The 71,162-nt window shown below is 44.5% G+C and overlaps 3 protein-coding genes across 5 annotated transcripts; all 3 read left to right on the top strand.

Moving 5' to 3' along the window:
* The first annotated feature begins 16,440 nt into the window (after positions 1–16,440).
* LOC108920028 (non-histone chromosomal protein HMG-14A-like) lies at positions 16,441–21,227 on the top strand. Its single transcript, XM_018728478.2, has 6 exons — positions 16,441–16,652; positions 18,254–18,286; positions 18,805–18,834; positions 19,120–19,167; positions 19,887–20,006; positions 20,634–21,227. Exons 1-6 carry the CDS (start codon positions 16,638–16,640, stop codon positions 20,682–20,684), a joined length of 297 nt encoding a protein of 98 aa, XP_018583994.1. The 5' UTR covers positions 16,441–16,637; the 3' UTR covers positions 20,685–21,227.
* A 4,228-nt stretch (positions 21,228–25,455) lies between these two features.
* On the top strand, positions 25,456–53,701 carry LOC108920080 (bromodomain and WD repeat-containing protein 3-like). Of its 3 annotated transcripts, XM_018728578.2 has the most exons (40): positions 25,456–25,929; positions 26,060–26,118; positions 26,209–26,238; positions 26,395–26,454; positions 27,420–27,570; positions 28,631–28,729; positions 28,865–29,025; positions 30,662–30,883; positions 31,052–31,152; positions 31,676–31,746; positions 31,955–32,055; positions 32,157–32,197; positions 33,093–33,197; positions 33,375–33,528; positions 34,700–34,834; positions 35,269–35,397; positions 35,988–36,213; positions 36,300–36,437; positions 37,362–37,542; positions 37,811–37,910; positions 38,214–38,372; positions 38,685–38,761; positions 38,919–39,123; positions 39,959–40,075; positions 41,250–41,357; positions 41,678–41,802; positions 42,173–42,255; positions 42,334–42,445; positions 43,209–43,270; positions 43,543–43,698; positions 44,343–44,463; positions 45,293–45,418; positions 45,592–45,667; positions 45,941–46,015; positions 46,872–47,012; positions 47,459–47,611; positions 47,876–48,045; positions 48,210–48,307; positions 48,436–48,576; positions 48,835–53,701. In XM_018728578.2, exons 1-40 carry the CDS (start codon positions 25,896–25,898, stop codon positions 49,533–49,535), a joined length of 5,304 nt encoding a protein of 1,767 aa, XP_018584094.1. In that variant the 5' UTR covers positions 25,456–25,895; the 3' UTR covers positions 49,536–53,701. The 3 variants fall into 3 exon arrangements, with proteins under 3 accessions (XP_018584094.1, XP_018584092.1, XP_018584091.1); XM_018728576.2 differs by having other exon boundaries at positions 42,173–42,445; XM_018728575.2 differs by having other exon boundaries at positions 25,456–26,118; positions 42,173–42,445.
* Positions 53,702–56,486: 2,785 nt separating this feature from the next.
* On the top strand, positions 56,487–58,300 carry LOC114912209 (syntaxin-3-like). The gene has a single exon (XM_029257954.1). The coding sequence runs from the start codon at positions 56,713–56,715 to the stop codon at positions 57,619–57,621; it is 909 nt and encodes a 302-aa protein (XP_029113787.1). The 5' UTR covers positions 56,487–56,712; the 3' UTR covers positions 57,622–58,300.
* The last annotated feature ends 12,862 nt before the right edge of the window (positions 58,301–71,162 follow it).

Raw genomic sequence — 71,162 nt, 5'->3', positions numbered from 1 at the left:
TAATTGTTGTTGTTTTTTATTTGTTCACTTATTTATTTATTTTTGCAACGTTCAGATTATTTACATATCATTAATTGTCCCTGCTTCCCCCCCCATGTATGATACAATTGTTTTTGTGTTGTTGGGACGGGAGGGATGCTCTGGCAGCTGGGCGAACCTGCTGTGTGCTGGGTTGGTGGGGGGCCGGGGGGTGGGGGTGGGGGGTGCACTGTGCTACTCCAGCGGGAAGGACAGCCTGTAATGACAGGATGGGGGAGGGTTCCCTCAGTCAAGCTCTGATGGGACGCTGGTGGAGGGTAGGGGGGCACACTCACACCCCATGGGGTCAAGTTACCTACACCAGCAGCACTGTGATGACTGGTTATGGCCACTGGTTGGAGGGTTTAACCACACCACACCACTGGCACCCTTCACTGGACATGATGCTATTGGTTCACTGCCCACCTGATTCCCATTTCTGCAGCTCTGAAATTGCTGAAGTGGTTCAAGTGAAGTTACCTTGCTGCTCTCCACAGCAAACCCCCCCCCCCCCCCCCCCCCCCCTCCATTTTTAGCCAAAAAACCTCTAAGTCCTATCTGTAAGCACTGCTCCGCCACCCTCCACCACAGACGTTCAGCTCGGCTCCTGCGGCAGCACGATGGCTCCCTGCGCTCTGAAACCCTGAAGCAGCGGTACACAAACATTGTTGCCAGATAGTTTTAAAAATGAGCAGAAATTCTTATTAGATGCTATGCAGCAAGGGGTGCGGTGGCGCAGTGGGTTGGACCGCAGTCCTGCTCTCCGGTGGGTCTGGGGTTCGAGTCCCGCTTGGGGTGCCTTGCGGCGGACTGGCGTCCCGTCCTGGGTGTGTCCCCTCCCCTTCCGGCCTTACGCCCTGTGTTACCGGGTAGGCTCCGGTTCCCCGTGACCCCGTATGGGACAAGCGGTTCTGAAAATGTGTGTGTGTGTGTGTGTGTGTGTGCTATGCAGCAATGAAACTGACACTTCAGACTACATTGCCCTTCCAATGCGGATGCAGCGCTGCTCTGTAAGGGGCGAGAGCGCCCTCTGGTGGCCGTGCCTGGAAACAGCCAGCTGGGAGTTCTGAGCCTGGACTCAATGGATGGACTCCAGTTCAAGACTCAAGCATGGACACAAGCTCCCCCCATGTTCTTTAGATGATATAGCTTTAAACAGCAAGCAGGAACCATGCAGGACGCAGTCTGGAGGCAGCAGAGCCTTTAAGGACACAATCTTCACCAAGGTCTCAGGACCTCACATGGTCCAGCGGGGTCACCCTGCCACATCAGCTAATGGAATTACAAAAGAATAAAAATGAAATCAGATGGACTTTTTTGCTCCAGTTTCCCCATCACTGTACTGCAATTTTGCCCCAACATGGAAGATGTACCATAGAGGGTCTATGAAACAGTGCCCAGATCCAGGTTCATCCTGTCCTCAGCAGACCAGTTTAATTCCCAACTTAAATACAAATAATTGGCTCTAGCCTTCGTCTTTTCCAATCAACATGCGGCAAATTCGGTTTAAAAATGTCCATTAGTTAATTCCTGCATATCTCTCTGCTTTAATTGCCTGGAGGTCAAAACGACTTGTAAAATGATAGGCTTCAAAACACACGGTATGGAACATTGCCACGAGCGGGGTCCTCCCACCCCACACCCCCGTCTCTCTCCTTTTCATGCCTCTGTTTTACTAAATTGCCTACCTGGTAATTGGTGATACAATAATAAGTTGATGGTGGAACAATTTCCAAAGTGGCTGGCAAGAGCTATTAAAAATAACGTTACTGTTGCACTTGATGCGGCTGCCAGCCCTCAGCCCGCTTCCACTAGCAGTGCTTATATATTCCCATCCAGCACGTTCCCTCTGAGAAGTACAGGGCTCGCGTTCCTCCGCAGAATATTTCAATATTTAATCGTTCCGCTTTTTTTTTCCTCAGATCACATGGGTAATGAAGGAAACAAGTTGCTTAGTTAACGCCGGCGTGATGGGAACATGACGGAGGGACACGCGCTTTGCCTGCAAATAGAAACAGGACTCACAGAAAGTCAGCTTATTAAAAGAAACCACATTTCTTCAATGGCCTGCTAAGGCAGCAACCTCTGTTCAGTTAATAAACTAAATTAATATATATTATTTGCCCAGTGGGCCTGAAGAGCCATAATTGTGAGATGATACGCATTGCCAATGCATATCGCTGCTGATGGAGAGATAAGTAGACAGAGGCGTGTGTGTGTGTGTGTGTGTGTGTGTGTGTGTGTGTGTGTGTGTGTGTGTGTGTGTGTGTGTGTGTGAGAGAGACACTCTGAGTTCATGCACTGGAGGTGCTCCTCCAGCTCTGTGCTAGTCAGGGTTTTCCAAAGCCCAGGGTGTGGAAGGTCCAAGAGGAGCCCCTAGGGGCTTCATCTGCATGGCGGTCTCAGATCCTCGCTCTGCGACCCCCTCAACCCCCAGTGGGGGTGGATTAGAGCACCTGTGTGCGGTCGAACGGGATGTGTCAGGGCCGTGCCAGCTGACTGTCAGAGATAGGTCCAGGGAACTCCGCCAATGGGAAGACTCGCACATTGATAGGGATGCAGGGCAGAGAGGAAGCTGAACTGTCATGCACAACTGAATATGCCCCAAGCTCTGCAACCCTGTGATCCAATAATACATCCTCCTACCCTCTTAGATATATACTGTATATTTTATATATATTTTATATATATTTATATTGCTCCGAGGGGGGCACAGTGGTACAGAGGGGTTGACTGGGTCCTGCTCTCCAGGGGATCTGGGGTTCATGTCTTGGGTCTTGGGGTGCCTTGCAATGGATTGGCATCCCATCCTGGGTGTGTCCCTTCCCCCCTCCAGCCTTACACTCTGTGTTGCCAGGTTAGGCTCCAGTTTGCCGCAACCCCACCTGGGACAAGTGGTTTCAGACAATGTGTGTGTGTGTGTGTGTGTGTGTGTGTGTGTGTGTGTGTGTGTATTGAAATTTTCTTAGGGATAAAAGGTGTGACTTTTTGTTTGCGGAACACAAACCTTTTGGGTTTGAGACACCAAGTGTGTCTTTCTCTTCTATGTTCAGGTCCCACCTCCTGTCGCAGTACCCTTGATCTGAATTGATGCAGTAAGAATTACCCACCTGTTCAAATGAGTAAATCACTGTAAGGAGCTCAACATTATAAGTCACTTAGGAGAAAAATGTCAGACAGATGAGTAAATGCAAGTCACGTGACCATGTAAAGAAGAAAAAGGCGGTTGTACTGAACAGGGTACATACTGTATGTCCGTAAGCTGTTCCACCAGATTTTCATTGTATGGGAGTATGTTGCATGAGGACTGACTGTATAAGTGTGTGTACAGTATAAACTATATTATATAAATATTTCATGAAAAGGCTGAAATTCCAACAGCAATTTGTTATAATTTACTGACAGCAAGAAAATGGTGTGTGTGTGTGTGTGCGTGTGTGTGTGTGTGTGTGTATTCGCTATTAGTGTACCTTTCATCTCGTTTCTGACAACTATTTGATCAACTCCTACTTTGAAGAACGTAGGATGTTTTTTCCCCTTCTGCCACGGAGAAAGATAAAAGATAATAGGTTTTGATTTGGTAAAGTAAATCCAGCGCCGGTCGTCTGCGGCTCCTATTCGCACGGAGAAAATGAGAACGTGGCATCATATTGCTGCAGTGGAGCGGCGGCGCTGTCCCATTCCCACGTTCCCTTGCACTCACCGTATCCTCTTAGGGACAATTTCCCAGTTAGATTCACAAATACAGATCCCCGTTTCGGCAACAATAAGAGTAGTAGGAGTTTTTCCATTGACAAAAAGGCCCATCAAACCCAATGGGGTGTATAACATATTTCTAGTACTGTGACTAAGAAGTATCTAAAGTATTTTGCAAACTCAATAACTAAAACTGCCATGTATTGACATAGGTTCTTCATTTAGCGAATGAAAAAGTCAGTTAAAATGCCGCAGTATCTTATGTCAAAATGTATTTTCATTTGTGTGAATTTTTTACTTTATTATATTTCATGAGGGGGGTGCGGTGGCGCAGTGGGTTGGACTGCAGTCCTGCTCTCCAGTGGGTCTGGGGTTCGAGTCCCGCTTGGGGTGCCTTGCGACGGACTGGCGTCCCATCCTGGGTGTGTCCCCTCCCCCTCCGGCCTTACGCCCTGTGTTGCCGGCTAGGCTCCGGTTTCCCGTGACCCCGTATGGGACGAGCGGTTCTGAAAATGTGTGTGTGTGTGTGTATATTTCATGTAGGGGGGCACGGTGGCGTGGTGGGTTGGACCAGGTCCTGCTCTCTGGTGGGTCTGGGGTTTGAGTCCCGCTTGTGGTGCCTTGCGATGGACTGGGGTCCTGTCCTGGGTGTGTCCCCTCCCCTTCCAGCCTTACGCCCTGTGTTGCCAGGTTAGGCTCTGGCTCCCCGCGACCCCGAATGGGACAAGCAGTTCAGGAAATGTATATTTCATGTTGGGGGCGTGATGACACAGTGGATTGGACTGGGTCCTGCTCTCCCCTGGGTCTGGGGTTCGAGTCCCGTTGGGGTGCCTTACGACAGACTGGCATCCCGTCCTGGGTGTGTCCCCTCCCCTCCAACCTTGCGCCCTGTGTTGCCGGGTTAGGCTCCGGGTCCCCCGCGACCCCGTATGGGACAAGCGGTTCAGACGATATGTATACTTTATGCGACAATGCGGTCCACCCAGTAAAGCCTTCCATGTTACAAGAGCCATATAGCCGTATTGTGAAAATGTAACAGTAAAAATGACACATGCCTCATACAAAATAATGCATGAATAATGTCACAAAAGTTCAGTTTTTGGTTTTGCTCAGCGGGTGAGCGTCACACCTAAAGAGCCATGAAAAATTTTTCTAAATGGTGCATAATACTGGTCTATTACCTAAGGTTAGAGTTAGGGTTAGGGTTGACAACATAACTAGATATGCCTATTTTATCTGAGGTTGTTTGTGGAGTGGAGCTCAATGCATCACATGTTACATCCAATTATTTTTTTCCTCCCTCAGATAAAAGCACCATTGTATTAATGTGTGAAAATAAAAACACTGCTTTTCTCATTGCATATTCATGGGTCTTCACCTGTATCCGTCACATTAGATCACTGAATGATTATTTTATAAAAATAAGCAGAATTCCTTCTGCCCACCTCAGGATGAAAAGGGGGTCTTTCTGATGGGAACCTGCTGGCTCTCGATAAGGAGGAACGAGCGCACACCTTCCGCCAAGGTCCCCGTTGTCAGCGCCTCCAGTGCCCTGCGACTTGTGCTGCAATGTGCACAGAGGACAGATGCAACGCTGCCGGGCAGATAGGGCCACTATGTGTAAATGACAGAGGCAGGCGCCCCCCGCCACTATCACCCCACCCTTACCGCGGTGAAGCCTCCAAAGCTGTCTCTATCAGGGGAGGCGTGTGGAGGTGGATCTGGGGACAGGTGGCATCCCTGCTGCTCACAGCGGGGGCCCGGTGCCTGAGTAGCGCCAGGCCGTATGTTTATCAAAGCCCCCCTCCACGTTTTTGATCCTCTTCTCAGCTGCCGGTGCGAGAAAGGGCCGGAGAAGGGTTTCGCTCCCCTGTTTGTCGCAGTCGTGCCGTGATGGAGCAGTCGGTGGCGGAGGATGCGGTGTGGACATATGGGCAGCTGTGCGTGTGATGGAGCTGCTGGCAGGGGTCTATGAACAGGTACACCTGGGCTGACCAGTGAGGATGCAGAACATGTGGGGTCTACGGCTGACTGACCTGTTATAGTATATTTGAAAGATTGTCGCGTATGTACTGCATATGTATAATGGGGCGGGGGAGAAGTGTGTCCCCTCCAGTGTTCAACAAGCCTTATGTCTCCCCAATATTTGTGTATAACTTCTCTGAGAACCATTGCTGATATTTTTTAGCCCCCCTAATATGTGACATGTTACTATGTCCCTTAAATATTTCAATATTAAATAAAAGCAGGACACCCCTGGAATGCAGTGATGCATACGAATTAAAACACCAATAATGGTACAAAGTTCAACGTATTATACCACAACTGGCTTCGAAACGAAGACTTTATTAAATGTAGTGCATATGTGTTATTTTTAGCACATTAAAAACATCAAATCTGGTGAATTTCAAACAATGTTTTTGTTCAGCAAGATTCATTCAAGTTTTATAGATGATATGCACTATAAATTATAGCTATTTTATTCTAAGGTGGAAATTCATTAAGAATTCAGTTAACAAAATGTTTTTTTTTTTTTTTTTTGTAAATTGCAATTACCCCAAAAGGTTGTAAAATAATCTATTTGTGCTTCCCATAAGACACTCATAGGGCAGGTGCATCACTGTGTGGGAAATCATTTATGACCCTGAAGGATTGCGCTAATCAAATAAAAGAGCAATAGAGAGTGGCTGGTGGAGCACAGGATACCGGCCACACACATCACACACCACGCAGGACCGCTCATGGTGAAGCTGCTCATCGGGATCCTCACCCTAATTTACAGTAGCAGCTCAGATTAGAACACATCTGAATTTCCTTTGAAGTACCTTGACCCACACCATAATGAGCTGAACATGACCTGCGCTCTCGAGCCACACCAGTGTGGGTGACATTGGGTTGGGAGGCGTTGTCATGACAACACGACGATACATCATGCCTGTTCTGTATTTCAGCTATGGCATTTCTAAGCAAATAATGCATACAGAATTTTATAACAGGTTCAATTCACTTTCCAGGTTGTGGTTGAGTCCATTGACTGTACTCAAAAATCACATATCTGCATCCAAATCTCTCTTTCTGTAGGTGTAATGCACTTTTTGTAGTGTTCTCTGAGATCTATGTCAATTTATAGAGAAAAGTGTCTGCTAAATGACAGGGCGGGCTTGGCCAGGTCCTGCTCTCTGGTGGATCTGGGGTTCGAATCCTGATTGGGGTGCCTTGTAATGGACTGGCATCCCGTCCTGGGTGTGTCCCCTCCCCTTTCAGCCTTGTGCCCCGTGTTGCCGGGTTGGGCTCCGGTTCGCAGAGACCCCACCTGGGACAAATGGTTTCAGACAGTGCGTGTGTCTGCTAAATGAATAAATGTCATGTAGGTCTTATCCACTTATACTAACTCTCAGCTTCAGCAAACTGCCAACACTTGTTCAATCTGTTGAGAGACAGTTTTTTTTTTATTACATACAATGGCAGTTATTTGTAAGTTGTACAAAGCATACTGTGGCTATTTCTTTTTAAGGATGAAGTTTAAATACTGTGAGGAAACCCTTACAGCATCACATTTGATTTTTCAGCATGGTGTGTGAGCATTCGGATGTGGGTTTAAGTCCTGCTAAGTCTGTGAGATGTTTGCATGTTCTCCCTATGTGGTTTTCTTCACTCAGTCCAAAGACGTGTTTCAGATGCACTGGTGACTCTAAAGTAGTGTGTGTGTGCGTGCGCGTGTGTGTGTGTGTGTTGCTCTGTGATGGACTGACTCCCCAACCAGGGTGCAAACCATTTTATTTCTCTCGGATAGGCTCTGGACCACTGCGACCCTGCAACAGACAAGCAGCTGTTGATAATGGATGCATTTATTACACTGCACAGTAATAAATTATTGCTAAAATTCTGTTTTAAAAAGTTTTGCAAAAGTCCACTTCTGCTCTACCCTCACAGCCCAGCAGTAAAAGCAAAATTGGCTGAAATTAGGTGGACACCTAATGGACCCCTTTCCTGGATTATGGTGGTGGTATGAAAGAATGAGCAGGGCTAAAACAAGCACGTGAGATGAATATTGCAGAGGACAAAAAGAGCATTTTCCATCACCAAACATGCACACAACACACACCTCACACCAGTTTGAATACACATACAAGTGTTTGATTGCTGGTGCTCTGGATTCAATCCCCCCGCATACCAGAGTGTTTCCTGCTTTACTAAAATGTGATCGTTCCAAAATGAACCGATTACTTTATTTAGGTGACACTTTTCTCCAAAGCAGCTTCCAATGAACTCTATGTACTGTTACAGCCCACACACCTTATTCAGCAAGGTGACTTACACTGCTAGATACACTACTTACACTGGATCATTCATCCATACATCAGTGGAACACAAATAACAGTGTTAAGCTACTTACAACTATTTATAAAGACAAATAACTTCTACTACCTTCCTCAAGGGTATTACAGCTAGAGGTGAGACTCAAAGCTGCAACCCGGGGGTCTAAAGGCAGCAACTCTACCCACTACACTACCAGCTGCCTTTATGAGAGCATGATTTCACTGCAATTATGGCTATCGGTCTAGAGCATCACTGCAATATTCATCCTCACATTTGGACCCACAAGATTTCAGTCAAGTGTAACAGCCTTTAAAAATCCATATTTACCTATTGAAAATGTAGTTTAGATGGCACTGATTAGTTTGGTATTGATCTACATGTCCCTAGTCCATTGTACCACCTGCCGCTCTTTATTAGCTTGGAGTCTATGCATGATGGAAATTCCTTTGTGACTGTTGGTAAAAATGGGTGGCACGGTGGCACAGTGGGTGGCACAGTGGGTAGCACTGCTGTCTCACAGTGCCTGGGTGGTATGAGAGGACATGAGTTCCATCCCTGCTTGGTCTGTGTGGAATTTGCATGTTCTCCCTGTGTCTGCTCTGGTTTCCTCCCACAGTCCAAAGACATGCCATTTAGGTTCCCCCATAGTGTGTGAGTGGTGCAGAGAGTGTGTTTCACTGATGTATGGATGAGTGACCCATCATAAGTAGTGTATCCAGCAGTGTAAGTCACCTTGGTGAATAAGATGTGTGGCCTGGTAACACTACATAGAGTTCATTAGAAGTCATTTGGAGAAAAGTATCTGCTAAATAAATAAAATTAAACGATTTGCTGTGTGAATGCAGGTGGAACTTCCAGTGTAACACAGCCCAAAAAAGTGTACTGACCCATAGTCTGTATAATCACTTAGGGTGTGGAAGGATCACAGGCTGGGAGAGACTCTCTGGGACAACCTCCATCTGGGAGATGGGAGTGTAAGGCCACTTGGTGTCTTTCTAAACTACCTTTCTTATAGCACATAATCCTGAAAGCAAATAGTAATTGCCCATAAAATGAAATGATTCCAGCAATGAAAAAGTTTGGGCTCCATTTCAGAGAATGTGATTAGCACCTTCAAATGAATAAATAAATAGGTAAAAAGGTTAACTATTTGAATGTCCCTGTGTAAATGATGGGTCGGTGTCGATTGGTGTAAGATTTATGATCTCCATAAAAACACCTGTGATCACCAACAAGATGAACGAATGACCCAGAAGCAGTAATGTTTTATAGACCATTTGAGAAATTTGAGAGAGATTAAACTGCTAATTTGCACGGATCTAGTTCAACAAAGCGGTCAGCACGGCAGCTTTGCCCGACTCAGTCTTGCAGGTACGCCTCGGAATGCAAAGTGGATGAAATTTGTAGGCTGTGACTTATCAAACTTACATTAGAAATGACACCCCATGCTACCATACAAGAATATGATTGATGGTGTAGAGTGAGAAATGATGTACCTGTATTTCAAAGTGCAACAGGAGATTTCTAGCAACTTTACAGAGCTGTTTAGAGTTCCTGCTAATGAAAGAATGTAAAATTGAAGCAACAGTCACAGGTGAGTTAGTGGATAGGCACAGCCTACAAAAGAGATTAGATAGATAGATAGATAGATAGATACCCATCCCTTATTCAGCATCCTTGTGAATGTGAACAACATGTGGATTCATCATCAGCAAACATCCTTTACCGTATGGTCAGAAAGCCAACGCAGACTCAGACTGCCTCACATTTCACACTTTCTTCAGTTTGCATATAATTTCAGTTGTGAACAGTGAATTTCAGAATGCCTTGTATAATTACTTTTACAGTTATAATTGCTATAGCAATTATATTATTGTAAATGTATGGTTAAGGGGGTGCAGTGGTGCAGTGGTTTGGACCACAGTCGTGCTCTCCAGTGGGTCTGGGGTTCGAGTCCCACTTGGGGTACCTTGCGATGGACTGGCGTCCCGTCCTGGGTGTGTCCCCTCCCCCTCCGGCCTTACGCCCTGTGTTACCGGGTTGGCTCCGGTTCCCCACGACCCCGTGTGGGGCAAGCGGTTCTGAAAAAAATGTATGGTTGCTGTTGTGATGAAAGCAGATTTTGAGCAAACATTTTAGTTCAAATGCTGCACAAGATCTCCCTCTAGTGTAGATATTTCAAATGTAGGGCTCTATTTTTTATCCACGCTTTATCAATAACTGCTTGTCCAGTGCAGGATCAGAGTAGGGTATGAGGAAGGGAACAACCTAAATAGGACCCCAGTCCACCACAAGGCAGTCACAAACTAAGAGCCATTTAGAGTCACCAATTCACCTGAAACAGGTGTCTCTGGGCTGTGGGAGGAAACCAGAGCACCGGGAAGACACCAATGCAAACTCTGTACAGACGGAGCTGGATTCAAATCGACTTCTGAACCTACATCCCAGGAGCTCTGCAGCGCCAGCACTACCCACTGCTCCGCTGCGCTGCCCAGGCTTCAGTACAATGACAGTAAAACCAATCATTTATTGGCAGAAGTGAACACTGAACAAAAAGTCTGACGTACTGGAAATTGTCCAGTCTTCTTTTTAAAAGTCATATCCTCGACTGCAGTAGCGCATCAAAAATGAGAAGAGTGACGTCGATGTTGCAAACTCCAGGCTATTCACGTTAAGTTTTTCCGTTCAGATCATTTCATTTCACATTAAAGTTTTATTGCCCACTTTATCAGAAAATGGAATGTTGCCTTTGGATTCCGCTGGACTTAGAAGTGCAGAACACATAAAGCATAAAAGCATAATAAACATAAATATTTTACACATAAATTGTATATATACATTATACACTGCAAATTTCCCTCCAGGGATTAAAAAAGTATTATCCTATCCTCTAATATTGCATCCTACATATGTATAACAGCTCACAACGACTGATAAACATGGGACGTGGTCTGCTTTGGGCTGTTATGGCTGTTGAATAGAATTGTCTCTGTAGGAATAAGCGATCTTTTAAAAATGGATTTCTTTTCCAGAGAGACGACTATGATGTAACAGTGTGAGGGCAAGAGCCTACAGGGGTTATGGAGAGGATGGTTCTCTTTGGAAATAAGGTAATATAATAAAGTAAAGGCATCTGAATCTTGTCCATAACTTTGCTTCTGTGACTTATGACATCTGCCAGTCTTGTTTCTTGTTTCTTGACTGTGAAATAATGATTATAAACAACCAGGCTGAACGTGACACCACTTTCACTGCGAGTCTGAAAGACTGGTAACAGTTACAGAACTATCAGTAAATGTAGCGTAGTAAAATCTGCATACTAGAAGCATTTCACAGCTTTCTTAAAACATTTGAAATATTATCATGAAAATATTGTCAGACTAAAGGCTGAAATTTGTAGTGGGAGAAATTTAGGTACTTAAGTCATCCACATATTTGTAGTGGAAGCTCGTATTGTGGACCATAAAAATAAAATATTTTCTTATGACATTTACATTTTACATTTACTCATGTAGCAGATGCTTTTCTCCAAAGCGACGTACATCTTAGAAAATACAATGTGTACATTACATTAGATGAAAGAGACATAGTTGCAGATGTGTGATTCTTAACTACAGTTAGTTTCCTTCACCATATGAACAGACATTCATCACACAAGTAGCTGCATAAAACTTTAGCAGAATATCGCCAATTCATAATCACCTTTCTAGTAGTTTTTTTTGTTTTTGAGATGCTGTACATATAAATATAAACATTTACGTTACAAGATGTTACATTATTAGATGTAGAAGAATAATCAAGCTCAGACTCCATAGGTTCCTCAAGAGCCTGGGGTGCCCTTGCACATGAAACAGCGGAGATGTCCCCAGAAATATTCTATGAAGAAATGCTGAAGGATCTTTACTTATTCAACTGTGATACTTTTCTGGGAAAAACGCTGACACCGAAGCCAGTCATCATTGCTGAAAGTCAAGTCATCAAAGTCTTGCTCCCACGCATCCATCCCTGCATCATAAGAGCAACTAGCAATGTTTGATAAGGCGGTGTATAATGTGGAGATCATACCCCTAAAGCTGTCTGGAGAAATTAGCTGTTTTTCCATTTTCTTGAGCTCTGATTCTCTTTTTTTGGGCTGCAGTGAAGCATCCCAACTGTAACCACTTACAGAAATCGCAATTGGATACACCAAAATTATGTCAGAGATGGTCAAGCATATCATCAGTTCATCAGTAACTAATTATGACATATCCACCATCCCTTTCAACATCTATTCCTGGTTCTCAGTGTGTCTAAGGGCAATGTTGGCTGAAAACAGTAGGAGACTAACTGGGGAAGTGGTTGCGGTCCCCAAATACCCCCTGAAATCTCTCCATTTTGGTCAAATTTACACTCAGTGCATAGATATATTTTACATTATTTCATTTAGCAAACAATTTCCTCTATAGCAACTTCCAGCGAACACTATGTAGTGATATCAGCCCACACCTTATTCACCCAAGATGACTTAATGGGTCACTCATCCATACATGTGAGGAAGTGAAGCACACTCTTTTTGACACTCATCATGGGTAACTTGGAGGCACCGAGCCAGCTGAACAGCATGTTTTTTAACAATGGGAGGAAACCCGCACAGACACAAGGAGAACATGCAAACCCAGCAGAGACTGAGTGGGGATTAAACCCACACCCTCTTGCACCAGCCAAGCATTACAGAGAGCAGCACTACTGACTGTGCTACCCAAGCCATACTGGGTACCCAAGCCATACTGGGGGCCCAATCATACATTTTCAAGCACACTGCACAAAAAATTTGGTAGCTTTCATTTTGTTGGGTATTATCACAGCTTGTTATGAAACTTGGCTCACCTGGGTGTTTGTAACATACTGTCCATGATATATCAACATATTCTGCACCTAGTGCAGGGCTCATTATGTTTCACTTTTAACAGGGATTTTATACAGTTAACAAAGAGAAAGGCTTCAGACCTACTATTAAGAATTTAAAAAGTAATGCCATTTTTTGTATCATATTTTCATATATGTGATTCTTCTTTTTGTAACAAATCAAGTTTACCAACTTATTTGGCCTATTTAATTCCCCTTAGAAGTTTTGAATCTGATCAGGCTGGACTTGTACATAAAAAGTCTTTGCCAGTAAATCAATCAGTTCATTATGAATATAATATAATATATCGAGAGTTTTACACAATGTCCTGACATTTATTGGTTGATTAATTTGGCTTAATTTTACTTAGCGCAATGATTCACATCATGTCAAGGAAACAGCTTAAGTTTTTTCTCTGTAAATTTCATTTTCAAACTAAATGTCTTTCTGACACAGCAGACCCAATTTCTTCTTACAGCATCCAAGTGTTCAGCATATTACAGAGGCCTAAAATGTATTCTGATTTTTCATTTCTCAAGCTGCTGAGCTTCTCGGGATGGCATCTGGATCACTGTGGTTCAAACAATGTTTTTACTTTTGGTCCTTAAGGTGACCAGTACACAAAATATATAATTATTCATCAATTACATCACAGAAAGATCACTCAGACTGGGATATGTATAGTATATACGGACTTGGTGACATCAGCACCCAGAGAATGGTATAGAAAACAAAAAACATCTACTCACAGGCATGTCTGGGGCAAAAACACTTTGTTAATGAGAAGTCAGTGGGGAATGACCAGACCCATTAAAGCTAAGAGGACGGCCATAAGTGCAAAGATAACAGCTCATCAGAACATAGTATCTCTGGATGCAAAACTTGTCAAGCCTTGAAATGAATGGGCTGCAGCAGAAGGCCATGCGGAGTTCTACTTCTCCTAGCAAAGAATGAGATTATGACGCTACAATGGGCAGGTGATCATCAAAATCGGACGACAAGACCAGAAAAATGTCTCCTGCTCCGATAAATTTCAATTTCTACTGCAAGATGATGACCGTTGGTCAAAAATTGGTGAGAACTGCTTGAATCCATGGATCAGTCCTGCCTCGTGTCAGTTACAGGTTGGTGATGGTGGTGTAATGGCATGGAAAATGTTTTCTTGGCACACATATTTATATGCCCCTCAATACCAGCTGAGTAATGTTCGAATGTCACAGCATACTTAAGCATTACATTTACATTTATTCATTTAGCAGACGCTTTTCTCCAAAGCGACATACTCTCAGCGACAATATAATTTGTGCATTACATTAGGAAAAAAAGACGTAGCTGCAGACATGTGATTCTTAAGTAAACCTAGTTTGTTTCTTTCCACTTGAAGCACCGAAGTTCATCGCTCGAGTAGGTACATAAAACGCAAGACAGATGAATCCTGATATCCTTCCTACAATTTTTTTTTTTCTTATTGCTGCCAGGTGCATCCCTTCCTGGCCACAGTCTACTCTTTTTCAAATGGTTACTTCCAGCACCATAATATACTGTGTTACAAAGCATGCTTTATCCCAAGGTGCTTCCAGGATCTTGAAAGTAAGTTAGTTTACTCAAGTGGCCTGCATAATCCTCAGATGTAACCCAGTTGAGCACCTGTGGGGTGACTTGGAACAGGAGGTTCACGACATAAATGTGCAGCCATAGAATCTGCAGGAACTGCACAATGCTGTCAAGTGAGCATGAACCAAAATCCACTCCAGCACCATGTTGAATCCATTCCATAAAGAATTCAGGCTGTTTTGGAGGCAAAAAGAGGACCAAACAGTTGCAAGTTGGTGTAAAATGGCCACTGGGTGTGTTTTCAGTTTTTGTCTTGGCATCATGTAATCATTAGAATAAAAATTGACGGAGAGCCGCTGTAATTATGAGTGAACAATGTCCCCAGTGTGTGTATGAGCGCGTATGCACGTCTGCACTTTTATGATGAAAGTCTGAACTCAGACGTATCACTAAGCTGCGAGAACCTCTGACTTTCCTTGAGACAAAAACTCTGGTCTGCTACAGAACTAAAACAATTACAATTAGCATATATCCATATACATGAAAGGAGTCTATGATGGTGTAAAGTTTAAAAAAAAAAAAAAAGAAACAATTTCAAACAAGCAACCAAAAAAAAAAAAACAACTCCATAAAAGCAACTACAAGATGAAAATATGTTGGCCTTCCCAATACAGAAGCGTAGCTCTGCAGTCTTTCGGAGTAACAGGAGAGGAGGAGGCTATGGTATGGGCTCATACCTCAGTTACTTCACATTTTTGTCTAGCATGACGAGAAATCAGGAAGAAATACATATTTAATACTTCTATAATCTATTTCTGTAACTGTGGTCGTTTTTTTTTTTGCAGCTTAGTCTTGTCTGTGGTGAGAAAGCATCAACATTTTGCCTCTGAATCCAGCGTCGCTTGTTTAACAATAAGTGCTACATAAAACACTTCGAACGGTAAATATTTTTTAAATCGTGTTTGAGACGTCATAAACATCAGTGTATGTATGCTTTTCTAAGAAAACTTGCAGTGCAGCCTGTGGAAATCAGCACATTGGTTGAACACATCCCCGTTGACGCCGAAATGCGCGATGCAGGCTCTGAGCGCGACACACCCCGCTTTTTGTTCTTATTCTGAAGAAGTATGTGATCCGTTTTTTAATTAAATAATTAATAACACCTAATATAAAAAAAAAAAACGTGTTGCCTCTATAGTTTCATAAGAAGCTTTATCTGACGAGAAACATCTATTAATGACATTTTCCTAGGCGTTTATTCAAGCATCGGCCATTACGTACTACAAACTAATTATAGTCGATACGCTGTAGTCACTATGTTGTCCTGCTGGGAAATTATACGCCGTGAGAAGGTCATTAAATACTGTAGTTCTAGAGCTCGGCTGGCGGGGCGCTGTTGTTCACTGTCCACTTGTACGAAATGTTAGGTGTTGGAGGTACAGTAGAAGCACATTTTCAGCATCTCTTTATCTACCCGCCATCGTTAAAACGCGCCCGGAATCCTAAAACACAAGTAATTTTTGTCATTTGACAAGGGCAAATTTCGTACACGTATTGCGCAATAGTGTGATGAGTATTTTGGTCGCCATGTTGTGGGAAAATAGACAAAACACATGATCCTTGTGTTGTCTCTTATCAACCGTCAACGTCCTTGTTGTTTTAATATTTCATATAAAATTGTGTGTGCCAGTTATTCCTGCAATTACAAACGGTGTTATGTACCAGTGTACGCTAGTATTAAAAAATTCAAAATTTGTATTACCACCCCACACTGTTATTTATTCGACTGGCATTTTTATTAATATTTCACAAATAAGAAGTCAAAGCCCTCCCCTCGCGCTCTGGATTTCGCGCGTAAAAAAAAACGTCCTCGCATGGAGGAGCTTGGTCTTCCATGGGCTCGCGCCGCCGGCTGCTGATTGGCCCAGTGGGCTGTCAATCAGCCTTTTAGCCGCGCCCCTCCCCCCCATTCAGCCACTGACTTTAATGTTGCCGTGTGTTTACTACAGTCCTGCTGGAAGAGGGAAACAACACAAAAAAACAACAAAAAACACGGAAAAAACAGGGACTCTTTCCTGTCTTCACATGCGTACGACCCCGAGCAGCGAGAGCAGAGCTTTCTGAGTTTCATTGTCGAAAGGAGCGAGCCATCAGGGACTGCAGTATGCCCAAGAGAAAGGTACGTGTGCGGCCAGTGTGCAGGGCGCGAGCCTACCCCCTCCCCTCCGCTCCGCTCCGCTCCCCTCCCCTCGCCTCCCCCCCCCCCCCCTCGCCTCCCCCTCCGTCCCCTGAGATAAGAATGAGCGGAGCGGTGGTCGAGGAGATGTCCGTGCACAGGCGACGAGATAGTAGAGACGCCGGAGCCGAGGGGTTATAGATCATGCATGAATAAGATGTTTCTTTTATTCTTCTTCTTCTTATGATTACTGTTCCATGATGTGCATCACAGTCAGTCTCGCGCCCTCCGTGGGCCCCGACAGCTGTGCACGCGGGCTCTTCTTGCCCTCGGGGTGGAAGTAGAGACGGGGCTCAGTGCTGGAGCGACCCGGGGGCGGCCATGCTGCTAACACGACTGCCGCTCGAGTCCCCCGTGGAAATGCACACGAACTGCGCGCGGCAAAAAAAGTCAAAGCACGCGACGGCCCGGTGGTGGCGCGGGGAACGCCTCTGTTTTGTTTTTTTTTTTTTTTTTTTTTTTTGGACATGGACAAATTAATAATTTTGCCCTTTGTTCGCAGTGTTACCAAACGATGTAATAGCGCCTTTGTGTCACCAGATGGGACTGTGTGGTCGGGTTTAGTCTGTTCGGCCCTCCAGCTCGGCCGTGGCGTACAGTACAGAGTACGTACGGGTTACGGGTCTTTACGTGTGCGGGGCTTCATAGTGCACGTCAGTTGGTTTTAGTCGTACAAATCAGGGGTCATTAGCTCACTGAGGTCTTACTTTGCCCGCCGCCTTGTGATGGGCACTAATATAGATATGATAAGGACCACTGCAGTATCTGACTTCACTTGAGTTTCTCTCCACTTGTAAGAGGTGGGGAGAGTGATATATGGCTCTCTGTGTATTACTTACTTTTATATTACTGAATTTGAACTTTAGTGTAAAATAACTGTGCATATACATGGCTGCAGGTGGCACAGTTGTTAGGGATTTCACCTTGTAATTTCGTCATTGCTGGTTGACATCACTCCTGCTGTTACCTTCGCTCGAGGTGCTTACCCCGAAATCGCGCACACACAAACACGCTGCGGGGTCGCAGCGAGCCGGAGCCTAACCCGGCATCACAGGGCGGGCGCAAAGCCGGAGGGGAAGGGGACACACCCAGGACAGGACCCCAGTCCATCGCAAGGCACCCCAAGCGGGACTCGAACCCCCAGACCCACACCCCGAAATGATACAGTAAATACTGTGCTGTATAAATGGGTAAATTGGTGGATATTTATCTGACAGTGTCACCCTGGACAAATGCATTAGCTGATGGTGATCAGTAATAAGATGCTTTGTAATATTTGAAAAACCATTTTCTGTAATATTTCACTTGTTCTACCTAAATGCTTCATGACATTATTACACACTGCAATGAAAATAAAAAACCCCTCTGCTGTCATTGTTGGCAACATGTTGACACCATATACCCACACACAGTTAACTAGTGTCTTACTAATATCAGGTTTAGTGAAACCTCAGAGTGCAGTGTTAGTCTCAGCAGCCAACACTTTTAACCCAAGTTTTCCAGTTATTTCACACATGGATAATAATCCACCTTTATTTTTCCAGCAACAGGGAGTTGATGGCGACATAAAGGAAGAGGTATGTCTAGTCGACACTTTACACCGACTTTGTTTTGTTATTCAACATTGGTCTGCTTTGAGCACAAGTCACTTCCTGTGTTTGAGTATGACATTTGTCTAAACGACTGAGGCGTTACAGGTGTTTTTTGGAATTTAAGGTACCATTGCAATGGCTTCTGGAGTGTTAATTTGATGCTTGCATTTTCCTTTATCCAGTGTAAAGCAATGAATAGGTACATCCTTATGCAAAAACTTTGTTACGTGTTCAGAGCATTCAATATGGTAAATGAGAAGCCAGTCAAAATAATGTACTGTATGCAGAGGGGTTTGATTTGTGTAGGAAAGAAAATAGAGTAGCCTTTTGGGTGGTGGCTTGCCAGTGTAGGAGACATGCATGTGTAGCATGTTTTTTGTTAATTTAATAGTTGTGTAATTTGTAATCTGTTAACAATTTCCCTTTTAGTCTCTACTTTCATTGCTTTCTGTTTTAACAAGCCAAACAATCCCCTTGTGCAATTTCCCCTTCTTTCCCCATAGCCCCAGAGGAGATCTGCAAGGCTATCAGCGGTGAGTTAATGCTTACTTTTCCCCACTTAGGTCAAGTTTAACTGCACCACATATAGAGTATGGAGCTGTTATCCATTGCATACTCAATTTTTTATTGTACAGTGCTGCAGCTCTAATCAAAATATTTTATAGCAAAAACTTAGCATGACAGTTAAGGACAGAGAGTTGTATCATGAGGATTACCAGTTTGATACCGAGGAAAGTCCTTGCTGCTTAGGATAAAGGAATAAGGATGTTTCTGGTTTATGTTTATTCAGAGGATATGCTTATTTTCCTCTTTCTTAGAAACCTGCTCCTCCAAAGCTGGAACCAAAACCAAAAAAGGCAGCTAAGGTAAATGCCTCTGTAGCGATGCCATATGCCACACACCTACTGATGGCAAGATGTGTGTTAGTAACTAACAATACATTTATGTTCATATTTACACTTATTTTCTTTGACATTTTTCTCCAAAACAACTTAGAATGTCAAGCTACTTACAACTATTTAGCCATTTATACAGCTGGGTAATTTTACTGGAGCAGTTTAGGGTAAATACCTTGCTCAAGGGAACTACAGCTGGAGACTGGATTCAAAACTGGGATGTTTAGGTTCAAAGACAGCAGCTCTAACCAGTGGGGTACCAGCTGCCCTGTTATCTCAGCTGGGCTTTTATTGAACAGCAGACGATTACACATTTTGTTAAAACAATAAGCGAGATGATCAAGTCGGTCTCAGCTGAACTATACTTTTGTTTGGAGGTGAAATCACTGAATGAGCAATATCTTACTTTTATAAGGGGTATGTAACCTAATACTCTGCTTTACAAAGCTGATATAAACCAGTTCTCTTTGGTAATAATGTGAGATAAACTGGTGCACAGCTTTATTTGGGTATAAGTTTGTCCTGGTACTTCTGTGTTTGTCCAGTTCGTGACTATTTGAAAAGCATTGGGGTCAGACTCTAATTTGACATCAGAGTAAAGCTTTGCCTGAATGGTTGGCCATGTGAGTGCAGCTCAAGGTGAGCACTTCCCTAGCATTCCCTGCCCCTGAATCGCCTGTGCTCCACAGAAGGAGAAAGTTGTCAACGACAAAAAGGAAGACAAAAAGTCTAAGGGAAAGAAAGGGAAGACAGATGATGAAGCCATGGAGGAGAACCACTCGGAAAATGGAGACGCAAAAGCTAACAAGGTACGGACAAAGGAGAGGGAAACTTGAACCACCGTAAGGATATTCATGCGCTACTATTGCTTTGCATGCACTGAACGAAAGGAACACAGTGCCTAAGTTTACACTCACAGCACTTCCTTTATGCATTATCACAAACAACCCATTTGTGAACCTTTTGAGGTGGGCTTAAGCTGGAATCGGAGGTCAGGGATTCAATTACAATAAAATTTTATAGTACTGCTCGTACAGGCAAGTATTTCAGGCTGCTTTGAGAAACTGCTTTTTCTGCAGGGAAGCATTAACATTTAATCTGTACGATGACACAGAAATTCTTGACACCTTTTTGGATGGTGGGCGTCTTGGGCAATTGTACCCGAGACTTTTGAAATATCAGTTGTTTTTGTGTTCATAGGTGGATGTCTTCATAATTTGTTGCTGTAGAATTTAGAATTGTAGGATGTAGATTTTTCAAACTTCTGCATGTCGTTTTGTTAAAGTACTGTACTTCCAGGCTGTGCAGTCTGTGCGGATGATCCCTGGCCTGTTTTGTGCACTTGTGCTAAAGTGATTTACAGCATAGAAGTACTACAAGTGTCTGATGAGCGTAACTGTAAACAACAGGCTGTGAATGGAATTGTCGTTCCACAGGTGGAGGAGACTCCTGAGCAGCCGGAGAAGGATGAGGCAAAGTCTGAGTAGTAATGCCTCCCTCACATCCCTTTCTTCAACAGCCACCGAAATGTTTCATAGTTTTCCGGAAACCTCCATCACTTGTAAACAGAGGAATATTTTTATCAGCGGTTTTATAAATATCGTTACAGGTTTTTAGCACAATTCCAGGCTAAGCATTGAGCAACTTGCCGTTTTGCAGTACTCTTGTCAAGTATCTGCAAAGTAAGCAAAGGCCACACCCCCCTCCTTTTTTATTTTTAAGAATTTTTTGTGATTGTTACTAGATTGTTGAGCATAGGAAATACTACCAGCTGGTTTTTCACCGAGTATTGTCACAACCCGTGTTTTTGCCCTTCCGGAAGTGTTTTACTTCTGTGGTTAGTTTGTCGTCTGTATGTGCAGTGTCGTTTCTTGGTTTTGTTTTGAAATGTTTTGGATTTATTCAGGGAGGGGTGTCCCGCATAAAATGGTATGTCTATAACAGAATAGCTAAACTGAAGACATTCCAGCTGTATATTTTTTTTTTTTTTGGATTTTTCCCCTCTTTAAATAATGTTAGGAATTATGAATAGTAAAAACTTGTGTGGTCACACTATAGTTTTTTTTTTTTTTTTTTTTTTTTTTTTAAACACTATCAAAATTCAGACATCTAATGAATGATGCAGTTATCTGTGTGTACCCATTATGTTGTGGATGTCTAATAAAAATAATCCTTGGAATTTTTTTTCTTCTTTCACTGTTCATTCATTTTGTGCACGTGTGTATACATATATATATTTTAGGTGTTTATAATTGCTTTATTTGCTTTGCATTATCAGGCAAGTGTAGTTGCTCCAGCATTGGAGAGAAAATGTCACCATTTCAAGGTTCTTCTGTATTTTACATATAGTATTTGTAAAGGATTACCCTGTTCCATCTTTGTAGCTGTTGAGGTACCTCAGAACAATGTTATTTCACTTGAGTGGAGTTTTACATTGCCAAAGATATGACCATAATAAATGATAGATGGGCTGAGTGTTTCTGTAATCAAACTAGTCTCCGATTTAATGAGTTTAGTCACATTTTAGACCTGACAACTGTGACTGCTGTGTAAGAACTACCTATCGAAACAGGTGAATGTAACATTGCTAAATAAAGGCATTATAAATAGATGTAGGACACACATTCAAAAATGCTTCCTAGCAGTATCCAACTTTTTAATCATTTTACAAGTGCTTGTGTAGCAATTAGAGGCTAATTCATGACATGAAGGTCCTCTGTAGAACATTGAATAGGGAGTGTTAGTGTGTAAGGATACCAAATTATCTTGTCCTTTCAATGGCTACACAAAGAAAAAACTACTGAACGACATGTTAAACTAAATCTTTATTAAACAGCTAAAGATGTGAATAACTACCAGTTCTGAAGTAATGTTTTTGCATTTTAAAATTGTAACTAGCTAGTTAGTGCCATATAGGGTGAAGGACCGTGCACTTTTACAGCTGTCATTTTTTTGGACAATGTTCACTAATTTTGATTTTAGTTAACCACACTCATAAAAACATTTTCACTGAAACTCTTTGACTAAGCCTGTGCAACTCAATAATACAGGCCTCTACGCAGGTGGTGCAGTTCGCACATGTACTCTACGTTGCTTGCAGGCATACAAGGAACAAATATTTACTAATTGCAAACAGCCAAGACATACATTGTGTAGAACTAACATTAAGTTACATAGGTGGTTTTCCAGTTTTCTGTATGTGTAATAAAAACAGGAAAATTAATTGAAAAATATATACTCAACCCACATGATTCCATCTTCCAGTATTGATTTTCTACAGGTCCAGTTCACAATTATTAATACTGTTTACTTTTAATCAATCCAGATTTTCATATATTCGGTCTGTATTATTCAGTCTGGGCCAGCACCATTTGATCAAGTGCAATAAACTGGGACCGCCTTAAAAATCACAATAAATGGCTATATGAGACTGAGTGAGATGCACTGCATTGTGGGAACTGTGTACCCACAATCTCAGTTGTGGTTGGGCACCCTGAGGTCTGGTGAGAGGACACACACGTGAACATGGGGAGAACACACAAACTCCACACAGACTGATTCAAATTGAGACTGCGGCGAAACCCTCACCTCATATTTTCCTCTATGTCCCAGGAAGACAACAAGCCAACCAAAGCTCCCACAACAGCTCCCGAATTCCTCTGGTCATTCTGCAGCCGGACTACTTTGCTACTTTTTGGGGAAACCCTTCGGACCTGTCCATGACACCTAGGAGGTCTTAACACAAGAGAGCCACAGTGCACTGTACACAATATCTATAATCTACACAGTTCATTTAGAAAATGCTGTTTTCCAGTCCAGTGTGGGATTTTCTGTTGGGGCAAAGTACAGTGGGGTTTTCTTGTCTCACTCTTGTCTTCAGTCCTGGTCCCAAAGGGTTACATGATGGGACAGTTTACATTTATTTATTTAGCAGACACTTTTCTCCAAAATGACTTCCAATGAACTCTATGTAGTGTTATGAGCCCACACACCTTATTAACCAAGGTGACTTACACTGCTAGATACACTACTTACACTGGGTCACTCATCCATACGTCAGTGGAAAACACTCTCTCTGTGTCACTCACACACGATGGGGGAACCTGAACACCAGGTCTTCGGACTGTAGAAGGAAACCAGAGCACCCAGAGGAAACACAGATACAGGGAGAACATGCAAACTCCACACAGTCGAGCAGGAATCGAACCCATGTCCTCTCGCATCACCCAGGCACTGCGAGTTTCCATTCAGTTCTAAGCACTAGCATGACAGTTGGTAGTGTAATGGTTAGAGGTGCTACCTTTGGACCAAAAGGTTGGAGGTTTGAATTCCCCCTCCAGCTGTAACACCCTTGAACAAGTACTAACCCTAAATTGCTCCAGTAAAATGACACAGCTGTATAAATGGGAAAATAAATGTAAGTAGCTTCACATTGTAAGTTGCTTTAGAAAAAAAAAAAAAAGCTTCAGCTAAATTACAAAATATCCAGACCTTCCTATGAAGAATGATGCAAACTCTGAAATAATTGTAATTAACATAATTGCTGGGGAGTCATATTAACTGGAATGCCAATTAATGTATCAGTTGTAAAACAGGCCTGATGCTTACAGTAGCATCCATGTTTCAAAAGCAACGAGACCACTAACAGAGCCTGAAAATGCCTAAATAGTTGGTACCCAAATGGGAAGTGCATCAGTCACAGAAAATGGTAAATGATTAAACGGACACTGGGGAACAGTGTTGAAAATTATGAACGCATACGTCAATCAAGGAAAGTACTGCTCGGAAAAAGCAAAACAGGGATCGCATGCAGAATCTCATCAACAGGAATAAATGGATCGTTAACAGCGTATCAGGAATAAATGGATTGTTAACAGGGTATTAGCTAAAAATGAGGGGGAAAAAAAAGACTTGATAAAGACCATAGGACATGATCAACAACTTCATGAGCCAATCTCAGTAAAAAATGTACTGTATATATGTCTAATCAATTTCTTTAAGGTTTTTCCAACATCTGAATGTGTTTCCTTGGAGAAAGCTAAAAGATACCATCTATTTTATTTATTCCTTTAGAAAATATGATTAGAATACACACACACACACACACACACACACACACACACACACACACACACACAATTAAAATATTATTTGCCCATTCATATACAAAAATGAGTATACATTATACAGCTGGGTAATCTTTAGTGGAGCTAACCAAAATATCTTGAGCAAACCTAGCTCAGGAATACTGCAGCAACAGGAGGTATTCAAACCTGGGTCTGTTAATTGCAAGGCGTCAGCTTTAACTACTTCACCACCTACTGCACCAACTTTGTCTTCAAACAGTCAGTACGGTGGTGGTTCTGTACTGGTGTCAGCAGCTGTCTTGGGGGAATCACTTGGTCCACAGAAAGTCTCTCCATGGCTGTTTGCAGGCCAGATATATGAAGCAACTTTACCTGACCAGATGTATGTTACAGTACAGACATTGTTTCCACCTAATAGTTCCTAATTCCAGAGCGATAACGTCTCCAAACATAGCAAAATGTAATACTGAGAGTTCAATTAAACCAGGATAAATCTACACACTTTCCTAAGCCTCCATCACTCACCGTCTCCTTCACCCCTCAAAGAACTGATGGCTTTCCTTCTCAAAACACTGTCCAGTATCTATATTCCCAGATATCAGGACTTGAACATCAGTGTTCCTGGAAGGGTTAAACTCGTGATGCCATTCTGAAGGTAAAGGGAAGATGGGAAGCATAGTGGTTAGAGTTGCTGCCTTTGGATCCAAAGATTGCAGGTTCAATCTCCACCTCTGGCTGTAGGACCCTTGAGCATCATACTTAACCTAAAAATTGTTCCAGGAAAAATTACCCAGCTCTATAAATGGGTAAATAATTGTAAGTACTATAACATGGTCAGCTGCTTTGGAGAAAAGCATCAGCTAAATGAACTAATGTAAATGATGCTGGTTGGCACAGTGAGTACCACTCTCACAGTGCCTGGGTGGTGTAAAAGAATGTGGGTTTGATCCCCTCCTCAAGCTGTGTGGTGTTTGCATGTTCTCCCTGTGTCTGTATGGGTTTCCTCCAGGTGCTCAGGTTTCCTCCCACAGTCAAGACATGCTGTTCAGGTTCATCCATAGTATGCAAGTGACAGAGAGAGAGTGTGTTCCACTGATGTATAGATGAGTGACCCACTGTAAGTAATGTATCTAGCAGTGTAAATCATCTTGGTGAATAAGGTGTGGGTTGATAACACTACATAGGGTTCAATAGAAGTTGACTGGGAGAAATTGTCTGATAAGTAAATAAATATAAATATGCTCCACAATGGTTTCTCATATATTTGTTGGTGTTTCCCTTCCATTCTATCCCATCCAGTTGCATTCCTTTCCGGGATTCAAGACAACCTACCGTTCCAGAGTCACACACAACCATACACGTTACTGTGTATGTTAAGACGCACCGTCCTTTGAAGTAACCTCCCCTGAACCCACTGACCCCTAGCGGTCGGCAAGGTGGCTGCAGTTCCGTCGTCTGCCGAGGGGGGCGCTAACAAAGCTAAAGGCGAGATGCCGTGAAAGGAAAAGGAAAAAAAAGGGCCGAACGCCGGGCACCAAATAAAGTGGCTATTTCACAAACACCCACAGATTAAAAACACAGCGGGTCCAAAACCGGCCTCCGGGTCGAGGGATGGCACAGCATCAGTGTTCAGAAATCGAAGCCGGTGGGTCGTCGCGCTATTTGCGGCCTGTTTTTGTTATTATTAATAAAATGGAGATGCTAACAGTTTCGGGTTAGCTTAGCATGCTATGTGTGAATGGCTCCACAAACGCGCTCCTCTCTCCCTTTTCCAGAGCTGTATTACCTTATCGCCAGGTTTCTCCAGTCGGGACCGTGTAAGAAATCGGCCAAGGTGAGGAAAAATAAGAAACCGATGCACTTTTTTCTTGTTTTCTGCGTGCGGCTCAGGAGAGAGGTAAAGAAAAGTGCTGTTTGATTCCAGGTCCTGGTGGAGGAGCTGGAGGAGTACGAGGTGAGCCGATTCCACACCTTTTCTTTTCATACAAATTTCTTATTAATTTCCCTTAACGACGACGAAGGAAAGACACACACACGCAGTATAATAAAGAAAAAAAAAATAGATTTAGTCGATCCTTTTTGAAATGTAACCGCGCGCTTCCTTCCTCAGCTGATCCCGGAGCGATGGAGTTGGGACGGCAAACGGAATAAGCGAAACTTCGCCGAGTGGGTGAGTTCGACTTTAAACCCTCCGTGTCGAGCAGCGGGTTCCGTCACGGCGAAACTTCGCTGTTTAAATATGTAGCCGCACAATTATTAATGGTGCAACACTTGGTCGTGTTATGTGATTCTGTATTTTGTTGTTTTTACATGATGTTAAAGCTCGTATTTGGATTTTTTGTAGTTATTCCTTTTTTTTCGACATAATCGGGTTGAATTTAATATTTTGCGTGGAAATTGAACGTCTTATTGTGTATAGCTGAAAGGGGGAGGGGGTTTATCAGAGGGCACGCAGAACGACGGCGGAATGGCTGAGGACAAACGTCTGTCTCCCCCCTTGACCAATCCGGTGTCGGTTACTATTTGAGTCGCTCAGGGGAGACGAGGAAGCGGGAATCTGATTGGCCAACTGGTGTAGAGACGCCTCGCTGCAGTGAGCTTGTAAATATTCATAAGACGCAACAAGCTGGTCAGATGGTGGTGCACGGGGCGCGCGCGCTGTGTGTGTGTGTGTGTGTGTGTGTGTGTGTGTGTGTGTGTGTGTGTGTGTGTGTGTGTGTGTGTGTGTGTGTGTGTGGCGCGCGCGCGCCCCGCGCCCCGCTGTGCCTACAACGTACTAAGTCAGTAGGTAACCACCTTGGTGAAGCAGTAGCTATTCCCAGGTATTGCTCGCTGTTACGTGCGAGTGTGAACGGAGCACATGGGCCCGGGCCCAGTCCCAGTGAAGGGCAAGCAGCGCCATTGTTTACATGTGGCCACGTGACAATCAATCCCCACCAAAAACTTCTCCCTCACAGGCCCTGGCCTTTGCCCAGCCTTAACAGGAAGAGGCGCGTTCTGATTCGCATGGAAGAGAGTTTTACGCGTTTGCAAACATAATTTTAAATAAATATGAGGAGGAGTGGTGCGGCAGAGCCGCTTTTCTTTTTTTTATCCGCGCTTAAATGAAAATGCACGTGTCTCCCGCCTGCCCAGGTGAGCCTCAACCAGCACATCCCTGCGGACTACCTGCTGCGCTTGTGCCAGCGGATTGGCCCGCTGCTGGACAAGGAGGTGCCGCCCAGTGTTCCCGGGGTGCGCACCCTGCTTGGGTTTGGGAGGCAGTCTCTACTGCGCACTGACAAGGGTGAGAGAACCTTTTTACCCTGCTTTGGGTAACAGACCTCTGCTTGGCCAAGGTCTGATGATGTGTGCAGAAAATGACGTTGCAGAATATTCCCAGACTGCCTCAGAGGTGGTGGACAGTTGGCTGAAGTGGTGTTGATGATGATGATGATTGTTTATTTTTTTGGCTCTTGCTTTCTCCAACTTAAAATATTAAGGTTTGTATGTTATGTAACTTAGAATTAATTATATTGCTGGGTAATTTTTTTACTTTATAAGTTTAATGTAAGTACAGTACTTTGATCAAGGGTACAACAGCTGGAGCAGGAATTTTAACTTGGCTGTTTTGATTAGAAAGTAAAGTGATGGATGTTACTGCAATATTATCTGCTGCCCTGAAGATGATTATCCTATCCCTGATGTGACTTGCTGTCAATATCAAAACATCACATCAGGACACAGAGCACTTTTGAAGAATATACAAATTAATTGTGTTAGCAGACTGTTTAGTTTACTTGAGACTTTCATGTCTGCAGCTATGTTTCTTCCTCTTAATGTAATGCAGAAATTGTGCTTTTGCTGAGATGTATTTTGTCACTTTGGACAAAAGCGTCTGCTAAATGAATAAATGTAAATGTAGTTATTCAAACTAATCATTGTAAATCATTGTAAAGTTGATTATCTAATGGTAAGGCTTCTTGGAGCAAGGTATGTGATAAATAGGGAGTACATATACATTTATTAATTTAGCAGACAGTTTCTCCATTGAGATGTGCAACTAAGAGTAATGGTAATAATCAGAATGAAAGTTGTTAGTACAAGTGTGGCCCATAATAGCTGAAAATTGATTACATTGATAATGACCTGGTCACTCACTCAGCACTTAACAGACACGGCAGGGTGCAGTGCAGCTATTGTGTAGAACATGACTTCCATCACATATATCAGAAGACAAGCAGATGTGGAATGTGTGACTGGGGGTGCGTATAAACCTGGTGGTGCCCGATTTAGGGCTGTCGCACATACTCGGCGCTCTATCTTGTGGTTCTGAACATGTCTCCTGCTATTTTTTGTCCCTTCAGGCTGTTCTCACACAGTATGGAGTGGCTCTGCGTTCGCTGCTCTGCATCGGGGAAGGCCTCCAGAACCGCCAATCACTTACGGAAGGCCGCCCAATGTTGGTGAGCGTCTCCGCTGACACTCAGGAAGGGCATTGAACTCTCAAGGAAAATTTAGTGTCCAGCTTGCCTTGGCTTGTTGACATTCTAAGTGTTTATCTGGAGCCCTTTTTCATCTGGCATGTCTTTCTCACCCAGCCTCCATTGTGGGCGCTCGGCAGACGTCGGGCACGGCCCGTTTCACCCATGCCGTCCCGGCCAGCGCCTACCAGCACATGAAGATGCACCGGCGCATCCTGGGCCACTTGTCATCAGTGTACTGTGTGGCCTTTGACCGCACTGGCCGGCGCATCTTTACGGTAGGATTTCTGGCACAGCGAGTTGCAGGATCTGGCTTTTTGTTGAGTGATGCACTCCATTCTGCCGAGTTCGATACAGTGTCCAAACATATCTGCGCAGGGTCAAAGCATAGTGCCTTTCTTCAAATTAGTTTCCTTATTTGTAAAGGAACTCCCTTATGAAATACACCTTTGTTTACTCTACGTTTTAAGTCCCTTTGAAAAGTGTTGGTTAAGTTAATAGTAGATGTAACTGGATCCTACTATTAAAATGAACTGTAGGAGGAGGGTTTTGCCTCTCTTTCTCTTATATTTGTTACTGAGTCGTATCTTCAACTTCTAATCAAAATGTATGCAGTAGTTTGCCCCATTCTTACCTTCCAGGTGTTAGTTTTCTGACACCATTGCTTTCAGTGTTCTTTTCTCAGTTTTAGTGAGCCATGGACACAACTGGGATTCACTGGTTTCTGTTTTCTGAAATCTCCTGCCTTCAGTGAGAAGCAGTGTGTACGCTTGCATGACTGTTGTGTCCACTGCTGAGGACACATCTCTTGGGCTGAGGACCATTCTGAGCATGCGGTAGCAGTCTGTACACAGCAACTCGTACCATATTCTTCAGCTGGTGTCTTTCATTCCCTGGTCATTTGAACCGCTATTTCAGAGGGGCAGTAAAAGATAACACAACTCTCAGACATTTTACAGACTCCATTCTTGATTATTTCCACAACAACTGTCTAGTAATAGGGCAGCACAGTGGGACTGTGGGTTCAAATATGTTCTCCATGTTCAAGTGGGTTTTCTTTGGTTTCAGGTGAACTGTTGACTCCAAATTTGCTATGAGATGCAACAAGCTGGTCAGATAGTGATGGCAGTGCACTGTGTGTGTGAGTGTGAGAGAGAGTGAATGAGTTGCATTGCTGTGTTGTATAAATGAGGGAATAACTAGGGAGTTTAGTGCAGTGTATCTAGTACTGTAATTTGCCTTGGATAAAGGTGTCAGCTAAATACTACATGCTAATTGCTGTAGGTCGCTGTGGAGAAAACTGTACTAAATGAATAAATGTAAATGATGGACTGGTGGCCCATCCAGGGTGTACCCCACCTCGCGACCTGTGTTTCCAGGATTGGCTCTGGTCCACCGCATCCCTGTCTTACGACAAATGTTTACTGGCGATGGATGTGATGGACTGACTGGCTGGTAATTTTTCAGAAAATTATGCTTCAAATAAAGTACTTCCACATGTTAGTTGGCGCAACTGTGTGAGTAAAGCTCAAGAAGCCTGTTTTTGTATCAGAACGTGTCATGCACATTGAAGTATTGCTGTTTGGTTCTGGTTGGCCAGAGTAAGCAAGACCAAATGGCTGGAAGAGGTATGGAAGATCTAGTTGTTCTCCATAAGGCAGTCTGTAAGTAGTTGGACGCATGGACGTAGGAAGCTGGGGGGGGGGAACCCTGTGAACAAACTGAAGCCATGAAAGCACAGATGGAATATCCCCTCCAGGTGTCTACAGAACCCTTAGCACATGGATCAAAGGCATGCTGATCCAAGGGGGGTCACTCACAGATTGCACTCAAGGTCACGTCAGTTGTAACATGAAAGTCCAAGGGCGTTGCGCACACACAGGTCAATGAGTTAGCCTTCCTGCGTCTCTCCAGGGCTCGGATGACTGCCTAGTGAAGATCTGGGCCACCGACAATGGGCGTCTGTTGTCGACGCTTCGAGGCCACGCTGCCGAGATTTCCGACATGGCGGTGAACTACGAGAACACGTTGATCGCCTCCGCCAGCTGTGACACGGTGATCCGGGTGTGGTGCCTGCGCACGTGTGCCCCCATCACTGTGCTACAGGGTCACGGCGCTGCTATTACCTCCATACAGGTGAGTTGGCAAGAGAAGGAAAGCATGATGGTGTATCATTCAAATTCCATATAGGTTTTGCCTCAAGTTACCACAGGGGCTAGGGTTGTGTGAAGCCATGTCTTCTCTTGTCACTGTGGGTACCAGTGGCTTTGCCATCATGCTCATTCTTCACCTGTGGTGTTTCAGTTCTCACCATCAGCCAAAGGGACAACACGGTATCTGGCCTCAACCGGGGCAGATGGGATGGTCTGTTTCTGGCAGTGGAACTCCCTCTCCATGAAGTTCAAGTGAGTATTCACATAACAGTGTCATTCTCCTGTGCATAAACACTTGGGCCTTCTGGTTGCCCTATTCAGCAGTTAATTACCACGGGGGCTCCAGGTAGTGGTTACAGTCACCACCACACAGTCCAAAAAACTTGGGTGTGAATCCCATCTACTACTGTACTACCTTTGATCAGGGTCCTTACCCTGAACTGATAAAGTAAAAAGTCCCCAGCTGTATAAATGGGTAAATAATTATATGTTCCTTAGTGTACAAACATAGCATTGTAATTCACTTTGATGATTGTCAGAAAAGGAAGTAAAAAAACAAAAGGAATGAGGAGATATCACCCTCTAAATGATTCTCTGGTTTGAATTGATGAAATGAGGTTTAAAGGTTTCTCTGGAAAACCTTACAGTGGGTTTCCAGGTTGCTGTGTCTCTAGGTCACTTCTCTCTTGGAAGAAAGAGCCAATGTCCATCCAGCTGGTTCCACCCTGACTCTGTAATGCAAGGTGTTCTTATGTCCTACTCTCTCTGCCATCAGCGACCGCCTGTTCAAATTTACCGAACGCTCTCGTCCAGGTGTCCAGATCTCATGCTCCTCCTTCAGCTGCGGTAGGCAACTCAAAAACTGTCCTTATCAAAAAACATTTATGTACCACGATTCATGTTTTACTTTTCTGTCAGTGCTGCAGTTTTAACGAACACAGGTTTGTTGGTAGCTGAAAGGGTTTGAAGAAAAAGGACAGATTATCTGCAGGTGCCCTGAGAAGTGTTATCATGTGCCAGTTTGTTCTGACCCCGATCTCTCCCCCTCTTGCAGGCGGCATGTTCTTCGCCACCGGCAGCACGGACCACAGCATCAGGGTGTATTACCTCGGCTCTGCGGAGCCCACACGCTTCTCCGAGCTGGACACACACACGGTAGGGAGGGTCGCTGGAGACTGATGGCGTGCTGATCAGTCACCCTGTTCTAGTGCCACTCGCAAACTTCACCACCTCTTTCCCTGCCGTTTCCCACTCAGGATAAAGTTGTGGCAGTCCAGTTCTGCAACAACAGTGACAGGTAAGCACATGCTTGACAGCAGCCTGATACATGAGCGCGGCTCACACAAACGCTTTGTTGTATTTAAGGCTTTGTGTCACACCCCACCCTACTCCAGTACTCGTTCATTACAGCCATTTTTGTTGTTTTTCCAGTTTGTCAAGGGAACACCTTCACCATCTTCTTATTGAACATAACTCTTAATCCATTATGATGATTTGAATAACTTTTCACAAGGTGCTCTAACTACAGTAACTTAGTCCTGAAGGGAACCCATTTGTATAGTTATCCTGGTTATAACTTACCAGATGGAGTGATTGCACTGGACAGGGGAACAGATTCCCGCTGTCCTCATAGCCAGAGGTTGCCAAGGTCATTTTGAATACAGTGGCACCTCTTACACTGGGGCTTAAATCAGGAACCTTCTCATATTTACATTTGTGCAGTTAATAGATGCTCTTTAGCGATGTACAGCTCAGCATGAAAAAAGGTGCATTCCACAACTGTTAGGATTCATGGATACAAATACACGGTTATAAAAGCATGGCTTGTTTGGTTCCACCGTTTTCCCAAGTGTTAAGTCTGTTGTAAAATTAAAGCAGAAGATGGAGAAGTACACACAAGCTTTCCGAAATAAGCATGTTTTTTGTAACGGGATAGACACGTTTTGACCGGATGCCTTCGTCAGCATATCTCTCGTCTTGCTTTAATTTTATATATACCAGGGCGTTCTGAGCCTCCAAGCCTTTAACTTGATTCTTATACAAAGTTGAGTTTGTCTTGTTTTTTCATTGTCTCTTATCTTAACCAGGGCCTTAACTGCTTCTCCACCAGCGTATGTTGCCGTGCTATAGCTGGTCTGCAAAGTGCAGTGTCAAAAGTGGTGCCCAGCGTAACCCCAGTGCATGTGTCTCAGCCTCAGGTTTGTGAGTGGTAGTCGGGACGGAACCGCCAGGGTGTGGCACTACCAGCAGCAGGAGTGGAAGAGCATCGTCCTGGATATGACCACAAGGCTGCCTGGGTAAGACGGAAAAGTCACTGGTAAACTAAAGAGTACCCAAGGCACTTACGCTTGGCGTTGTCAAAATTGTTCTGCTGCAGCATTTCTGGTTACTAGTAAGCTTTTACCAAAGCACTAGAGGTGAACATCATCAAGTCAACATGAAAGATGTACTGCTTTTCTAACGAAAACTTGCAGGAGCAGCTCAGGGTCCTGCGAGGACAAGATGACCAAGCTGGTTGTGACCATGGTCGCCTGGGACTGTGCGGACCGCACCGTCATCACAGCCGTTTCCAACTACCTGCTGAAAGTGTGGAGCTCCACCACCGGCCAGTTGCTGCATGTTCTTTCGGTTGGTAGCGGAAGCACCAAGGTTGTCTGCCATTGTCTTTGGGGGTGGGTGGAGCAAAGGCCAAGGTCATCCCTTTTTTTTTTTTGGTCATGGGTGGTTTATAGCCTACCACTCTGAATGTGCAAAGACAACCCCTTTTCCCTGTCAGTGTGTGTGCTGCTCTCTGAGCCCATCCCAAGGCCACATACTCTGCTGGTCTTTGTTTTCTTCATATCCAGACTTGTCTCCCTTTTAAAAAAAAAAAAAAAAACGGTGAAATATTTGACTTTGATCCCCATATATTTGAATACACACACACACACACACACACATTTTCAGAACCGCTCGTCCCATACGGGGTCACGGGGAACCGGAGCCTACCCGGTAACACAGGGCGTAAGGCCGGAGGGGGAGGGGACACACCCAGGACGGGACACCAGTCCGTCGCAAGGCACCCCAAGCGGGACTCGAACCCCAGACCCACCGGAGAGCAGGACTGCAGTCCAACCCACTGCGCCACCGCACCCCCCTATATTTGAATAATATTTACATTTAGTAATTTAGCTAACACTTTTCTTGAAAGATATTTACGATGATTTACCCGTTTATACAGGTAGGTAATTTTTACTGGCACAATTTAGGGTTAAAGTACTTTGTTCAAGGATAATGTGGCAGGAGGTGGGATTCAAACTCGTTACCTTCAGATTCAAAGGTAGCGGCTCTGACCGCTTTACTACTTTCACCACAAGGTCATGCTCCTTATTGAGCCTTTGAAAGTGCAGTTAAAATGCTTCTCTTCCAAGATGGGTGTTTACATTTATTCATTTATCTGATACTTTTCTCCAAAGCACTTTACAATGTTAAGGTTACAGTTATCACAAGCTTACAATTATTTACCTGTTATGCAGCTGGGTAATTTTACTGGAGCAATTTTAGGGTAAGTACCTTGCTCAAGGGTACTACAGCCAGGGGTGGGGGTCAAACCCTGCAACCTTTGGATCCAAAAGGCAGTAGCTCTCACCACTACGCTACCAGCTGTATTTACAGTTTTCTTTGAGATTGCACTGTTTCAGGCCAACTTTTCATGCTAGAGAGCAGGTTCCCTGGCTTTCGAGCCAAAAATATTTTTGTTTCCTGCCATCATCTCCTTTTTTGTCACTTTTGTGTGTTATCTACCCCTCTTCGCTGTCAGGGCCATGACGATGAGGTGTTTGTCCTAGAAGCCCACCCCTTTGATCCGCGGATCATGCTCTCTGCAGGCCACGACGGCAACATCTACGTCTGGGACCTGTCCAAGGGCACCAAGATTCGTAACTTCTTCAATATGGTGAGTGGCCTTCTGAGGAGCAGCTTCTCCATAGCCGACAAGAAGTGCTGCACTTCAAAATGACTTATGTTAAACTTTACTAGTTCTCCATGCATGAAGTTGAAGCTGCAACCGAATTCAGACTGATTTGCAGCCTTTCTTCATGAGTTATTACCCTTGTTTATGACACCTTCTTCCAAGGTGATTTACTGAAGCTACTTACAGTGATTTACCCGTTTAAAGAGATGGTTGATTTTTATTGTATCAGTTCATGGTAAGTACCTTGATCAAGGGTGCTACAGCAGGAGTTGGGATTCAAACTTGAGTCGTTTGATTGCAAGGCAGTGACTTGAACCACTATCCTACCTGGTGCCCCTACGAACACTGTTAGGCAGGAGGCATGATTGATCTAGTCCCACTTATCTCCTAACCCCAACTGCGTTTGCTGCTGCCAGATCGAGGGCCAAGGTCACGGCGCAGTTTTTGACTGCAAGTTCTCTGCGGACGGCCAGCACTTCGCTTGCACTGACTCCCATGGCCACCTGCTCATCTTCGGGTTTGGATGCAGCAAACTTTATGAGAAGGTGAGTTCCTGACCCAGTCAACATGGTTGTCACACAGGTCCAGTTGTGCTCTTTTGTGTTTAGGGTGAGAAAAGTGGTCCGTAACTCAGCAATCAAAGAAGGCAACCTTGACCAGTGTTGTGGTCTTGAGAAATTTTATCAGCTGGAATTGAATTAGTTGATAGAATCGGGAATTGTGGCACTGTAGAACACCTGCTAGCAAACTATGGTCTGCACTTTCTGTCTGCCGAAGCCTTTTGTGCGACAAGTTTCCCTTGTGCCACAACAGTCTCTTCTGATTAACTGTTTCTTGTAAGCCCTGCAGCACTTAGGGTTCACAGCGATACTTCCTTTGACGTTAGATTATTAATTCATTTAGCAGACGCTTTTCTTCAAAGATACTTGGACTGTTAAAACTCTCTTCCAATGATTTACTCATTTATACAGCAGGTAAATTTTGACTGTATCCATTCAAGCTAAATACCTTGCTCAAGGTACTGCAGCAAGATGTGGGATTTGAACCCGGGCCTTTCTAATGGAGGGCAGCAGTTCTAAGCACTATGCTGCCAGCTTCTTGTACATCTCATCCATTGGCTGTTTCTTTTGTGAAGATTCCCGACCACATGTTCTTCCACACGGACTACCGGCCTCTGATCCGCGACTCCAACAACTATGTCCTGGACGAGCAGACCCAGCAGGCACCACACCTCATGCCCCCTCCCTTTCTGGTGGACGTGGATGGGAACCCGCACCCGCCCCACTTCCAGCGGCTGGTGCCTGGGCGGGAGAGCTGCAAAGAGGAGCAGCTGGTGCCGCAGTTGGGCTACATGGCTAATGGTACGATATATCTGCAAGTGGAGGTTGGGGCATGTGTGGACAATACCTGGGACTGACCAGTGGCAGTGTGCTTTGCTGTTGCTTAGGTGACGGCGAGGTGGTAGAGCAGGTGATCGGCCAGCAGACAGTAGGGGAGCAGCCAGAAGAGAGCCCCCTGGATGGCCTCATCAGGCAGCTACAGCATCAACAGGATGAGAGTCTGAACTCGGGGGCAGCTCCTCGAGGTCAGAACAATCACAGTGGTCTTGATTTTTGTGTCAAAATGGGTGCCCAAGTTCTTGTCATTGTGTCCCAACAAACATTTATGTGCCTCATTAGTGCAGCGTGTTGGTGATGTCTGAACATTAAACTATAGAGATGATTCTGTAACTTGGAAACTCTTGCTGTAGTCACTTAATATCTCTGAACAGTGCTGTACCAGGGGATAGTGGTTGGTGTAAATTGGATCTTTAGTAATGGAATTTATCCTGCTCTGTCAAGTTTTATTATGCTTCTCGGTGCTGAGCGCCGCGTTATTACCTTAAATTATTTTTTTCCTTGCAGTGTTGAACAGCACTTCCAGGGGTGTGTGTCGGGTGGCGTGTCATATGGTTTATATTTTCATTTTGCTCACTTTTTTATCCGGAGCGACTTTACATGTACACTCAGCTACTTACAATAATATACGCATTTAGAGCACTGCGCAGTTTTTATTGCCCAAAGGTACTATAGGAGGAACAGTGTAACAGAGGAGGCGAAACGGGTCAGGTGCTCGCCTATCGGCGCCTTTTATTTAGGGCAGTGCAGGGGAAGACAAAAGTAGGGGAAAAGGGCAAACCGGGAACTGGTAGACCGGGATGGTGTTTCGGGGTCGACTGCTACGTCCACGGGCTTGGGGACGAGGGCAGGGTCATGGTCGGGGTTGTGCTCGGAGCTGTCTCAGGTCGCTCTCTATCTCTCTCTGCTCCTCCGTCTCTCTCTTCCTCTCACTGGCGGGTCCGGGGAAAGAAATAGAGGTTGTAATTAGTCCCAGCTGCAGCTGGCTCACCCCGGACTCCGCCCCCCTTCTTGCCCACCTCGGCGTGTTACAAACAGGTATCTAAACTCTAAGCACTACTTGAAGTTGACTTTGGTGGTGAGGTCTCATTTCCTCACTCCCTGTTCCGTAGCCCCGCCAGTGCCAGAGGCAGTGGGCTCTCCACCAAATGTGGGCTTGCGCCGCACCGGGCAGGTGGAGGGGGTGCGGCAGATGCATCACAATGCCCCTCGCAGTCAGATCGCCACCGAGCGAGACCTTCTGGCCTGGAGCCGGAGAGTGGTGGTCAGCGAAGTGCAGCTGGGAGTGTCCAGGTATGCTGCTGTTGGCATGTAGTGCATCTGTGGAATGCGTTTTTGATCGAGTGATGGATGATGAAAAATTAATATTGTCCTTTTGATAAACTTGTCTATTCAGCCATTTTTAAAAAAAAAAATCTTCCCTATCACAGTATTTTATGTCTTGTTATTACGCTCTTATTATTACTTTGATGACAAAATGTCCAGTAAAATGGCTCTTCTTCCTTGCCCCGCATGCTACACTCGTAACTGGCAGCATGTGATCGGTGTCCTTCCCTTTCAGGGTGATGGAGGAGAGGCGGCAGGCAAAGAGCGAAGCAGAATGTGCACTCTACAACATGGAGAGAAAGAAGAAGCCATTGCTGTCACACAGCAGCCCCAGGGTAAGTAGTGTACCCTCAACATCTACTTGACCGTTTCTAGTTTACTGCTGCCTGCTCATTCTCTACGCTGACACTGCTTGTCTTTTCTGGAAGTAGCGGAAAGTAACAGCCCACCTCCTTTGATTTCTCATGCACAGTTCTTTCTATACTGTTAAAGGTATAATGTCTTGTGTCACAGGAATATGTAAAAACAAAACTGAATTGTCTGTGCTGCCAGGAGGAGACTTCCTGTTTCCTATGCCTGTAGCAGTATCAGTCCACATTCTCCAGGTAACATAATGTGACCTTTCACCCCTTTTCCAGAACGAGCCACAGGGTCCAGGCCTGCGCTCCTTGCGACGGGCTCGCAAGCCACAGCAGCACACATACCACACGCGTTCGGCCCGAGAGAGACGGCCACCACACAGAACACGCGGGCCGAATGCCGGAGAGAGCCAGGGGGAGCTGGACAGCGAAGAGGAGGTGCGAACCCCACGTGGCACTTTTAAAATATCTTTGTGTTTTCTCCTTAAAATTGTGAATCGCTTGTAGTATCACTTTCCGTGATCAATGATCTGTGATTAATTGAGGTATAATTTACTACGTCAGTCTTTCAGTGTTCTAGTCTAAAGCTCAGTTGCCATGATTTGGAAATTTCCCTTTGTTCTGTTTATCTCTAATTTCTCTTCTGCTCTGTTCCTCCTCTTTGTTGAGACAGTTGCTTAACAGTCACAACACTGGATGATTTTTGTTTCTGCATTCCCCCCCCCCCCCCTCTTCTGTGTCTGTGTACAGCCAGAGGAGGAGCAGGCAGAGGCCAGTGATCCCTCTTCAGAGGGGGAGGCTCAGTGGCAAAGTGACAGCAGTTCCAGGTTAGTGATGCCTCCCTCAGTTGCCCCATGTCCTTTGTTCTATGTTTACGGGACTGCAAGAGGCCCCCAGTCTTTGTCATCACATGACACCACACTTGCTCATAGTGTTTCAATCACTTTGTAAAACCCAATGATCCTCCCCTGAACATTCTCACAGTGACTCTTCTAGCGAGTACTCTGACTGGACAGCCGACGCAGGGATTAACCTTCAGCCTCCCAAGCGGCCAATCAGGAGGCAGCTACGGAACCCGGGCAACAGCAGCTCTGAGGAGGAGGAGGGAGATGGAGAGGGAGAGGCAGCGGGCGAGGAGGCCAGGAGGGAGGTGCAGAAGAGAAAGAAGCCCAAGCAGAGCAAGCAGAAGGTGAGTGCCTTTTTCTGTAGCTCACCTGCAGTACTCCATGGCCACTATGCTGCATCCATCCATTTGTGTTCCTGCTAAACAAATTTTTTCATTTAAAAAAAAAAAAAATCTTAAAATTGTAAGTCCGTGGATAAGTTGAGGATAAGGCCTTTCCCTACCAAGGAGACCTTCCCCATGAAGATATTAAGGGAGGGACACCCAGATACAACCTGCAACTTTCTTTGTTTTCAAGTTATTGTGATAAATATTAAGATGTGAAAATGTGTTTAAATTAAGGTTTGTAGCTCATGTACTTAAGTTTGAGTAGTTGGCCAAGGTTGGGAGAGATGATGCACTTATTTATTATTACCTCGATTGGTAATGAAACATTGTGACCAAAATGCCAAGCTTGCTTATTTTGTTTTTAGGCCTAAAGTACTGTTTTTGTGCAGGATTCACCATCAGGGATGTCCTGTGTTATAACATGGTAAAATGACGAAATGGACAAGGTGGTCAGGGGCGCAGAGTCTGCGTTTGACAGTGACAGTCTGATGACAGTGCCGCAGTGACGTACGGGTGATTGAAAGCTTGACCCTCTGTCACTTCTGTAGTCCATTCAGATGGATGCCACATGTCGATGCAAGGAGTCTCGCACTGGCAAGCAGCTCTGCAGTTAGAGTGGCACTGTGCAGCTGTGCGTAAACAGGCTGTGGCCCAGTGTCAACAGCCTCTCGCACCTGCACCTCCCATCCCCCAGCACACACACAGACTAGCGCTCCTCTTGCTCTGTGGTTGCAGTTGTGCTTGCAGGGGTCCTGCAGGTGTTTCAATCTCCCGTTGTCTCCGCCTCACACAGAAGCCAGATTCCTCCCTCTCCTTGGCTGGGCATGATGCCGAGGAGTGGCTCCCCCCTTCCTGGATAATGGAAACCATCCCTCGACGCTCCCCCTTCGTCCCACAGATGGGCGATGAGGTAAAGATCCCACCTGCTGAAAGTGGTGCATGTTTCAGGATCCGGTGTAACGTATGTCGCGGGTCCGCCCCCCACTACATGGGGTACGGTGTTCACTTTCTGTTTCTGTTAACTCAGCTTCCTAGTTACTTCACTAGATCATCTCACCTGGCACTCCAGCTGTCATTTTGATGTCATTTGTAGAGTTCTCTCAAACCTGCTGCTTTTTATGCTGCCATGACCATGGTGGGACACACATGACGTGTGGCATTGTTCCTTGAATTCTGGTGATGTTCTCTTCAGAGATAGTCAGGAAAGAGCCTCTGTGGTAAATTGGCGTGAAACTGAGTCACTGGAAGAGCACTGCTGTAGATCAGTGCTGTAGTATGTTTCCTTTGTCTCCCATAAAGTTCTTTGTGTTCTCAGAGGGAGGTGTGACCCATTGCTGGGGGGTCGCCAACTGTATTTATAAGAATTGCCCTTGTTGTCAAAGCACTACTACTCTGACATAGTCCAGGATAGTCACTGTGGGGCTGGAGGTAGTGTAGTGGTTCACAGAATGGAATGGACCAGCAGCCTAAAGGAACCACTACGGCAGTTTATGAGCAAGTTTTATTAATTCGGTGCACATATGTTTTTTGCCCCTTTACACAGTCATTCTGGCTGTACACATGGGGAGAGCTCACAAAATGTGAGTTATTCTCTCTTCCCATAAGAGTGTTGTAGCTGGGTCCAGTAGAGCAAGTAACTTCAGATAAATGCATCAGCTAAGCAGCACAGTAATGATATCTTTTGATGTAAATGAAGTTCTCAGCCACCCCATACAAGTGTATATGGAAGAGAACCTGTACCTGATTTCAGCACTTGTCAACTGACTCATCTATTTAGTGTGACAGTTGCATGCGGTTTGTGAGCTGTCTCAGTGATCTGGGAGAAGCAGCTTCTCTCCCATAGGCCCATTACAATGCTTGCTTTTTGCCCCAGGCTCAGTCAGCCTATTCAAAGTGATTAAAGTGACTGATTGCCCAGGATGTAATCCCACCCGTCTGTTTGATTTAGTAATCGGCCTCTAGTTGAACGACAGCCCTGAAGTTTGCTGGAGTTTAGACCTTCAGCTTGCGGCCATCTACACGGATACCGTTGTGTGGTGTGTGGAGCTGCAGAGTACTGACACCTGTTTCTTTTGCTCCTCCAGCTCATCTACTTCCGACAGGGCCACCAGGCGTATGTGCGAGCAGTGCGCAAGGCTCGCTGCTACGTCGTCAACCCGCAGAAGCAACCCTGGAACAAGCTGGACCTCAGGGTAGGGTAGATGTGCACCTGTGGGGCCGGGCAAGTCACATTCAAGCGCTGGACCTACTACATCCTGTAGGTTCCACTGAAGGACCCAAAAAGTCCCGTGACTAAGGTTTCTGGTTCAAGTTCTGAGAATAGCCTTTACACTAAATGGTTCATCGGAAATGTCTGGCTTCATAAATTGATCAATAAGTCATTTAAAGCAGATTTGATTAAAAAAAAAAAAAAAACTAAATGTAAGAACCCCATGTAGTTGTAATCCCACTAATCTGGTTTGTCTGGGGTTTTAACACTCCTCCGCGTGTGTGTGTTTGAATCCCTTGCCAGGACCAGGAGTCTGTGAAGATCGTGGGACTCAAATATGAGGTGGGGCCTCCAACACTCTGCTGCCTCAAGCTGGCCTTCCTTGACCCCAACTCAGGCAAGATGACTGGCGAGTCCTTTTCTCTCAAGTGAGTGTTTTCAGCTGGCCAGTCTTACTCGTAACTTTCTCTTAATTGCAGGTTTTCATTTCCATGAATTCATGTTAAGCTTAAATGGGTACACATTCATTCTTTGGACTCACAATAAATGCTAGATGGCACCTTAAACATTTTTAATTGGTAAATTTTTTATTTTTTTTGGAGAAAAAGATAATCAATAATGCTTTAACGAGCTTTGTTTGCTTTGATTAAACCTCTACGGATGACTCCTGACCCCAAAGCACAAAAGAAAATTGGAAGATTGGTGAAAGAAGAAATTTGTAACCTTGTTGTAGGTAAAAACAGCCCCCGAATTTGACACCTTTGTGTTAACTCTGTTCTGCACCCCGGATTTTGGCAGGTATCATGATATGCCTGACGTCATAGACTTTCTGGTGCTGCAGCAGTTCTACAACGAAGCCAAGGAGAGAAACTGGCAGTCAGGTGAGTTGACGTTCCCTCAGGCAGCCCATTCATGGGACAGTGTACTCTCTCACACCTCACCGGCGTTCTCCCACGAAGGCATGCGCTTCCGCAGCATCATCGATGACGCCTGGTGGTTCGGCAGTGTGGAGAATCAGCAGCCTTTCCAATCTGAGTACCCAGACAGCCTGTTCCAGTGCTACGCAGTGCGGTGAGTCGTTAAGGTGGTCCTACCCAGAAGGTCCATCTAAGCAATAAGCAATTGAGGACACAACTAATTTCTGAACCATTTGAGCCACATTTGTCAGGGTGTATGCTGCTCCTCTTTGAAATAACTGGAAGACGTGTACATTGAGCAGCCACCAGAAGTGGAGAGCGCTGGCTTTGAACCTGTCTCCATACTGTCCATCCTCAGAACCCTGTGATGCAAACCCACGTTTGTTCACTGGCAGGTCACGTAGTGGTTAGGTTTGCAAATTCAAATCCCACCCTGAATTGATCTAATAAAAAATACCCAGCTGTAGAAATGGGGTAAATCATAGCAAGTAGCTTAACATTGTAAGTTATTCTGGAGATAAAGTGAGACAAATTAATAAATATTGTAAATGTAATTATATTTGTACCGGGGGGCACGGTGGTGCAGCAGGCTTGGCCGGGTCCCGCTCTCTAGCGGCTCTGGGGTTCGAGTCCTGCTTGGGGTGCCTTGTGACGGACTGGCGTCCCAACCTGGTTGTGTCCCCTCCCTCTCCAGCCTTGCGCCCTGTGTTACTGGGTTAGGCCCTGGTTCGCCGCGACCACGCTTGGGACAAGCAGTTTCAGAAAGTGTGTGTGTGTGTTTATTTGTACCAAATCTGATCAAAGACCAAAAAATGATGACTTCTCAATGCAGAGGTAGTGGAGTTGCTCTTGTGTAATTCCTACACTGGATCTGTGAGTAGTTGTGTTGTAAAGCTTATGCTGGTCCCACTGTGCAGGTGGGACAATGGCGAGAGGGAGAAGATGAGTCCCTGGGATATGGAGCCCATTCCAGAAGAAGGTATAGACAATCTTGCATTTCGCTGGGGGGGTTTGTATCCCAGAATTCTGCGCTGTGTTAAAACTTATCCTCAGTGCAGTAGGTTGTACAAATATGATCCCCCTGCCACACTGCGTTAATGTGCACTAGTCTTCTATCAACAGTATACCTTGCAGGATCCTGCACTGGACAAGTGTTTATTGTGGATGGATGCTTGTAGTGTATGGGTATTTTATGCCTCACCTTTGTTGTGCCTGAATACCACCCTCTGACTAACACCAATTCCCTACTAGCTGCATTCCCAGATGAGGAGGGGGATGGTGTCCCAGTTTTGGAGGAGGAGCTGAAGGCCCTGCTGTACAGGCCACAGGAGGGCGAATGGGGCGTGCACACGCGGGACGAAGACTGCGAGAGAGTGATCTGTGGGATCGACCAACTGCTGACCCTGGGTAACACAGTCTGACCTCCACCTGCTGCCACCACCCAGCATTTTCACCTAGGATCAGCCTCACCTGTTTCTGTGGGAATGTCCTACTTCACATTGTAAATGTAATGCTGCTGGCGCCCCGATGGAAAATGCCTCACCTTCAGAGAGATCAATTTTTCCTCTCTTCTTATTAGAAGAGAGGATGGCACATTAGGTTTAAACTTTATTCAGTACCTCTGGGTTCCTTTAGTAATTTGATGTATTTCTGCATACCTGACACTGTAGCTGATTTCCTTTAAAAAGTTCCTTGAACTCTAATGATCTGTTTTAAACATCTGAACTACAGTATCTTGGAAAGTGCTCTGACCTGAGCAACATCTGTATGGGAGGAACTGGACACACAAGAGTTTCATTTCTGTGGGACCTGTTGTAGTAGAGCTGGGAAGGTGTAACGCCTTATTTCTTCATCAGCTTTTGACTGGTGATGTATGAGGGGAAAACCAACTTTTCCGTCAGTCGTGTTTTCCTCTGCAGGGTGGTTTATTGGAGTGATGCACAGTCCAACTACAGCGGAGTTGTGGAAGTCACGGAATGATGACTGCAATTTGAGATGTTGAGTAATGACCATGGTACAATAACCCAGACCCCCTCTATGCTTTCTCTCAGACATAGCCAAGCCCTTCTCCTCGCCTGTGGACCTGAGGGATTATCCCCTTTACTGCATCGTGGTGGCTTACCCCACCGACCTCGGTACCATCCGCAAGAGGCTAGAGAACCGCTTCTACAGGCAAGTTGAAAAACTGGATCAATGGCACAGATGTTCACTTCCTTAGCTGTTGCATTTATTCCAGTAAGGCAATAGCTTGACCCTCTTAATACAGAAACAGTTTTTTTCTGGACTACTTCAGTTTTGGACAGAGGTAGAAGTTTGAGTCCAGCAGCTTTCAGGTTACATTTCCTCCATTTGCTTACATGCAGCTGTGACTACAGGTCATCCTCGATCTGTGCAATTTATGATGTCATCCCAACAAAACACGACCACTGTTTGCTTTACTATAGCAACGACTAGCCATACTGATGCAAGTCACCATATTTCTTACTGACTCAAGTTTTGTCTGTTGAGCCATTGAGTTTTATTTACAAAAAAGTTTTATTCAAAGAATGTTTAGCTTATGATTCCATTCAATTTTTTTTGTAATGGCTGTTCTGGAGAATACAACAGTTTAGTTAATAAAATAGAGTATTCTGTAGAAAAAGCAAAAAGAAAAGACTTAGAAATAAAGGTGAAAATAGTGCAGCATGAAAATATACTATTGTACTTTATTATTATACTATATTAGTATTATTTTAATATGAGCAGTGTGTGGAGATTTGTGAAAAAGTATTCCAGACCCATATTGTAATGTTCTTCTGTGTTAATTGTTTAGCATATTCTTATGTTTTATATAATATAGTATAAGGGGATTTTCAAATTACAAGGGCATTGGAATGGAATTCCTGTCATAAATCAAGGACCACCTGCATATGAATATGAAATTACATTAACAACTACAGGATGCTTGCAAGTATCGCCTGCTCTTGGTTTAAAATGCTCTAACTTGTGCTGCCCCCTGCAGGCGGATCTCGGCTCTCATGTGGGAGGTACGTTACATCGAGCACAACGCCCGCACCTTCAACGAGCCACAGAGCCCCATCGTCACTGCCGCCAAGACTGTGACAGATGTGCTGCTGCGCTTCATTGGGTATGACAGATGTCAAACATGCATTTTTAGCACGCTGCAGCGCAAGTGTCAAACAGCTGTCCTGTCTGTCCAGTGTCATGACTCGCTGCTCATCAGAGTTTACATTTCGCAGTTACAGTACAAATGATGTGGTCTGACCCTTGTCTTGACCGTTTCAATTTTGCATTGCTTAGGGACCAGAGCTGCTCAGACATCCTGGAGCTGTACCGTAAGGTAAAGAGTGAGGTCAGCAGTGGTGCCGAAGGGGAGGTGAGTCTGGATTGGCACACACTTGGAGGGAACATCTACAGTGTTTCAGGGCAAACTCATCCAAGGTGGATGTTACAAATTTTCTTCCACCAGGTGATGCTTTTAACAGCATTGATGCCTAGATTTGAACTGATGAGTACGTGCACGGCGTCAGTAATTAAACCATAATTTTTGCACTTTAATGTCGTAAGTGGTGGTGTGTGAAGGCAGTCACTGCATCTTTATTACTGGACCAGATGCATACCCTGAGGAGACACTATAATGTTTCTGCAGGATGCGGAAGTAGAAGTGGATTCAGACACACCTGGGACCTCTACTGGACAGAGGACAAGTAGAGCACAAACAAAGGTTGCATTGATAATCTAAATTTTGATTGTGAATATCATTTTTTTCCAGTTGATTCTTCCCTTATTAGTAATTTTCTGAATACAAGCGTCATATAAAGAGTTGAGATGTCAACTTCTGAAACAAGTGTGACTTTGCACTGCAAAAATTAGAATCTATTCTGCTGTACAAAACATGAGATCATATTTTGATAAGAAACATAACATGAACAGAAAGTAATGATGCAGACTGGCTACGCCACCCTGAATTGAGGAGACTGGAGAAGGCTGACTGTCTAACTCCAGGTACTGCAGTACTGGAGAATCACGCACACTGTCCCCTCAACTGACATAGTTGGAACCAGAAGGCTGTTTGTAACTCTGAAATCACATTTACCCCTGAATTGCTACCAATGCAGTATTACAGCTTAATAATATAGTGTTAAACTTAATATAGTTTCTCACATCTACAGGTTTGGTCTGCAAAATTTTGAATAACTAGAATACATTCCTAAGAATTACTGCCTTTTGACTAATTAGCTATGCTACATTAATACTAATTTCTAAAATAAAATACTGTGTCTCCGTGAACCACTGTTTAGTTTGGACTCATTCGTTGCATTGATTTGTGCAACATTAGTCATCTTCTTGATGGGTGACACTGTCAAATGCAGGCCTTATACTCTTGTTTTGTTCAGGTGCTTTTTTGTGCCCTCTCTTGGCTTGGTGTGTAAACAGGTGTACAGATGGGAATTTTAGTAAATGGATAAATGTAGAAAGTGCTGTGGGAGAAATAAACTGATCGCTGTTTGTTCTTTGAAGGTAGTATCCCCCCCGATAAACACTATTTTGACTATGTTTCTGGGATTTTCTCTGTATAGGAGCAGCCGACAGCCAAGAAACGCGGGGTGGTGCTGGATGTGCAGGCCTGGTACGGGCAGTGTCGCGAGCTGCTCAAACGATTGCTGGAGAGCCCTGATTCGGAGCCCTTCCGTCAACCCGTCGACCTCTTCGCTTACCCAGTAACTTACTTATTCTCTCGGAAATACGCTACGTTATGGCAACGTTGAGACAGATTGCATTATCTGACAGTCTACTTACAAACATATTAATGATATGTAGAAAGTTGTAGAACAATTGTGGGATTAACTGAAATTAAATGATTTTCTCAACGAATTTTTTTGAGCCAAGTGCACTTTCATGGTATTAACATAGCTAGTTAGCCTGCCATTACTTGAATTATTAATACTTCGTCTGTCATATCCCTGTTTATAAGATCCTAGGATTAGGGATAACCTGTACAGAATCTAATTGCAAGTGTTGTGTCACATCTGTGACTTGTGATGATCACTCATTTTATTTGGATGATTTCCCCCCCCAAAAAAATTCTATAAGAAAACCCCTCCCTGCTGTGTGTGAGGTAGTTGGCAGGCGCTAACCTGGCTTCTGGCGCTTTGTGCTCTGCTAGGATTACCGAGACATCATTGACACGCCAATGGACTTGGGCACCGTGTCTGAGACGCTCGCAGCTGGAAACTACGAAAACCCGATGGAGTTCTGTAAAGATGTCCGGCTCATCTTCAGCAACTCCAAGGCCTACACCCCCAATAAAAAGTCTAGGGTTAGGAAACTTCATCTCGCATTAACACCATTGTTTCCTAGTTGGACCAGTGTTTTTCTTGTACCGTTTCATGTCAGTCCACCACACCACTTTAGATTATATTTTTCCCCTATTTTGTATGATTTTACTCAAAGAAAGGTGCACCTACAGGCACACACATACACACGAATGCACAGTATCAACTCTGGCTGATTGATGGGCTTGAGTTTATGCTTCTTGTAGAGGAGAGAAATTCATGGTGCTGTATCTGTCCTCGTGCCTCAGATCTACAGCATGACCCTGAGCCTGTCAGCCTTCTTTGAGGCCCAGATCCTGCCCATCATCGCGGACTACAAGTCGGCCATTCAGAACCAGCGGCGGAGCCGCCAGAGGCAGAGCTACCGCAAGCGTCTCCGTAGTAGTAGCAGCTCGGCTTCAGCCAGCCGGGCTTCCAGGTACCTCAGTTAGTCGTCCTCTCAGACCCTTGACCCTGAGGTGTCTCTGCTGTGTACCCATTTTAGCTGCCGCTGGTCCTCGTGCTTCAGTGGTCAGTTTTCTTAAGCAACTGTCTAGTCATCCAAACTCGTTTCTTTTTTTTTTTTTTCTTGCTTTTGCTCAGTCCAAAAGGAAAGCACAAGCCTGGAAAAACAAATGCAAAGTCAACCTCAAAAACCTCCATTTCTCCAATAAAAAGTCGATCACGAAGGTCATCTCAAGGTAGGAGGGGAAAAAAAACTGTTGGTCACCCTACGCTGAAGTATTATGACTGTGGACCGCAGCAAGTCCGCTCTACAGTTTGTGGAACGTTGTGTAGCTTGCAGGTAATCAGGTGTATGTGTTTGCAGCCTCAGAAGCTAGTGGCTCCATCATTGACGAGAACGATGAGGAGAGCCAGCCCTCGTCCAGCTCCACGGTGGGAGCCCAGTTCAGGGGTTCCGGAGCCTGCAGGGTGACACGGAGCAAGGCCACGCCCTCAAAGACCACAGGCATGTTGTGACAGACCTCAAATGTCTAGTTTTCATGTATGAAATGGAATGTAAGCCATAGTCTTGCCAATGTCAAGTGTCAGTAAGATTTTTTTTTTGAAGGTCTTCTTGCTTTTGGAAGGCAAAACTATCATTTCAGGTTTAGTATGATCTTATATGATATTTTTTCTATGCAATAGGTTTTTTTAAGTTTTGCAGTGCTTGGGTAATTAGCTAATAATGGTGTGCTCTTTCACCTTTTTTGTGTTTACACTGCAGAGCCAGTGAGCAATGGACTTCTGACGAATGGTGCTGGGCGGAGCTTGAGCACAGCCACACGCCGCAGGCTTGGCCTGCAGGTGGAGAAAGAGGCGACAGGGACCTCCAGTGGCTCTTCGTCTTCATCATCCTCATCGTCTTCCTCGTCGTCTTCATCATCTTCATCTTCTTCCTCCTCTTCGTCTTCTGATGACAGCGGGAGTGGTTCTGAGTCGGAGGTTGGGGAATTTGTGGAGGGCGGAGATCATGACTACAGCAAGGCCCCACGTCTTCGACCCCAAGACACAGCAAGGGACAAGATGTCAGCCAGGGGCGGGATGAAGCGGAGGAATACACGAGCAAGAGTAGCGCCAGTCAAAACAAAACGGGCAAGGCTGGAACCAGAAGAGGAGGAGTCAGAGTCGCAGGAGGAGGAGCCTGAGGAGGAGGAGGAGCCTGAGGACGAAGAGGAGGAGGAGCCTGAGGAGGAGGAAGTATCCCAGAGTGTCAAACAAACCAAGGTGGTGACTGGCCGGCGGAAATCCACCAGGGTTAACACACGGAACCAGGGTCGCCGGACAGTCCTGTACAATGACGACTCGGACGACGACGGAGAGTCGACCACTACGGACCCTCTGAATCTGGGCCGGTCCCGCTCTGGCCGTGTGCGTCGCATGACTGAGAAGGCACGGGTCAGCCATCTGATGGGCTGGAACCACTGACACACACCTCCCTCTCTTTGTGCTGCCACACACCAACTACTCTGTTGTGACAAGACACTTTACTTTGAAAGGATTTGACTCCATGTATTCTGCAGGGATGTTTTCTTTTATGTTTTTTTTTTTTTTTTTTTTTTTTTTTTTTCCTCCTTTCTAAATTCTTTTTCACCTTTTGTGCATAGAAGATTGTTTACGACTTCCAACTGGCAGTGGTGCTCTCTGATTTTTTTTTTTGCCAATGGAGCCCCTTCTGGCTCCTCAGAGTTTCCTCGGCACGGTGGACACCTCCCCATCCCGTTTTCCCCAAACTGTCTGCCCCTCTCCTTTCCGCCTTACTGTACTCGTGGGCCTTAAAACACTTACTTCCTTCTGCTTCCTCCATGCCCCTCCCTTGCCAGCTTCTATACTTGGGGGCAAGGGGTAGCAAGAAGTCTCTGTTTTTGTCCACACAACTTGTAGATCTGTCACCTGTGCTCACTGGAGCACGTAGCCTGTTAGTGTTTCCCCTTCCTACCCTACCACTGTAATACCTGTACCATTTCCCTTGCTGTTCTCAACCCCAGTGTGATCAGTTCTGGTGCTTTCTATTAACTCTCTAATTCTGGATTTTAAGGTCACACTGCAGAATTAAATCAGATATTTATTTAATACGCAGCTGGACGTTTTGAAAGCTATCCTGTGCTCACACTCGGGTGCCACGTTTGTTCACGCTACTTTGCGAAGTATATATTTATCGAGAAACTTGAAAAAATATCAAATCAAAGCCACTGAAGCATGGAAAGGGAGATTGTGAGTGACCGTTGGTTCATAGCGCTATTCTGGAAGTGCAACCCTGGCATTACAGCGTGCCTGTTTCGAATGCGTAGCACGGCGCAGTCGTCAGATTTTTGGAACAACCCCCCCCCTCCCCCCACACGCCTACTTCATTTCCGTCATACCTTCATATGGACTCTTTTTACGATAGAAATATTTATATTTTTTACACTATTGTATTATACACTTTGCAATCAATTCCTACCGTGAAATGCTGAACAATGACAATGAAATGTTTGCACAATGCATTATCAATTACACATGGCAGCTGAAGAACGGGAGGAGATGCAAAGAAGGGAGCCGCAGCATCGGGCACCTGTCTCCAGAGAGGGTTGCACACTCCAGGGCAAACGGTGTCAACCCCCTGGCCTCGCAGGCGTCCCAACGGCACTTTTCTTTGTTCGGATCCCTAAGCATTAACGAGGAACTGCTCCGCCAAGTGCTGCAAATTCCTCAGGAGGGCTGGTGGCAGAGAGAACAGGTGGGAGCAGGTCAGCATGCGGGCGACCTCTTTGTCCTTCCTCCCTCTGACCCTCCACAACAACAAGGTGCTCTTCTGATCCAGGTCCTCGGTTTTTACACTTCCATCTTCTTCTCGCTCAGATTCTGAAGGCCTCTTGGTAGTCTTTGACTAATATTAGTAGACTGTATGAACGGGTCTCCCATAAGCACTCCCGTTGATTGGTGGTTCAGCTGTGTTACTGACTGTTGCCGTGGTTGTGGGATGCACAATCTCATGAGGTTGGTTCATCTTTCGTATTTATATCAACGGTAGGACAAAGCTAAAGGACTTTTAAAGACTTGGCCAATGCCTCTGCTCCACAACTTTTTTTGTGGGGGGGGAGTCATAGCTTTTCTTCATGTAATAGATGCCTCCCCCTTCCACAAGCATCATACTTGCAATGTGGTAGTCCAGCAGAATGTGAGTTTGAGAGTGTTGTTTTTTTTTTTTTTAAAGCACATTTTTGTTTAATTTTTTTTAAAATAAAACTGCGAGAAGACATTTGTCCAAATTAGACACCTGTCATTTCTATGTCCCACCCTGTTTGTCTGTATGTGGTGGTTTTATTACTCCTCAGTGACGAAGCGGCAGGCTCCCAAGGGCTTCTGCGAAATAGTCTCATCCGCCTCAGAGAAGAACGTAGAATTCCAGTTTAGCCATGGGGGTTGCATGGTGTTCATGGAGACCATGTCCAAGAATGTAACCCAACTTGAGAAGACCCGCATCTCTCCAGAGCTGTCCACCAAGTTTCTTAAACTTTGTGTCCATTCTCAGTTGTGCTATCTGTTCCAGTTGATTTTCTGTTGTTTGTCAATGTTACAGCAACAGTTGTCAAATGTGGAAGTGTTTGTGTCAATGTTCTTTGAGGGGGTCTTCAGGTTTGTCCTAAAAAGGGCCACAGTGAACACAATGGTGATACGTGCAAACTGGATTTTGTCACGAGTGGAGATTGATCAGTATGTCAAATGTACTATGAAAAGTTGTGCTGAACTGAATCTTCATTATGGTAACAATGTCAACACAGCCAGGCTCGTACTCCTGATCTATTGTCACATTCTGAACGATGAGATGAGGAACGTGCAAAAAGGATGTCCTTCATACAGTTGCAATGAACTCAGTTTGTATTAAGTAGTCAGTATGTTTACATTTTTTTTTCTCTCGGTGGGATGTTTTGTGCTCATGTATTCCACCCTGTTTAATGCTTTTGTCTCAAAGTATTTGTGCATTTTTCAAAGAAGTACCTTCTACCTTTTAGGTGTGTGTTCTTCACCGGGGTCACACAGAACCAGGGTACACATGTGCTACTCAGAGACCAACTGCAGAGGAAGATATTGAAGTTAGTGTTGGATGTTGAAGTCATTGTTCTGCGTGTGTTTGGAGTCACACACTCTCATTGAACGCTAAACTTGGGTCTGTCTGAGTTGCTGAATGGAATCTCTTCAAGTCCAACCTTTGTGTCATCATACAAATTCTTAAGCAGTTCTAGACATGGATATTTTTGGGAAAAATTTGTATTTAACACAGATATTAAGTAAAAATTTCAGCTGCGACACCATCCATGTTGAAAGTCATCTTTATGATGACTTGAGCTTGTCTTTCTGGATTGTGTCGGAACACTTGTACAGGTCCTTTGAAAATCATGACTTGCTTTTATTTTTAATGACTCATGAGCTGTGGACACTTGATTAAGAAGCCATATGTGATTTGAAAAGTGGATTGCACCCTTTGCAGGGCAAATACGGAAAGTCTGGCATTAAGACACTGATATCCAACCGATGAATGGATACATTCAGAAGTACATGTCCACGTGAATAATTTCACTTCAGAAGCCCAGAATCCACATGTCAGGTCATGGTCCTGTAGTGAGTTTTGAAAAGTAACTTGGAGTTCAATAGTTTTGCTCCTCTGAGTGTTTATTTTTTGGGTTTCAGTAGGGTCTGGACATGATCATGCTTCTCCAGAGCGTTTCTCATTAAATTCATAGTCATTCTTGTCCAAGCTGAAGGCAATGTCTTCAAGGTGGTCCTGTCTCGAGTGCTGTGGACCCAAATAGGTGTGTGTGTGGTTGTACCAGATAGGGGGTCCTTTTTGTCCCTGCACCACACTGTTGTTCTACTGAAGGTGCCATCCCCTGTGCATTAAGGTGTCCACCCAACACCAAGCGAGACCAAGGCGGCCTTGCACTGAAGTGACACTGATTCCGAGGAAGGCTGCAAGTGTGTCAGGGCTCAACCTGCTCATCTGTAAGCATAGCTGAGAATGTAAAGTGTCTCCCCCACCCAGTTACTCTCATGCCTTGCAGCTCTACTTTTGTTTGTTTTGAGTCTTTGCACATGTGATGATTACTGCTTTTTGTAGTTTGGAGGAACTGTCGCTTTCAGTTCCCATTTCTTAAGAGCCCCACATCCTCTCTCCAGGCTAGGAACATGTGACTCTTGGTGACAAACCCCCTTTGCACTAATTTCTAGAAGAAGCGCATTTTCCATTGGGTTATGACACCAGTACTCACCATCTAACCTTTTTGGGGTCAGTTCGGTTGGAGAGCTGGACACGTACCGTCCTCAACTGCCTCTTAGTGGAGTAGAGGAAGCAGGTGTCAAAACCGAGTTGTTGAAGAGAGTCGCCCTTCCAGGAGCAATAACCTCCCTCTGTTCAACCTGGATGTGCGGGTCCTTTCTATCCTCTAAGTATGTTGGGGGAGGGGGGTTTGTCCCAGGAGACAGTTTTGCCAAAATCCACCCTCCCTCCCTCCGGTTGCCCATCTCTCAGGATGCTTTGTTAGAAAAAAAAAAAAAAACAGAAGTTCAGGGATTTTTGTTCAAATGCCACTAAGAGGCAGACCAAATGTAACAGTTATGCAATGGGAGTGGAGAATTTTAGTTTTTTTTTTTTTTTTTTTTTTTTTTTATGTAAGTGAAAAGAGATAAGTGATATGTACATTTTTGTAAAGTTTTCACTTTGATAGATTCTAATGCTAAATGAGTGATGTTCTTTGTAGCTTGTTTCCATATTTACTGATAGACTAATAAAGCTGGTAAAGTGAGTAATTCTGCTGTCTTCCTGCTTTTTATTTTTAAAAAAATTTAAATAAATTAGGTTAAACTTCAATGTTTTTTTGCTAAGGTCGGTGTGCATTTTGAACTTGAAACAGGAAGATTTAGAAGTGCAGAATTTTCAGTTATGCGTAGAACATAGTTGTGAGAACAGGTTAAGGCCATGTTTTCTGTCTGTCTCTAGGTCTGTAGATTCCCAGTCTTCTCTAAAAGTTATGGGCTGATTTTTTTTTTTTTTTTGGAAAGGCAGCAGTCGGACCAGCTCTTCTGCGGAGCTCCTGCCCGTCGGACCCGTTCCAGTCCTTTGTTGACACTGTTGGGTGAACCTGACCTCTGAGGCTGAAGGCCCACCTCTGGGCTGAATACCTATCCACAAGCTCCAGGAATGATCTTAGCTAGCTGATGTGGAGTTAGTAGTCTCCAGGCCTGATAGGTTCACACTCCTGTCAGCAAGAGAAAGGCTGTTCACCGCTGTCCTGGAGGGCAGCAAACCACCTGGTTTGTTTTATGTGAAAGTAGGAAACCTGCTGTACTCAACACATGTGGACTGCGAGCTAAATGCCTGCGCAGTTTGTCACTTTTACCACAAAATCACGATGAATAAATCCATAATAATGTAATGTCAAATTTTCATTTGGTAGGTCCTGTAAAAACCTCTGGCAGAGCTTTAATAAGTGAAAGGTTGCGAGAGTAATTTTAATATTCTTAATTTAAAATGAAATTGATATAAATGAAAAGGCATTTCCAGAAATTTATATTCAATGGCTATTTTTTTAATTTGACCAATTTATCCGTAAACGTGCAATGTTCCTCAGGTTATTACCGATCACCAACACTCTCAAACTCTGAAGAATCTGTAAACGCTGTTGAAGCGAGAGTAAGATGCTCTCCGGCACTTTCATTTGGTCGCACTTTACTGCCATCTATGAGCTGGACGTTGAATTGCAGGTAACGTTTGCTCCGCTACAGAGAGATATTTGAGAAAAGAAAATGGAATAAAAAAATAATTGAACTGGAAAATATCTGGATCTTTGAAAATTTGTAACTCGGCTGTTCATAAGAGAAGAAACGAGTATAACTCACCTCTTTTTCTTTAGCTTTACAGTCACACTGCTCTTGCAGTATGTATGGAGCTCTATGAGCACAGCAGGGCAGATGGCAACACTGCAGATAAAGTCATGGTCTTGTACCTTGAATGTCGTTTGTTGAGGGCCCAGAAGAGGTATGGATGTTATTAAATGATTAGACTTTGACTAGGCTTTTTCCATGAAGTGCTGTTTTTAAAGTACCCTGCTGGATAAATGCATAAAATAGTAGGTTGCTGTGGATAAAAACATGACCTTGGTTAGGAAATTATCAGGGGCAAGAGTCTAAAATGAAATATATGTTGAAGCTGAAATATATGCTGAGCCATTTTGATGGATTTTCTTTCTTTGTGTGGATAAAGTCAAAGGTTGAATCCCCAGTGACATTCAAGCGCTGAAAATGTGACCCATTTCAGAAGACCTCTAGAAGAAACTGGATCATCTGCAGAAGATGCTTTTCCAGCCTAACTTGTTTAAGACAATGGTGTGTGAAATTAGTCATATTCATTTTTCTTGAGCCAAAATTTCAAACCATCTTCTGTCCATCATTATTACTTGAATGCTTCTTAAATAAGTATCCTCTCATTTTCCTTTAGTCCTGACATGACGCTCACACATCTAGTGGTGTTGGACAGAGTCCAGGTCGCTGATGTCAATTAATTACCCTGACGTAAATGAGCACACGCAGTACTCCCGGTGCGTAAATATGTCTCTTTTTTGTGGCAATTCTTTATTGGCCCCATAAGTCCCCTTTCATTGCACCGCAGAAGAACCTGATTGGGTCACATCAATACAAAAATACTTGAACTACGAATTCCTTTTAAAATTTCTTAATTTCCTGTTACCCCGGTGTATTCTAAGCCAGATATATTTATGTATTTGATAGCTTGACACTTTGATGTAGGTATTTATTCTAAACTACTTAGAAATATTCGCCACTTATACAGTTGACGAATTTTTTTTGTCCAAGTCCAGGGTTTGTTCCTCGATCAAAGGTATTACAGGAGGGATTTAAACAGAGAATATGTGGCTTTCAAGGTGACTTGTTTAATTCTTCTGTAACTATATCTAAAGTACTGTATGTAACAACTAATACCTTAATAGTTTTGACAACATTAAATCCTTTTAGTATATCCTGCTAAAACATTGTAAATATTTCCTCTTAATGCTTCTGTTTACTTATTTCTGACTATGACACCTACGGAATATGAATAACGTCTTTTCAGGTGAAACTCGGTGTGTCATTGTGATCTTTCCTCCGAAAAAATATTTCCAGAAATCCATATTCCACATCCTGGTGTCCAATAAGTTGTTTGTGACAACTTATTTAAAGACCGTAGTGGTTGTTTTTCCCAAACTCAGATACAGCACTTCTTACACGCCAGTTACCATCAATCTCGGCATCACTTCTATCATTATTAATTTACATATTTTTTTTTTTATTTTGTGAGGTTAATTAGAGGCGAGCACAGAAGGAGCTTTGAAGTGTTGTGGTGTTGCTCTCACGCCTACGCCGCAGCGGGGCGGCGGGGGTGCCGGATCATATGGCACCTAGAGCAAACTCTCCTGCTTGCGTGTCAATATTTGCTCGAATGCTGGAGCGGGGAAGGACGCTGCGAGCCGGCACTGTGTGAGAAGCGCGTGACGCAGGAGCCACACTCCGGTGCTGCTGGCGGAGCAGAGAACCGCCACGCCACAGGGGCTTCTTCGGCCGGGGAGGGGGCGACATGAAAGACCGACTGGACGAGCTCAGGGGCTACGGGGACGAGGAAGACGGGGTCCCGGATGCCGTCGACCGCGGGTCCGGCTTCTCCAACGCCGCCTTCCAGGAGGACCTGCCCTCGGGATTGGACGAATTCTTCGGCCAGGTGTCGCGGATCTCCTCGCACCTGGTCCGCCTGCAGGGTCTGTCGGAAGAGATCCGCGCCATGCAGGAGCAGGTGCTGTGCAGCACCACCGTCGAGGAGGTGGCTGGCGGGAAGCAGCGGCTTGCCGAGCTCAAGGCCGAGTTCACCACGCGGGCGCGAGAGATCCAGGACAACCTCGCTCGGATGAAGGAGAAAGAGGGGGCGGCGGACGCGCGCGGCGCCGGCGCCGAGGGCCGCATGCGCCAGTGCCAGTTCTACGCCCTCTACCGGCGCCATTCACAGCTCATGGGTCAGCACTACGCCTGGGAGATGGAGTACATGGGGCGCCTGAAGGAGCAAATCGCCCGGCAGACGCAGCTGGCCGGCCTGGAGCTGGGTGAGGAGGAGATCCAGCAGCTGGCCGAAGGGCCCCTGGCGCCGCGGTTGGTGGGCGCCGACATCCAGGCCCTGGAGGCCCTTCGGCAGCTCGCCCTGGCCCAGGAGAGACACCAGCAGCTGTTGGCCCTGGAGCAGCAGATCAGCGAGCTGCACGACCTCTTCCTCTCGCTGGGCGTCATGGTGAGCCGGCAGCAGTCGCAGGTGGACAGCATCGAGATGAACGTCCTGCGCACGCTGGACTACGTGAGCGATTCTACGCAGGAGGTGAAGAAAGCGCTGCAGTACCAGCGCCGCTCCCGCCTGGCTGCCCTCGTCTCGTCCCTTCTGGGGCTCTGCGTGTGCTGCGGGTGCCTGTGCTGTGCCTCGCGGGGACTGCCCTTCGCCAAGTAACGGGACCGTGACCCACCCCCGGCCTGGACCGGTGGACGGTTCCATCGTGGGAGGACGCTCAGTGAACACATTTCCTATTTGTGGTTTTCTTCACCTGGATGAAACAGTTACAATCAGATCAATATTTTCTGCGACAAGTGCCTTTCCCTCGAACGCTGCATTATTTTCGCTCACGCAAATCATGTTGCTTAGAGGAGCTTATGCCGGAGCTAGTTAATGCGATGCTATAATTTATTGCTTCTCAAGTCAGCGAGAATGACTGTGTCGTAGGGATTTAAGTTCCTTTGACCCTTTCTTCATGTTCAGCTTTCAGACGGGAAGGGAATGAAGAGGGACATTTTTTAAGTGGTTTTTTTTTTTTTTCCCCCTCAAACACCAGTATGAATTTAAGCTTAGTATAAGAGAGCCACGTCACCGCGTGGGCCGACTGGCAAGACGCCAGATATTGTGGCGCTGGTGTCATAGTCATTGATCCAAAGTTGTAAATGTAAGGAGAGGCCCATTCATGGCCGCCGCGCCATTTTAAAGGTTATTATTTATTTTGCGGACGGCCGGCTCTTTTTCTTTTTTTTTTGTTTTTTTTTTAGTCGTCGCTCACAATGTCCGACGCCGCGCGATTTGCACCTTTCGTAAATAAAGTGACTGAACAACCAGAGCGCTTTTGTTTGCAGAATAATTATTTCCACCACGGCTGTACCTGCACCCCCCCCCCAAAAAAAAAAGCTCTCAAGCGATCGTGACTCAAAACAAACAGGCGTGCGCCCGGCAAGTTTCAGCTCGGAGGGTAGTAGTGCCCACAACAATAGCGGACAATTCAAATTAACTGGCGGTAGACGACAAAAAAAAAAAAAAAAAAAAAAAAAAGCAATAATTCAGGGCCTCACAATATGTGTCCTGCTATTCATAACTTTCTGGGAATAATGAAGCCCAAAATGTGAACCAAATAATGCACCAGTGATTAGGCCTCACTTTCTCCCATAATTTCTGATAGATTATACCTCTTTGGAAATTTATTTCCTTTGTGATTACAAATAGCAGCCTGCGTGCCAGGATCGAGGGACGGACGGCGTTTAATTACGGCGCACGGGCTCCCGTTGCTGTTCTTCCGTGGGCGACAATGAGCTCGGATCGGTTCTCGTCGCCTTAGTTTAGTCGCCTTCATTGCTGGAGCTTTTTGGTCGCCTTTGTGCATTTGTTGTTATGTTTTCGCCCTCCAGCACCTCGCAAACATTCCTTATGCCTATTAGATATGGTTTAAACACGCTAGATAAAGAGTTCATAATCACGAGCATGTTATTCCACGTGAGCTAGATGTCGGTGCAAGACGTTCTCGGTGTCCGCCACGAAACAAAGAGATATGGATTTTTTTTTTTTTTTTTTATGTGTGGAGACAGACTGTTATTCCTGTGTGTGTGTGTGTTACAATGCGGTGATACCGGTTCCAAGTGCAAACACTTCTTGGCTCTGTCCTTTGTCAGCTCGTAAAAAAAGGGAAATTCTTCTCTTCGGTCTTTTCCACGTCACGTGTACAACTTCGTGTTCTTTGCAAGCTATTAAACAACGCGCGTCCGTATGAAAGGAGCCGTTTAAAGAACGCGTTTGTCTCTCTGCAAGTGTGTGTATCAGTGTGTGTGTGTGTGTGTGTGTGTGTGTGTCTCTGTCATCCTGACTTGACCATAACTGTTCAGAAGAAAAGGCTGAATTGCCAGCTGTTCGGTTCTGGATTGTTTTACATGAACATTAAGTGGGAATTGCGCAAGACTGCTGCTGAAAGTGAATTTAAATATTGTTAAATGTTCTTTTTGAATTTACTGTTCTTATTATTATTATCATTATTATTATAATTGGTCGTGTTGTGAAAGAGTTTTGTATTTTTCTGTAGTTGCGGTCACTGCGCTGTTGCTCCACTAGGGGGCAGTATGAGGCACATTCAGCTGCTGGGTCTCGTTTATTTTGTTTTTTTTTTTTCGAAAGGATTTTCTTTTATAGTAGCGTTACTGTCTATGACACACTATTTCAGTACTAAACAAAATGTAAATTATTTTGTTAATAAAATATCGAGCCTTTACTTGGAATGGACGAATGCAAGCGTTTCAAGAGCTTTATTTATTACTTTTTAAGAAGTAAGATATACTCAAGCTCTCCTGGAGTGTTGCTATATAAAGTGTGTTTTCAGCGTGGTGATGCTGACTTGACTCGTTTGTTTAACGTTTACAAATACGGCATGGCCCTGGCCTGCGCCGTTGTCTCCACGTCCGAAACCTGAGATAATTCAAAATTATTGCTGCGATAAATAAAAGACGCGTTTTTAAGACACGTTTCCTATGTTACGGATCACGTTAGTACAAAATATGTTGTTTGCGTATTTAAAGTTCCCTGGCCATGTCCATTGACGTCAGTCAGACTTGGACTCTGAAAGTTAGCTAACACGGAGTGTTTTACTCATTTCCACCCCTGCCTGGTACGTGGCACATAAATGTAGGCTGAAAATTAGTTGTCCTAGGCTACTGTTCATCCCTTTCCTTTCCTGAGTTGGATACAGAGGAAAACTCAACATTTATCCATTTAGCAGACGCTTTTCTCCAGAGCGACTTCCAACGAACTCTATGTAGTGTTATGAGCCCACACACCTTATTCACCGTGGTGACTTACACTGCTAGGTACCCTACTTACACTGGCTCACTCATCCATACATCAGTGGAACACACACTCTCTGTGTCACTCCCACACTATAGTAGAACCTGAACAGCATGTTTTTAGACTGTGGGAGGAAACCAGAGCACCCAGAGGAAACACAGATACAGGGAGAACATGCAAACTCCACACAGACTGAGCGGGGATCGAACCCACATCCTCTCGCACCACCCAGGTGCTGTGAGACAGCAGCACTACTCGCTACTGTCTCAGTGATATGATATCTGTCAACGCCACGCAAAGGTAGAAGGACTGGACTTCATTCACCGAGCAGTATGAGGTCTTTGTGCAGCTGCCTTCTCGTAATGAATCGTGGAGTGGTCGTCTTAAAATGAATCTGTTTGAAATGAAAAGTTCACCTTTCTTCAGAAGTCGAAACAATTCAGTCCAGAAAGGGGAGCAACAGATGCAATTCGAGTGTTGCGCCTTTAGGTCTTTTGAGAGTCTCTACCCTGTAACTTTCTCTGCCTGAATGATAGATGGTGACATGAAAAATAATTTCAGTGTAATTTTCATCTCCCTGTTGGTTATAATTAGTGAAGTACCTGAATCGTGAATTTGGAATTTTATTCTGCTGGAAAAAACTTTACCATCTTTTTTTTCTCTTTTTTTTTATCCAAGAAATGCATCCAGTAAGCAAGTTTAAATCCCTGATATGCTTTTCTCTCAGAAGGCTTGTTCTGACAAGGGAGTGGACAAAGACTTATGTTTAAACTGCTGATGGTCAGTAAGATATGGGCACAGGGGAGATTTCTAGTTGAATTGAGGAGAATTTTGATGAAAACATTAAATAGCTTGTGACATTGTGCATAGCTGTATCTCTGAACAGGATGGAAAGACACACACACATTGACTGAAACCGCTTGTCCCAAGTGGGGTCACAGCAAGCCGGAGCCTAACCCGGCAACACAGAGCGTAGGGCTGGAGGGGGAGGGGACACACCCAGGACGGGACGCCAGTCCATCACAAGGCACCCCAAGCAGGACTCGAACCCCAGACCCACCAGAGAGCAGGTACAGGCCAAACCTGCTGCGCCACCATGCCCAAGGATAGAAAGACTCCTGGTGCAATTTCGTTGTTGAAGCATGAGCACTTCCTATATGTCTTTGCAGAACCAAGGCATAAGATTCAAATCACAGAAGAGGTGCAGAATGAGACAATTAAGAAACGGACTCCGCTGTGGTGTTATTGGCATGTGGTATTGAGAGGGCTGCTTTGATTTGGCCCTTTACTTTGTGGCTCCTTACTCTCCGTGGGTGTGTCAGATTGTACGAGACCTGTCATTTGGAGCCCTGATGTACAGAATAAATAGAGCAGAAACACATGTGCCGCTAATTCAGGTGTCACGGAAGCATCAGAGACAGCCCAAAGCAATTTCAGTTCACACAGTGCATGATGTGGATTTGCAGGTCGAAGAGCAAGGTGAACTTGACTTGGTGGAGGGGACGCGAGGCCCACGTTCAGCAGGGGGCAGGGGACACATTTACCATACAGCCTCTGCATGAGGTGCCTTGCTCAGCGTGTCGGTTTGCCCGATTTCAAAATGCTGCCCTATGGGTTTGCACTAATCCCCGAGTGCTCCTGCTGTCGCTCGGATCTCTGACAGAGGAGAGCAGGAAGGTGGCTGCTCCAAGCCTGAGGGTGTGTCCTGAATTACAATGGTCTGAATGAATGTACCAGATTAGGAGGGTCCAGTCGATACATCTCCGATCACGACCACGGCCTCAGAGTATGCTCTCCCCTGCTCTGAAGGATTTGCAGACGTAAGAATACCTAGAAAACCACAGGGATCCAGGAAAGTGGATTTAAAGCTCTATCTCTAAGGTGGCCTCTATATTTTCAAAAATCTGATAGGGCTGATAGATAGAGCTGTAACAATGATGATTAGTAATCACAGTGAATGGGTAGGTATGGTCTGAGACTTATTTAGAAAGAGATTTTGTAAAATGCCAATTTTTTCATTGCTGAAAGCATTCTACATGTTTTGGCAGCATTTTACGGCATCATCCATTTGCTTCGGCGTCAGAGCGGTGATGTTATTTTTCACCATTACACCATCCCGTGGTCAAATAAGTTCCCCCTGAACTTCCGTTGGAAAGGAATAAGCGCAAATCAAAAGACACACATGAAGACTGACGACACGACAGTGCCGTACTACTTCAATGTGTACTCAGTTTACACATTTTAAATAATTATTGTTGTCCAGGTCATTATTTCCACACTGCTCTACCCATTCTGTATGATTCAGCCTCCCTAGACGGGTTGGCCTGGTGTCTGGATGCTTCGTAATACGGTTCTTTGCAGGTTCAAAATAGCATCTGCCTCACTAATAGCAGATAAAATCAGTTTACTTGTGATCACGGAGAGAATTTCTGTTGAGTCATACGATGCATTATCTACATGCCACTTATAGCTCAAAAGGCTGTTAAAGTTCTTAATGATCTTAAGGGTTCATTTCACTGAATGTAGTTAAATTCTTTGTAACATTGCAAATATTTACTTAAAATTTAAAAAAAAAAAAAAAGAAGAAGAAAAAAATAGTTTACGATGCATCTGGGTTTTTTTTTTATTATTTTTGAGAAGTTTTACCTAAATTCTGGAGTTTCTTGGATGCTCGCAAGAATTACTACATTTGTTCTGCTGAGTTGCTTGCGCTGCATACCTAAAAATCATTGGGGAATATTCACTTTGTGGAAAGCAAGATTATGCCAAAATATTTTTGCTGTGTTTTGCAATGAGGTTTGATGTACATCCTTCTCCCACACACCCTGAGAGAGAGCCTTCAGTGGTGATTATTACATTTCAAACATCAACTTCCACAGCAAAGTAGAGTAGCACTCTTCCGCCACCCGTGGGTTCAAAGCAAACACGGAGGGTGTTTGATTCTCAGGCAGGGTTTTACTTCAAATCTCGCTCGGCTCTGCAGGTCCTATTAAAAAAGGGAAGAAGGAGGAAAAAGCAGCGAACACAATGAAAACGGAGCTTCCGTGAAAACGCGGCCCGCAGGAGCGCGGAAGCGGCGAAGGGAACGCGAGAGCTAATGGTCTGTTTCAGTCAAGAGCTCGATCCGTCTATTTAACAAAATAAGGCCAGATCTCTAAGTAAGAACTAACAAGGCACAGAGTGTTAACACAGGCGATAACAAATGCAGCAACTGCACAACAGCGCAAAGCTGTGCAAACAAGGCTAATTTAGGCTTTGCACGGCTTTTTTTTTTCCGTACGTCAGATCAGAGCCGATCGTCTCTAATACCGAGTGTCTGCCAAGCTATTGTTTACTCAAAATCATTACTTCATCATTACTTTCTCAATGGGAATGATTGTTTGCATCTCTCTTGTTCCACTCCAAGCAATTAAAAAAAAAAAAAATCGGAAGTCTGTCTTGGCTCTGTTCTAAAACGTAGAGAGTGATGAAAAACTGGTTGATACCGGAATATGTAATATTTCTGAGCGACTGATTCATCAGGCCCCTCCATGTTTTTTTTTGAAATCCACTCTGTCTTGAGTTTGTGTTGAATTTTTTTTTTTTTTTTAAATAATCCCATTTCCTCCCTTGAATTGTTCTAAATTTATCACGGATAGAATTAAAATACATCGCATTTCATCTCAGTTTTCAAAGGTCTATTTATAATAAGCCCCAGCTGTTATTCATTATATATCAGTGTTAATAAATTCATTTTACTTTTTTGTTTTTCCAGTATTTTTAGCGGTATGTGGACATTCACATGTTAATGCACGGGCTTGCGTTTTTAGTGCGTTTTTGTTCTCGAAGGTTTCACATGTTGCATTGCGTAGTTGGCACCTATAAATGTTCAGTAATGTGGAGTCTTCGGGAGGCCTATTCGTACAAACTCATTGAACTCGACATCTCAGAGTTTGCGCTTTTATTACCGCTACCTCAAATTTGCTACAAACACCAAATAATGACATTATACTTGAAATAAAATTTCAGTTATGTGAAAAATGATCTATTATATCAGTATTTTTATATCCATATTCATTTTAAAATATGGTTTCATATGAATATGAAATACAATTTTGTGTTGCCTGTCTGTACAGTCTAAGAGGGAAGTTGCCCTCCCTCAGTTGTTCCTCCTTTGTTTGCCTAAATTTTTTTCTTAATTTCCCCAGGCATGACAGTGATTGATAATTGATTTAATAGGTGTTGATACTGTGGTGTCAGTGTGCAGCAACAGCTGGCAAGACACTAACCCCCTGTGACTTTCTCTGTTTTGTCTCTGAACTAAAGATCCAGTTGAGCTCCACTCACTTCCATGAAATATGCATTGTAGGCTTTCTTGGTGTCTATATACGTTTAATTATTCCTTTACCATTAATATGTTTCATAGCGTTATCTTGTTTTGAATAAAAGATTTTAAATGAACACAATAGAGCTCAGGCTTAAGCAGGCCATTGTTATCGCAAAAGTGTATGCTATTACCATCACAGTGTAATTATTATATAATCAGTATAATATGCTGAATATTAGGATTTTAAAGTGAACCATATTTTAGACAGGTGATTGAGTACGGTATTTCTGCTCTACGGTTTCTGTCTCTTTGTAATTTAACCCTTAAGAAGGAACATTTTTGGACTTTGAGCAGAAAATCATTCTCATGTGTTACGTTTTTCCAGCAGAATGAGTGGTTATATTTTATATTTTATTAATGTAGTGGGTACAGATGCAGAGAAATATATTACAGGCCAGGACCAAGAACCACTGACTTCAATTTATTTTAGTGGCTCGGGGTTTGTACTTCACTTATTAAGAAAAAAAATGCCGCAACCAAATGAATCATTGTTCCAGAAATAAACTACAAGGCCCTGGAATCAACTTTTGTTACATAAGCTTGAACTCGGACAGCCTGCGAATAAATCTGCATATTTTTTGTTTGGCTTTTCGCTGCTTCGAGATTGGAGAGCGGAGCACAAGAAACCCAACGGCTTAACTGATCCCACTGACCACAGAGAGAAACAGAACAGTACGGAAAAAGCACATTGCGGAGGGTGTTGTGGACAGGCTGCGGAGGCGCAGGTGTCAATAGTGCTGCGCTCTGCGTCCTGCCACTCCGGCCTGATGAGTCCATCCTAATTAGTCCACCTGAGATCAGTAATTCTGCTGATTTGCTCCTTCGTCTGCTGCTAATAGCTGAATTCAAGATACACACACTGCCCGAAACCACTTCTCCCAAGTGGGGTCCCCGTGAACCGGAGCCTAACCCAGCAACACAGGGCGCAAGGCTGGAGGGGGAGGGGACACACCCAGGACGGGGCGCCAGTCCATCGCAAAGCACCCAAAGCGGGACTCGAACCCCAGACCTGCCAGACCCGCTGCGCCACCGCACCCCACCTAGTTCAAGATACGACGTATGAAAATTGTAATGTGATGTTTACTGTTCCACCATCCTACTTGCGTAAGCAACAGTTAATTATCGCTTTTATGAACTAAAGTATCGTTGTCTTGATCTGAATTTTTTTTCCCCACCACCGTAAGTTACCAGGGTTGTTGGAAAGAGAAACATAAATTTTCTCGTACCATCATTCCTGTGTCATAAATTGAAGCCTATAAATATTGTAGTGCCAGGGTGGGTAGAGGCTACTTATCACCGCTTTCGACTGACTGAGTTCTTGTTTAGAATCACAATATCATTTTGCATAAGAACATAGGTGGTTATCTAAAGCTAAATTACAACCACTTGGCCCTTCTGTTTGTTCCTCTATATTTATTCTGCCTGCGTTCAAGCGCTCTGTGTCACTGCGTCACACTCTATCAACATAAATTGAACTGAATTGAATTTCTTAATAAAATTCTCATGTGGACCTAATATTTCATCCTACAGTAATGACATGATCACATTTGTAGTAAGGCCACCTTGCGATCAGCATCGGAATAAAGTAGTTTTCGTGCAGTTTTCACTGTGCCAGAGCTATGAACTAGAACATGTTTGCATTCAGTAAATTGCAGGACACTTGAGAGTTTTGACACTGAGCCCTGCAATGTTCTCCTCACACAACCTGGATCCAGCCCTAAGCACTATCACTCCAAGACTTCTTCTGAAACTGGCTGAAGGAGGCTTCTGGCAGAAAAAAAAAAAAAAAAAAAAAAAAGCCACACTCTCAAAGAAACCGTGGATCTGCTCCATCTGCGGTTGGAGGATGCTTGGCTACGCCTGCTGAAATGCACTTCTTTTCACCTCTTCCTCATTCTCAGGACTCAAGCATACGATGGCCATGCCTCCATATTCAAGTCATGGATCCACAGGGGTGTGGAGGGGTTGATGAATGATTATGTATAGAGGGGACAGCAAGTGTTCTGCTCCTTAACAAATAAAAAAATGACTCCATGTTATATCTGCCCCCCCTAATGCAGCAGAGCAATGAGCCAGCGCCGGTCAGCTCACAACTCGGCTTTGTCAGATTACCGTCTTCGTTGGCGTGACTGAAAGAAGGACAGAAGCCCGTCAAACGCGCATGATGACGCTGGCTGTGGCAGCGCAGGTCTCGTACCCTCAAATGCCTCCGTCTCATCCACGACAGGTTACACAAGGAATTTAAAAGCACTGAATCTTTCAATAATGGGAGGGACAGTGGTGCAGCAGGTAGTGCCTCGCAGTGCTTGGATGTGGGTTTGAATTGAGCTCTGCTTGTGCGTTCGCCTGGGTTTCCTCCCACAGCCTAAAGGCACAAATTCCGCTCATCCATCTATCCATTTTATTTATTTATTTCCATTTTTCATCAGCTGTTTGTAACCACCTGCAGAGTTTGTACGTATTCATTTATTTACGTGTTTTTATTCGTATTTTTTTTATATTTGCAAGAGAACAGAATAGGTCACAACAATGTAGAGACATAATCAATGCAGCAAGAAAATGCAAATATGTACCCGTACATAATACAGCTGAAAGGCAAAGGATTGCAGTGGTTGGCATGGGTGATCATACATTCCTATGTACGAACGTGCAAAAAAAATCCATCACAGAGTAGTCTCTGTCTCACACACACACACACACGCGCGTGCACAACAGGCAATTTAGAGTCACCGGTTCATCCGAGACACCTGCCGTTAGACTGTGGTAGGAAACAAGAGCACGCGGAGGAATTCCATAAGAATATGGGGAGAACACACAAACTCCACGCGGACGGAGCAACGCTGAAACCCGCAGCCTTGCGCTTCCTGGCATTAGCCGTGGGCTCCGATATCCCTGCATTACATAATCAGTTTCTGAACACGGAGAGGAATTCAACGGTATTTTGTTCACTCCTCAAAAAACCCCAGACAATTGGCCGGGTGGCGAATGTGCGCTTTGAGCCGACTTATTACTGGAAAATATCATTTATTTTTCATGCCCTGTATCTAAGAATATCATGCAGCCTCCTCAAACCAGAGGGTGTAATGCTGGGGAAAAACTCTGGCTATTGATTAAATATTGATGTCCTCTTATTTATGTTCTGCTTCCATCTCCGCCCAGATGACTGGCCTAAATTTAAAGCTGAAAATAAAGATATCTAGATATTACTGATGTCTAACTTTTCACTGCTTCTTCTCGCACTACTGTAGATCCAAAGCGAGACCAGATTATCTCAGCCGTCTAGCTGCTCTAGTGGGCCGAGGCCTTCGGTTTCTTCTGCTGTTCACCTGGGGGTAACCCTGTCGTTTTGCTTTTGGCCGACACCTGTCTGAATTGACGTACTGTGTTTGGGCTATTTCTACAGCTGGACATTTTTACTGGAGCGTTTTGCGATAAATACCTTGATAGATTGTACCGTGGCAAAAGCAGACCGTGGGACATAACCTGACAACATTCAGGTTAGGAGTTCATGCCATAAACCGCTACACTGCCAGATCGCTTTCCCTCATTCGCTTTGTCACTTAAATTATGGGGCACAGGGCAGAAATCAGGACAGCAAATAGCTGACTAGTTACAGTTCACCTTGCAACTGAAGGGTGTGAATCCTAACTGGGTTCAGATACTTTCTCCCCTTTTACATTCATTCATTTTGCAGACACTTTTCTCCAAAGCGACTTACATCTGAAAGAACAACACAAAAAGCACATCGCATCCGCAGAAGGAGCGATTTCGATGGAGACGCGTCATTCCAGAGTCCAATCCATTTGTCTCATACCCCAGTATAAACCGGCATAAATCACAGCATAGTTTTTTTTTTTTTTTTAACATTAAACATAGTCCACTCTGCCCAAGTTCCTCCAGAAAACATAATCCAGCTGCACGGCAGGGTAAATACACATAAGTACAGCACAAGTCTAGTGCTGTAAGTCACGTGAGCACAAATGTGAGCTAAACGAATGAGCGAGAAACTGCCGCCCCGCGGCTGCATGGAGCTGGACCTACACTTCAGCCATCGTGGGAATACTGGACACAGTTCGGTGTCTGTAAACAAACATCGCGACTCCATTAACAAAAGCTATGAATTAAACGATAATCGTTCGGCAGCGATGCAGCTGCGGCCAAGAAGCGTACCCAGGAAGCTCGGGAAGAATCCAGCGGCAGCGAGGCCGGCCAAAACAATTGCTACCAAACTACAGCAAAAGAACGCAGGGCTCTGAATCAGTACGTCACGCGCGTACAAATTAAAACCCTCTTGCCCCGGATATGCAGCTTTAACAAGCTTGTTATCTCCTCCAGACACACTTTGGACTGCCTTTGCTCTTGCCTGAAGTTCTGAGGATGTTGTCAATCTGGACCCGGAGTGCAGCCATCAGCACAGGTGCATTCACACCTGAGTGCGCGGTCTAATGTAATAACTAATGTAATAACTTCCAGTGAACCCCTTTGCCTTCTAATCCACACCTGGAGTCCCCTTTGCATTTGCCAGAGCTATGATCATCCAGGGTGGCAGACTGCTCTAGCAGAAGTGCGACAACCCTCCTCTCTGAGGTTTACTGTAGTACTCCTTGCCTTGGACAGAGCTGGCTAAGCCTTGTCCTTAATGAGCATGACGTATGCTGCTTTCGTTAAGTAACTATTTTATAGTTATTTATTGAAATCTTACTTCTTTCCAAAGTGACCAACACTGATTTGCTCATTCATCCAGCTGGGTAACTGCTGCATCAATTCAGGGTAAGTACCTTACTCGTGGGTACTGCAGCAGGAGGTGGGATTCAAACCTTCAAGCGTCTATTCCAAACTCTGGCAGCTCTAACTACTACGTACCCACTGTCCCGAATTAAGCAGCTGTTTTATGTTGATTCATTTAGCTCATGCTTTTCTATAAAGTGTTTTGTAGTGTTAAGATGCCTACAATTATGGACCCATTTATAAAAGAGGTCATTTTCGTTGCAATAATTCAGGGTAAGTACCTTCATACCTTCATCCAGAATAGTACAGTAGGCAGCATCCTCTAACCACTGTGCCATCCACTGTCCCCAGTACCTATATGATACTCGGAGTAAATTACCATGTTTCGGCAACAGGCAAGGCTGGATCTTCACAGCTGTTGGAATGTGGGTGCGGTCATGGGTTCGAATCTGGCTCTGTGTCGAGTTTGCATTTTCTTCCCCATGGTCCAAAGACGTGCGGAAGAAGGCAGCTTCGTGAAGTTGCCCCCCCCCCCTACAAACAGCAGAAATGAAGAAAACCTTTGAAAGCCTGAAAACCCTGAAGAAGACAAAGGTAAACTAAGGTAAAGCAATGCTGCACCCCTCCCTCCCTACTTCAAAACCATGCAAGTGGTCCCATAGAGCCGACTTTGACCGATGACACTTACCTTGGTGTTACCTCATCTGGTGTTTGAGGTGTAAATCAGGAGCTGATTACAATGTTTTCTCAAAATCCTTCTGGACTGGCCTCCCATAAATGAGGACGGGGTGCTCAAATCCAGGCCTCACACACCGCAGAGAGGAGAGACGGTCCGCACTGTGTCTGGACAAGATAACAAGCCTATTAAACCGGCATATCCAGGGCAAGACGAAGGGCATGCGGCTTTTTTCTCCATCAGAGCTCTTGATTACGTGTCCTTGATTATGATTTTGATTGAATGCATTGGATGATTTAAATCATATTACGTCAAATGCATTAGATGAGGAATCCTAATCAAGGCCAAGTAATTAAGAGCTTAGATTAAATGAGAAATCAGCATTCCCTCTGTACCAGGAGGTCTGAGGTTTGAGTCCCAGTCCTCCAGGGTTACAGAGCATCATCCTAACACCTATCGGAAATGCTAGACGAGATCCGTACTCCACAGGTGCAACAATAACAGGAAACCGCAAATGGCACCCATGAAAGGAAAGGTATCTGCCAAGATGTCACAGTCTATTGTTCTCACGAGGTGCTCCGAGAGACAAGCTCGCGTCCCAAAACGAGTCTGGATTAGCGGAGCAGAAACGCCACTGTATTTTAAAGTGTCAAGTCTGGATAAGATAAATGAACTGTGTTTAGGGCATTTAATAACCTTCCAAAATTAGATGCGTGCCTCTTTTTCCCCAGTATTTCCACCAATATTTTTTATTTAGAATAATCCCCGGTGTCTGACATTCAAACTTAACACTTCTTACTAGGAACAAGATCTACGTGGAAGAACACAGGTTCTCTGTGTGACTGTTGACTTCTGTTCTCCTGCAAAAATTGTGCATGTGCTTTTTAAACATCCCAAAATTTGAATTAATATGTATAACAGCTAAGAACATTACAGTCACACATAGACAGATCTCATATACTGGAGCTTCCACTGTCAATGCCAGGGAGGCATGAAGCATAAATGACACCTGGTTACATTTTGATCCTTTGCTTCCTTTGGACATATAGACTTCTGGAACATTCTGGTAAAAGCAAAACCCAAAAAAAGTTGCTCTGAGAGACAGTCTTTGTAATTCAGTTCAGATAATTTTCC

This window comes from Scleropages formosus, chromosome 14, assembly GCF_900964775.1.
Source record: "Scleropages formosus chromosome 14, fSclFor1.1, whole genome shotgun sequence".
Taxonomy (NCBI): domain Eukaryota; kingdom Metazoa; phylum Chordata; class Actinopteri; order Osteoglossiformes; family Osteoglossidae; genus Scleropages; species Scleropages formosus.
This window is presented reverse-complemented; position numbering and strand designations above follow the sequence as displayed.

Excerpts from the sequence above, each read along its gene's own strand:
- LOC114912209 (XM_029257954.1), top strand. The coding sequence starts at position 56,713 with ATGAAAGACCGACTGGACGAGCTCAGGGGCTACGGGGACGAGGAAGAC.
- LOC108920080 (XM_018728575.2), top strand. The coding sequence starts at position 26,023 with ATGGCTCCACAAACGCGCTCCTCTCTCCCTTTTCCAGAGCTGTATTAC. Across the intron at positions 37,911-38,213 it reads TGTCACACAGCAGCCCCAGG|AACGAGCCACAGGGTCCAGG; the intron begins GTAAGTAGTGTA and ends CCCCTTTTCCAG. Across the intron at positions 48,577-48,834 it reads CACGCCCTCAAAGACCACAG|AGCCAGTGAGCAATGGACTT; the intron begins GCATGTTGTGAC and ends TTTACACTGCAG.
- LOC108920028 (XM_018728478.2), top strand. Across the intron at positions 18,287-18,804 it reads ATGGCGACATAAAGGAAGAG|CCCCAGAGGAGATCTGCAAG; the intron begins GTATGTCTAGTC and ends CTTTCCCCATAG. Across the intron at positions 19,168-19,886 it reads AACCAAAAAAGGCAGCTAAG|AAGGAGAAAGTTGTCAACGA; the intron begins GTAAATGCCTCT and ends TGTGCTCCACAG.